Consider the following 72,089-nt stretch of genomic DNA (forward strand, 5'->3'; position numbering starts at 1 on the left):
TGTTTATTATTTGATTAAATATTTACTTATATATTCGAAATTTTTTTACATGATATTAAAACAATACGTAACATTTTTGAAGCAGCAGCACCCCCACTAATCTCAGGCACGAGCCGTCACTGCTGAAAAGGCTATTTATTAGCGAAATATTGGACTTACAAGATGAAAAAAGTAAATAAAAAATGATTTCATCATTATATCCGACACTTCAAAGTTTTCAAATTTCTCATGTAAATTTTATTTAAAAAAAGTGTCTTCTAAAAGTATGTGACCATATTTTACTTATATATATATATATATATATATATATATATATATATATATATATATATATATATATATATATATATCTATCTATCTATATATATAAATGTAATTCTTGGTTCGTTCAAAGTCGATAGAACCATATTTCAACATTACCAATTTAATTGAAATTTTCAGAAAATCTGTTTTTAAAGTCAAGGAATGTTTGCATGTTATTAAAATAATTTAACATTGCGAATTATTAAAATATTAAATTAAATAAAATATTTTTCGTAACTGCGAAATTGTCCTCCATTTCATTTCCGGTAGAAATGAGCCTTTAACTTATTGAGATAAGTATTATTTGTATTAATTTTTATGATACTCATGCAGAGAGTGATCCGTGCTGAAATAATAACATTATTATTTAAAAAGCCATTCTTAACATGGGGAAGGGAGGGTGTTTTGTACCTATTCTGTACTTTAACCTTACAATTGAATAAAAAACATATCGTAAAACTTTAATTAAACGTGGAAATACGATTTAAAGAATAGAGCGGATCACTCTCTGCATTAGCACCATTTTTATTTATTGCGGACTATTATTCTCATCTTTATTAGTTGTTGTTTCACGACTTTTCGGCCAACTATTCCTCTGGCCTTCATGAAAAGAAGTAAGTACGTGAGAAATTATTTTTTCCTTTTATAAATGTTTAGTAACGTTTTCCTTTTATTATTCTTATAGAGTAAAACTTTTCTTATTCATGAAAAGAGTTAAGCCTACATAAATAAATAAATAAATAAATAAATGTTTGTACACGTGACAAATTATCAATAAATGGTTTAGTTACTTTTTAAAAAAAAATTATTTATGAAAACAGTTAACGTAAATAATGTTTGTAAAAGTGCGAAAGGCAACGTAAGTGGCGTAGTTGTACAACCATCACCCCCATGCGTAATTTCTATACATATAGGTTTTTGGATTTTTTTTTCACTGGATTATTGTTGATTGGACACTAATTAAACAGATTATTAAAAAAAAAATTAAAAAAATAAATTATTTCGACATTTGAAAGTGGTGCTCACTTTTTAGTTACAACGTTCTGATAAATCAGTCACCCATTTTGTAACCAATAAAAACGCGGTATATCAAAACCATAGAAAGTAAAAATAATATGGACCTCTACCGCATTTGTAAGTCAGAAATATATTTGTTTCTCAAAGAAAAAAAATAGATTGAACATGACTTTTTTATTGTTTGTATAAAAATAAAGTTTCGAGTTTTTTAATTTATTTTTTTACTCATTTAGTTAAAAGTCAGTTTGTGGGTGTTTTTTTATGAAAGATGAGTTTGTTTGTGTTTCTTTACAATAATTTATCTGTTTTTATGAAAGGTGAGCTTTTTTTCAAAACTTTTTTTTTTTTTTAATTTTTTTAAAAGTATTATAAATTTCCCTAACATGCTGGAGAAATGTTTAATAATTTGGTATTTTTTTAGATTAGGTCCACCTCCACAATTTTCCTTTAAATGACGACATGTATAGGTTTTCGAGTATGCTGAATATGGAAATCGCATTGAAATTTTGCGGAAACAGGTAGTTATCAAGATATAAAAAGTTGTATTATGCATTGTATTCTTTGGCGGCCATCTTTTTACGCGCGCACGCGCCATAAACAAATACACGCGCGTAAAAAGATGGCTGCCAAAGATTACAATGCATAATACAACTTTTTATATCTTGATAACTACTTATTTCTGCAAAATTTAAATGCGATTTTCGTATTCAGCATAGTCGAAAACCATTACAAGTCGTCATTTAAAAGAAAATTGAAGAGGTGGACTTAATCTAAAAATTTACCAATAATTTTCCATCCCTTCCGCCTCCCAATACATTGCTTCGTCAACATGCGACCATTTTATATCTCCCGAAGACACTGCCGTATTTAGCCAAAAAAAAAAAAAAAAATAGGTGACCGATTTACCAGAACGTTGTAACTAAAAAGTGAGTACCCCTTTCAAATGTTGAAATGATTTTTTTTTTTCAATTTTTTTCATAATCTGGTTAGTGTTCAATCAATAATAATCCAGTGAAAAAATTTCAAAAGTATAGAAATTCGCATGGGGATTATGGTTGTATAACTCCGCCATGTAAGTAAATAAATAAAAAATGTTACACGTGCATGCGTTAGTCTTGACTAGGGGGGACTAAGGGAACGACCATTAAATAATTCTGCGGGTCACCATGGAACTCAACGCCCAAGGAGTACCAAAATAGTTTTCATGATATGAAGAAATTGTTTTTCGAAAAGTGGGTGGTCATTTTTCCATGTAAATTTAACTTAAAATGAGCACTCACTTTCTGGCCATCATAGAAAGGGGCATTTGGTACGCGAGTGCATATTTAACAGTTTTCGTTTATGCTCATGCGTAGCATAAACAAAGGCTACGTCTGTGAAATGGAAAATAGTCCCAGAGTTCAGGGGTTATTACAGTGCAAAAGAAATCAAACAAAAAACCTTTTAGCCAAGAAACACACAGAAAAAAAAAATAGCATCCATTTTTTTTCTATCGAATTCATTTGCTATTTTTATTGAAAACTATTTTTCCCCGGATTTTTGATATAATTTTCCATTAAGGGCCGTGCGTCTCACGTTCGTATATAATAAATTTTTTTTTATAGATTTCGGTGTGCTAAAAACGAATCTGCAAACCGTTTCCGTCGTAAAAAAATAGTTTTTATGATATGAAGAAATTACTTTTTCAAAAAGTGGGCGATCACTTTTCCATGTAAATTTAACTTAAAATGAGCACCCACTTTCTAGCCACCTGAGAGAGGGGGGATTTTTTCCCATGTTTATTGGCTAAACAGCTTTCGTTTATGCTCATGCATAGCGTAATCAAAGGCTATGGCTGTGAAATGGAAAATAGTCCCAGAGTTCAGGGATTATTACCATGCAAAAGAAATCAAATAAAAAACTTTTTAGCCACGAAACACACAGAAAAATGCCCCTCTCTCAGGTGTCCAGAAAGTGGGTGCTCATTCTAAGTTAAATTTACATCGAAAAGTGATCGCCCACTTTTCGAAAAAGTAATTTCATGAATATCATGAAAACTTTTTTTTTTGCTACGGAAACGGTTTGCAGATTCGTTTTTAGCACACCGAAATCTACAATAAAATATTTCCTTGTATACGAACGTGAAACGCGCCTTAAAGTAAAATAATACCGGATTTTTTGGAGCAGATTTGCCGTTTTGTTGTACAATATCCTCAAACCAGTTAATCACTAAAAGGGACTCTTAAGTCGTCACCTGTATCGAGCAAAAGTTTAAAACCACCGATTATATGCCAGCCTAACAGTATTTTGTATAGTTTTTTAGTTTAAACTCATTTTCCCAAAATTTCCCCAAACTTAGCGTGTTCGATACAATCTGCCACCATTTGTATTTTTCAGATATACCCATAAACATTGAATGCTTTTGAACCGATTATACATTACATAAAAACAGTAAAATCTTATCCAGTTAGGTAGAACATTTACTTTTCTTGCCTTTGATAACATTTATTTGTTATATATTTATTTTTTGACAACTTCTTTGTATCTGTGTTTAGTAATATAAACCCTGTTCATTTAATGTAACGTTTAGTCGGCTTGAAAAACAGTGTTTATCGGTGTATTTGAAATTGTTGATTACTTTAAGTTAGAGAAAATGAGTTAAAACAAAAAACTATACAAAATACTGTCAGAAACCCACCGATTATGCCAGCCTATGTCATGGTAACATATATTCGGTGGGTTTCAGACACTGTTTTGTATAGTTTTTAGTTTTCAACTTACTTTCCCAAACTTAACGTATTCAATTCATTTCTGTTTTTCGAGCCGATTAAACATTTTACATTACATAAAAACACTAAACAATTATCCAGTTAGGTAGAAACGTAACTTACCTTACCTTTGCTTTCATTTATTTGTTTTTGGGCAACGTTTTAGAATCTGTGTATAGTAACCCCCCCATCACCCAAATATTAATTACTAACTCACATTTTTGTATACAGAAAACAACAACAACAACAACAACAACAACAAAAACATTTAGGGTTTCAACATTTTTGCTACGTTCGGCTTCATCCACTGATTGTTGATCGAGTCCAAACCATGAATGATTGACAGAACCTCCCGAGAATCCAGATCAAATTCTGCAAGAGTACCATTTTTTTTTTTTTCATTTTCGCCTTCTTTTTCACTTTTTGGAGTGGATTGCTGTACTAAAAATATAAGAAACATGCATTTTCTCTTTTTATTAAATTTTTCCATTGCACCAAATTGAGCCAGTGCAACGCGTAGCAGGGTACAGCTAGTGTATATATATATATATATATATATATATATATATATATATATATATATATATATATTATACCCTGTTATTGCTTTTTAAAAGATGAAATCCGTAAATCATGGAAGACAAGATACAAGCAAGCAAGGTCCACACACACACACACACACACACACACACACAAACACACACACACACACACACTCACATATATATATATATATATATATATATATATATATATACATGGTAAGCAGCTGATGATCCCCATTTTCTATTTACTAAATTTTAGTTAAGGTTTTCTCTATTCATCCTTATGTAGTTAAATTCTGTTTTAAAATTGAAGACTTTTGTGAAATCGGTTTATGCAAGTGCTAAGTGTATTTCTATTTAACAATTTTAATTAGGGCCTTTTTTTTAAAGTCCATACATAAATGAATTCTCTTTGGTAATCATAAACTTTTTAAAAAGCGGATTAGTTTGCGATAGGTTAAAATTAATGTATTTTTTTCTTTCCGGGAATCTAAACAGAATTCTTTATTTTTATTTTTGCATTTTTTTTATTCAAAGTTTCTTTAGACTATATATATATATATATATATATATATATATATATATATATATATATATATATATATATATATATATATGTATATATATATATGTTTTCTTTTTTTTATTATTCTGCAATAGTATTGAGCACTCTCTTCAGGTTTTTACTTATTACCAGTTTCACCAAATATATATATATATATATATATATATATATATATATATATATATATATATAGGGTATTGTCAGGTCACGTAATGTGCTACTGGTACCATGTAACCCAGTACTATCTGCTGCATGGTCGGGTAACCGGCAACTAAACTGGTTCTCCCACTAGCTTGCCTTGTGAGGAGGGTGGCTAGTCTCCCAGAAGGATCAAAAACAAAACCTTACAAAGGGCGGATGAACCCTCCTAGGGTCAACGGCCAAATAACTCCACATACACTTATGACTATATATATATATAGCGCGGAGTTGAAATCCTAGGTTGGTGTCTGGCGCGCAGTATACCGCTTCATAGGCAGGTTGACAGTCTACCTAAGTGATGGAAATCTCTATTACAAAGCCTGAGATGCAGCTGTTCATTAGTTCCGTGGCATATTTTGTACCAACTGATGTTATCGGCTGTTTCAAAAAGTGTGAATCGTTCTACACAAGCCATTATCACTTAAATCAAATAATTGTGTGGGTAGTCATGAGTTTGCTCACTCTGCTTTGTTACAAAAAGGTAAGCAAAAAGTTCCATCAGGCGAAGTCCACTGGCGGCCTTTAGTCGGTACTCTGCACAGTTGGCGGCGTAGTAGGTGATGGCCATTCTTGTGTAAAAATTTGTGAACAATTGCACAGTTTGTGTCCTCTACTATGTGGCAAAGCAGATCTTTTCTAGATGCAGCACTGCTTTCCCTAGACAGGGAGGAGGCGATAAAAGGAGTCGTAAAAAAAGCATGTTTACACAAAAGCTTGTCATCTTGCTGCCGTTGACTGGCTATCCAATTGTGCAGTCGAAACAGAAACTAAATTCGAAATACAAAGCAGGCGTTCAATTTTGGAACGTGGAATGTAAGAACATTGTTTGATAGTGATGATTCTTTCGAGAGGAAGATGGCGCTAGTTGCAAAAGTACTGAAACAATACATTGACATTGCTGCCTTGTCTGAAACACATCTTTTGGGATCAGGTGAATTGATAGAAATTGGCGAAGGTAACACGTTCTTTTGGTCAGGTCGGAAAGAAGGGGAGAGGCATAGTTCCGGTGTTGGCTTTGTAATAAAATCAAATATTGCTGACTCTCTGGAGGCTCTTCCTCGGGGCGGTGACGATCGTTTAATGATCCTTAGAATGAGACTCACAGCTGGAATGGGACTGACACTGGTAAGTTGCTATGCACCAACTCTAAATGCAGAAGAGGTAGAAGCCACAAACTTCTACGAAAAGGTTGGTGACATAGTAAGAAACGTAAGCTTTCATGACAAGATCTAACTGATGGGAGATTTCAATGCCCGAGTAGGCTGGGACAAGGAGACATGGGGAAATGTGATTGGGGCTCATGGTTTGGGGAAAATAAATGACAATGGAATTCGCTTGTTGTCATTTTGTAGTACACATGGGCTCTTCATTACAAATACTATGTTTCAGCAGCCAAATCGTTGTAAAAGCACATGGATGCACCCAAGGTCCAAGCATTGGCATCTTATTGACTTTGTTATAACCCGGAAAAGAAACAGGAGAGATATTCTTTTGAGTCGTTCATTTCATAACTCATGTTGCCTGTCGGATCACGCCCCGATTCGATGCAAGACATCACTGAAACTACGACCTAAGGACAGAAGGCATACAATTAAGATGCCAAAGCCATTGAATATAAAAGAACTGAACACTGAAAAGAAAGAAAAATTATCTTCTAAGTTAGATGCGAAGTTAAACGAAATTGTGATAAACAACGATATTGAAGAGTTCTGGAAGAAATTGCGGGATGCCATCTATGAATGTTCAAGCGAAGTACTAGGACTTTCCAAGAGGAAGCATCAGGATTGGTTCGACGAAAATGACATTGAAATTCAGGGCATTTTAGACCGGATGCACTCTTTGCACAGGGCCTGGATATCAGACAAGAATTCTGCAGCGAAGAGGTCGGCTTATCTCAGTGTCAGGAGAGATGTTCGGCGCTGATTGAGGAAAATGAAAGAAGATTGGTGGTCTGCAAAAGCCTCTGAGCTCCAGGCTGCTTTTGATAGGAAAGGTGCGAGGGTATTTTATGAGGGTCTGAAAGAAGTTTTTGGACCACAACAATGTGGTACTTCACCCGTTATGGGGACAGATAGTACAACCTTGTTGACTGATAAGAATGACATCCTTAACAGGTGGAAGGACCATTTTGAAGGAGTGCTGAATTCTTCTTCTGATGTTGACGATGATGTTTTGAGTTCTTTGCCTGCAAGAATCCAAATACCAGAACTAGATGTGATTCCTAATTTTTCTGAAGTTTTCGCAGCTGTAAAACAAATGCTACTGAGAAAGTGTGCAGGTGATGATGGTATACCGGCTGAAATATTCAAGTTTGGGGGGGGGGACACTTTTGAAAAACTTTTGGAGTTATTCATCAGGATCTGGGAAAGCGGTTCTGTACCTCAGGATTTCAGGAAGTCAATAATCTATCAAGAATAAAGGAAAGCGCATTGATTGTGATAACTACCGTGGAATATCACTGCTCTCTGTGGCTGGAAACGTACTAACCAGGGTCATTTTGAACAGGATAATCATTCATCTAGTAGACAAAATTTATTCTGAGACGCAGTGTGGCTTTAGATCTGGAAGGGGAACCATCGACATGATCTACTGTTTACGCCAAGTTGCAGAGAAGGCACGTGAGAAAAATCAGGATCTGTTTGTCGTTTTTATCGACCTAACCCATGCGTTTGACTCTGTCGACAGAGTCGCACTTTGGAAGGTTTCGAATAAAGTTGGAATCCCTGAAAAAATGTTAAATGTAATAATATCCTTTCACGAGAATATGGAGGCACGTGTAAGAGCAGACGGAAAGTTCTCTGAGTCATTCAAAGTAAAAACCGGTACGAAACAGGGTTGTGTTATGGCAACCTGTGCTCTTTGCTATCTTCTTTTCAATCATGCTCGTGCATGCTTTTAAAGATTACACGCAAGGTGTCCATTTTGAGTTTAGGACTACCGGGGGTCTTTTTAAACATCAAAGATTAAAAGCTAAAACACTAACAAGAAGCAAAATGGTTCGTGATTTTCTTTTTGCAGACGATGCTGCACTCGTGGCAACTTCATTTGAAGAAGCACAAGAATTAGTTGACAAGTTTTCCAATGCCGCAAAAGCATTTGGTTTGACGATTAGTATTAAAAAGACAGAAGTTATCTACCAACCAAAGCCCACCCCGTTGCAACAAGGTGGTGTGGATATTCCGACACCAGAATATATGGAACCGCCTCAGAAAATCTTAGTGAATAGACAGCCTCTAAAGTATGTTAAATCCTTTGCATATCTCGGAAGTAAGGTGAATTCGTCAGCATCACTTGATGATGAGATATTGAGCAGAATTTCAAAGGCGACTGATGCCTTCGGCAAACTGCGGTCTAGAGTATGGAATAAAAGAGGTTTGACTCTAAAGACCAAAATCTCAGTTTACCGTGCAGTGATTGTTTCGATACTCCTGTATCGATCGGAAGCCTGGACCCCATACCGTAGGCAGATTGAGCAACTGGATACATGCCATCGCAGTATATGTGGATAAACATGGAAAGACAAGGCCCCTAACTCGGGATTGTTTGCTAGGTGCGACATTTTAAGCATTGAGACCTTCCTGATGAAGTCTCAGCTTCGGTGGGCTGGTCACCTTGTTCGCATGGATGAAAACCGTCTTCCTAAGCAACTAGCATACAGTCAACTGAAAGAGGGTAATCGAAATGTGGGTCGTCTATTTCTGAAGTACAGGGTTAAGCTGAAAGACAATCTAAAGCACGCAGGCCTGAACCCAAAAACCTTTGAAGAAGATGATGCGGATAGAAAATTGTGGAGGGAAAAATGTTTTGCGGGCATTAACACATACATTGACACACGGCTATCGAATCAAACAAATCTTCGTAGAACAAGAGTAGGAACAGCACCTTCCCAGCCTGTATGCTGTGAATCGTGCGGCTTGGTTTGTGGGAGCAGAGCTGGCTTCGTGTCACACATGCGGCACAAGCATTGAAGGCAGAGTGAAACAGAGCGAATTTTTGGCCCTCATGTGTCGAACACGACGGAAGAGTCCATTATATATAGGGTAAGCCAAACGTACTTGCACAATAAAATAATTTATTTAAAGATCATGTATCCGCACAACCGTATCTAATAAGAGAATTATTTTTATGAAAATTAAATGTTATTAATCAACAAAAATGCTAAAACTGTTTTTTTTTCTTGATTTAGTTTTGAAATCTGTATCTTACGCTTCGGCAAACATTTTTTTACTTTTTGCTCACCCTCTAATCTATATATATATATATATATATATATATATATATATATATATATATATATATATATATGACTACTTAATTTTATCACATAATATAATTTTATGCGTAAATTTTCAGTATTTACTTCAACAGTTATTATAAGAATATTCCACGTTTCATTCTCGTGAGAATTCGTCAGGCTTATGCATAAGTCTGACGAATTTTCACGAGAATGAAACGCGGAATATTCTGTGTAGCTTAATTGCCATTTATATTTCTATAACTTACTAAATATATATATATTTGTGTGCGTGTGTGTATATTTATATATATGTGTGTGCGTGGGTAGTGTGTGATGTGTGTAGGTATGTGTGCATGCATATGTGTGTATACATGTGTATGGATGTGTGCACATTGACCATATATATGCATATACATGCTAATTAAAAATTTTATTTAGTCATAGAAAATGCATGTTTACATTAAAGAACAATAAAGATGTCAGGAATAAAAAGCATAAAACGAACAAAGGCACATCTGAATTTAATATCCCTTCCACACGCAACAGTTATTCAGTTTTGTCCGAATGTATAAAAGTTTGAATGGTTTCCAATGAAATTGCGCAACTATTGTCGCCAAGCGAACATTCTGTAGGATTCGGAAACTTACAAATATCAAGGGAAATTGTAGTTTTGTTGCTGTCCTTTGTTGTTATCATATTTGTCTCGTCTGCGCTTCAGTTTCCGTTTTTTTCTATAGATGATTTTTCTCCTAATGAATTTGTTATTTTTTTTTGTTTTAATTTAAGAATTGCTTATCTTTTTTTGTTTATGTATATAATTCAATGATCTTATTTTCGTCTGACACGTGGCATTTTTTTCTGTCATCTGTATTCATTTTTTTTATTCTGTTCTCTTTGATTCTCCTGAATAATATAAAAAAAAGAAAATGGCGTACAAACACCTTTTTAACTCTTCATCAGCTCCTATTGCCTTCTTTTTCGTAGTTTTCTCTTTTTTTTCCTTCTCTTTAAATCACAAATTTCAACTTTTTTCACTTTGATAACCCTTTTCTCTTTCTTTCTTTTTCGGTCTTTCTTTATTCAATTTTTGTTCTATTCACGTCCCTATCCTTCCTCTCATTCTTTCTAAAATATCTCCCACCTTTTCCGTGTATCCATTTTTCCAGGTGCAGGAAATCCCCTTCGTTGTTTTCCCGCCTTCACAATATTGTCGGCACGAATTCACAATTTCTTGCTTTGACAAGTTTTAGAATATATAGAAACTACGACGATGTTTTCCCATGTTCTCTTCACTGTGAATGTTTCTATCTATGTGTGTGTATGCGTGGTGTATACTTGGTGTATGTGCGTGTATGCGTGGTGCGAGTAGATTTGAATGCAATATTTTTCATTCAAGACTTCAATCCCTTTCATTCTATATTTTCATTGATTAAAATTCTTTTCAATTTAACTCTTTCTTCTTCCTATTTCCTGAACTGCTACGTTTTTCTTTATTTTCAAAATGTCATGATTTTATTTTAAAAGAAATAAATTTCCTTTCATTTTCCACGTGTTTTTTGCACTTTGGAAGACACAATATAATCCTAACTTGCAGACAGATTATCGCATTGTCCGCCCCCTTTCCTCCTCCTTGTATTTCTACAATTATATAAATGCAACTTTGTGTGTGTGTGTGTGTGTGTGTGTGTTCCTTATATACTCCGAAACGGCTGAACAGATTTTCTTTAAAATTTACAGAACTTTAGTGCATAAGTCTGGGAGTGATCTTAGCTAACTTTTGTCTTACAATACCCCCGATAATTACCGATAATCGAAACCGTTATTTTTATTTATCTATCATCGGTAAAGTCATTTTTTCACGTCGTCGCTTAGCAAGAATGCAAGAACAACGGATCGTATAAATTCTACTGTGGGTAAGTTGATAGCGTGTTTTTTTTTTTTTTTTTTTGCATGACATGGTCTGTAGGTTCAAACCTCGCCCGTAAATTTCTTAATATTTTTGTTTCGTTAACTGGAAAGAAGTTTATATAAAAATTTTTATAAAAGGAACAGTAGTTCTCTAGAGTGCAATATAGAATAACATATATTTTGGACTAAGTTGCTGCATGGAGTCATGTGAAACTTCCTCCCAGGTGATTTCACGGATTTCGATGACAATAAAAATATAGGAGTGTGAAATATTCGTTGATCATCATTCAATCCAAGGCAACGTCGGATCTCCCTGCTAGTATATATATATATATATATATATATATATATATATATATATATATATATATATATATATATATATATATATAGTGTTGGGACAATTAATCGGAATCGGGAATAAAAAATCAGAATTTTGGGGGTATCGGTATCGGAAAAATTTGTGCCTATTTTCCAATGTCAAAAACGATTCTTTTAATCGTTTTTTATTTGATTATGTATAAAACAAAATCTTCCACTCTTGGCTGTAATGTTAAAAAAGTAAATATTTATTTATTTTAGACGACCGCTAATACTAATAACCTGTAGATAATCTGTCACGAGTTTATTTATACGTTTGTGAAAATATTTGCACATTTAACGTGTTTTTTTTTTTACGATAATAATAGTTAAATACTTAAGAAGTTATAAAGAATTGGAATCGGAATCGCTAATTGTATCGGAATTGGGAATTTAGTATGGAATCGATAGTTGTATCGAAATCGGGGAAAATATTGAATCGTCCCATTACTAATTCACACACACAAATATATAGAGAGTGTGTATATGAATGTATGTGTATGCATACATGTAAGTTTATAGTTTATGTATATGTGTGCTTACATATGCATATGTATATATGTGTATGTGTGTGTGTGTGTGTGTGCGCGTATGTGATTATGTGTGTACACTTCAACATTTTATGGCAAACTTAGATGTTGGAAGAATGCTACGCGGCTACCCAAGTTGCTGAACTTTTCTTAGTTTTTAAGTTTATTTTTATAAAATATTTTGTATTCTAACCCGTCAACAAATTATACATACAGAAAAGATATAAACATTTATGTATAATTTTATGCGGGATGCAAAATTTAATTATTGCAATCATGGCAGGAGATCCCATTCATGATTAAAAGTGGGAAATGAAAATAAAATTGAAAAAAAAAATTATATAAAGAGAGAGAGAAAGAGAGAGAGAGAGAGAGAGAGAGAGAGAGAGAGAGAGATAGAGAGAGAGAGAGAGAGACGCGCACACACACATACACACATATATGTATAGTTGTGTGTGTTACATAAGATGGGTTTTTTACTAACAATCATGTAACTCCTATGTGTATTTTTGTATGTCTTATACTTTATATGTTGTAGTTTATACTTCTATTAAATTTGAGTTTACTTAGCTTTAATTTCGTACGAAACTACCATTAATTAGAACAAAAAAAAAAAAAGAAAAAGCAATGCCAACTCCTTTGGATTGGCATCACAGCTTCCAGCGCGTAAATTCACCCTTTTCTAATTCAGTTGGCACTCAGGCAGGACGTAGTTTTCCAGATTGCGTTAAAATAAATTCAGGAAGCACTTCCCTTCTTGAAGAACTACCCTGTTAGAACTAACACAGAGGTTCACGCAGATGTTAGACTGTCCCTGAAAATAATTTATCAACCCAGCAATAGTATAGGCGTTTAGTATGAATGGACTTTATTTGTAGAATTTTTTAGCATTTAAACGAGCAAGTCCTTTAGGGATTCTGAGTACTTCTTATATTAATAATTTGTTTAAGGATTAGGAATTATACGCTCATATTTTTCTTTACATTTTTATAGTCGTTTGTTTAAACGAGACTTGGTAACTTTGTGGCACTATATCTCAGTGTCACTGTTTTAACACACTCTACAGCATGGCCGAGTGGTGATTTGGCAATGAGCGTAGGGATACAAAGAAATGCATTCCCATAATTCCCTTTCTAGATCGCTTTCTCTTTCTGCACGGACCGTCATGAGGTGAGCACGAATATTTCTGTCTCTCTGTAAACGAGGGGAGAGGGGAAGCACCCCCTACCTCAACACTAGTTAAGGTAGGTTAATTAGTTTTGAAAAGCCTATTGCTTAGGTTTAATTGTAAAAATAAATTATTATGTGCATATTATAGTGTAATATATCTTTTGTGAAATAAATAGTTAAAATTATACAATACTAGCGGGGGTACCCGGCGTTGCCCGAGTGTTTGTTTCCGGGACGGGGGGGGGAGTTTAAAAAAATGTTATGGTAGGTAAGTAGGAAGGATCAAACCCGGAGTCATGAGTAAAAGTAGGAAAATAAAGTGTGAAAAAAAAACAAAACAAAAAAAAAACCATCTGCAACGTTAACAGTTCGGCCACCAAGAAAAGTCCATTCCAGTTGTTTAGGAAAAAAAAAAAAAAAAAAAAACGACTGCGGTAGGTCGGCGCGAACGTGAAAATATAATGTGAATTGTCTAGCACGCTAACCACTACGCCACAGAGCACTGCAGCTTAGTTTAGTGATTTTAAATAACTTCACATGAAAGAACTACGAAGCCAAACCGGTGTTCTCTTCTCAACTGTTCCTTGTGAACGATCCCCAAACGGTGTTAAGTGGTTGCAGGGGGAGGAGGAATTTATTAGAGAGAAAATATTTTACCACTTCCATTGATCTTAACCGATTTTTGCCGTGACTTCTCAGCAGAAAAAGTATAGAAATCTAAGATTATCGAGGAATTTGAGAAATAATAAGCCTATAACGCATCTCAGATATTGTTTTGCCGTTTGTGCATATTATATTTGCATGAAATATCTTGATTTTTAATCCTATTAAGGTCAAAATCCGACGAGAAAAAATGAGTTCATTTTATTTATATAGAAGAAGACTAGCGGGGATACCCGGCGTTGCCCGAGTGTTTGTTTCCGGGACGGGGGGGGAGTTTTAAAAAAATGTTATGGTAGGTAAGTAGGAAAGATCAAACCCGGAGTCATGAGTAAAAGTAGGAAAATAAAGTGTGAAAAAAACAAACAAAAAAAACATCTGCAACGTTAACAGTTCGGCCACCAAGAAAAGTCCATTCCAGTTGTTTAGGAAAAAAAAAACAAAACAAAAAAAAAAAAACGACTGCTGTAGGTCGGCGCGAACGTGAAAATATAATGTGAATTGTCCAGCACGCTAACCACTACGCCACAGAGCACTGCAGCTTAGTTTAGTGATTTTAAATAACTTCACATGAAAGAACTACGAAGCCAAACCGGTGTTCTCTTCTCAACTGTTCCTTGTGAACGATCCCCAAACGGTGTTAAGTGGTTGCAGGGGGAGGAGGAATTTATTAGAGAGAAAATATTTTACCACTTCCATTGATCTTAACCGATTTTTGCCGTGACTTCTCAGCAGAAAAAGTATAGAAATCTAAGATTATCGAGGAATTTGAGAAATAATAAGCCTATAACGCATCTCAGATATTGTTTTGCCGTTTGTGCATATTATATTTGCATGAAATATCTTGATTTTTAATCCTATTAAGGTCAAAATCCGACGAGAAAAAATGAGTTCATTTTATTTATATAGAATAGATAGATAGACTAGCGGGGATACCCGGCGTTGCCCGAGTGTTTGTTTCCGGGACGGGGGGGAGTTTTAAAAAATGTTATGGTAGGTAAGTAGGAAAGATCAAACCCGGAGTCATGAGTAAAAGTAGGAAAATAAAGTGTGAAAAAAACAAACAAAAAAAACATCTGCAACGTTAACAGTTCGGCCACCAAGAAAAGTCCATTCCAGTTGTTTAGGAAAAAAAAAAACAAAACAAAAAAAAAACGACTGCTGTAGGTCGGCGCGAACGTGAAAATATAATGTGAATTGTCCAGCACGCTAACCACTACGCCACAGAGCACTGCAGCTTAGTTTAGTGATTTTAAATAACTTCACATGAAAGAACTACGAAGCCAAACCGGTGTTCTCTTCTCAACTGTTCCTTGTGAACGATCCCCAAACGGTGTTAAGTGGTTGCAGGGGGAGGAGGAATTTATTAGAGAGAAAATATTTTACCACTTCCATTGATCTTAACCGATTTTGGCCGTGACTTCTCAGCAGAAAAAGTATAGAAATCTAAGATTATCGAGGAATTTGAGAAATAATAAGCCTATAGCACACCTCAGATATTGTTCTGCCGTTTGTGCATATTATATTTGCATGAAATATCTTGATTTTTAATCCTATTAAGGTCAAAATCAGACGGGAAAAAATGAGTTCATTTTATTTATATAGAAGAAGAAGATAGAATAGAAGAATAGAAGAAGAAGATAGATAGAAGAAGAATAGAAGATAGAAGAAGATAGAAGAGATGATATATTACAATTGTGTCGCATGTCGTTTTTTTGTGTCTGCCATAAATGCCTTCATTGAAGAACGAGACGGCCCTGAGGAAAAGGAAGATTCCAACCCGAATGCCACCAGGGGTCAAGACGTTTCTTGATAGAAGAAGGAGCCACATCCACATTCAACATCTCAGGTAGGCTTTTCTTCTTAAAGACCCTAATGACTGGCCATCTTCACATCATCATGGAACCGTGTCTAAGACGACTAGTATAACACGTGTATCGGTCATAGACCAGTGTTATACTTAAAGCTATTTATTTTTGATTTGACAAGCAGAAAATATGTAATATTTTTTGGTCTGTATAAAATGGGGGATGTAAATCGCGTATTTATTTCTGAGTTTCTATTATCGTCTATTATTATGTGAGTGTATACGTGGGAACGTCTACCTAAAGATCGTTGTGTATGTACATTTAAATAGAGTTAATAACTGAAACAAATAATCTATATATTAATAGGATAGTGTGTGTGTTATTTATTTTGTGTGTCACGCTTACATCCGAGTGACTGTCGTTTACTTGTTATGGACTTCCATTTCTTGTAATAAATAATTTTACCAAGAATTCTTCCAAAATTTTAGTTTTGGTTTCGATTCAAGCTGACGCACTGCGTCATATAGATATATTTTTATTTTTGAAATTAGAACTTTATATTATATAAAAATCGATACAACATTAGCTTTATAATAATATATACGAAATCTGCAAGAATTAAAATATCATATTTAAGCGTTTTTTTTTTACGACCGGACTATGCTGGGCGTCCCTGCTAGCTTAGATAAGTACTTTTGCAGCGTAAACAAAAGAGCTACAATAATATCAGAGTGTGTCCATTTATGCTGAATATCTACAGAATACCAAAATTCATATATTAAATATGAATAAGTCCTCTGTGGAATTTCCACAGCTCCCCAAAATACATGAATACGTTTGCAACACAAAGGAAGAAGAACACTTATTTGGAGTTTCAACGTCTGATCAATTTGGAAACATATCTGCTCTACTTGAGTCTTGTCTTGACGGAAAGCTGCAATGTAAATACTCCCTTAAAACGACAGAGCCACGGGGTTTATTTTCACCAACTTTTTAATTCTTTATTCCAGATTGTTTTTTTTTTCCTTTTGGAAAGTTGCAACGCTGGTCCTAGACTTTTACTATCACATTTCATATACTGGTGCTTCGAGCTATTACGACCAGTCGGCTAGACGCTCTGTCTATCTACTTTAAACTATAAACACTAATTTCCACGTTTCTAAAAAAAGACCATGATCCTCTCTAAATGATGTCATTAGTATACGTCACTAAGATAATCACCTGATGTTTTTACATGTCATTATTTCTAAGTTGTCAAGTAAATTGTTATGATAACATTTTTAAAATAACATTCTTAAATTTATGTAAATAAATATTTATTTGAAATATCTATATATTGCATGTGTGCTATATTGTGTAACGCTTACATTTTTTCTTCCGAGTGGCTGTCGTTTAATAGTTATGGACTTCCATTTCTCGTAATAAATAATTTTACCAAGAATTCTTTATACAGTTAGGTTCGGTTTCTTTATATATATATATAATTTTTTAATAAATAATTTTACCAAAGAATTCTTAAGTTTTGATTTCGGTTTCAATTATAGCTGAAGGAACTCAATTATAGCTGAAGGAACTCAAGAAATATATATATATATATATATATATATATATATATATATATATATATATATATTTCTTTTTTTTCTTCATAAATCTTGGTTTCGATTTCAATTCATGCTGATACATCCAAATCATTTGGATATGTTTTTTTATTTTTGAAATCACAACTTTATAAGAATTGATAGAAAATTGATTCTACTATTATGTTTCTAAAAGCTTACAATCGATTAAATTATTTTATTAAAATTTTAATCATAATAAATAAAAAAATCATACCCCAAGGGTTCCCTAATAAATAAATTATCTTCATAATTCGTGCAAACTTACTTTAAACTCGATCCCAAAATTCGAAACTTTAGCGTGCAGAGCTACTCTCTTTTTCCGGCGAAAACATGACGGTGTTTACACTTGACCAAGGACGATGTTTATATCGATCGAAACGTTGTGCAGACAACACTCAAGATATGAACAATTTTCTGATTAATCTAAACAATAAAAAAAAACATTCATACTTCATCTAAAAAATTCAGAATTCTAATACCTTTAATTGTATTTTTTCCTCCTCTATTTCCATTTTTTATCCTTTTATATTTGCGGGCTTTGCAAGCGACTCTATAAGTCACTCCGTCGGTCTCTCGGTTGGTCGGTCGGTCGGTCTGCCGGTCTGTCCGTAACACTTCTGTACTTGGCCTTTTTGGTTAAGATCAAAGGTCTGTTGGTAATAGATGCTGTTCTTAGCTTTTTTAAGCTTTTGGCCAAGGTCAAAGTAGTATCTGTTCCGGCAGATACTGCAAGCAAAGACCATATGTGGGGGCAACCCTTCATACCAATTGTTACTATCCAGCTCCCCTACTCCCCAGGGAGTTGGTCCCCATTTCCCCTTCACTCCTCACATTAAAAATCGGCCTTGTGCCTAATTTGCTCGGTGGGGGAGCAAATAAATACCAACTCCACATATAAGACCTTGGTCAATGTAGGGGCAACCCTTCATACCAATTGTCATTATCCAACTCCCCTACTTCCCGGGAGTTGGCCCCCATTACCCCTTCACTCCTCACATAAAAAATTGGCCTTGTACCTAATTTGCTCGGCAGGGGAACAAATAAACAAGCTTTTCTTGGCCTTTTGGCCAAGATCGAAGTGTAGTATCTGTTCTAGAAGATACTACAAGCAAAGACCATATGTGGGGGCAGCCTTGCATATAAGACCTTGATCAATGTAGGGGGAACCCTTCATACCAATTGTCACTATCCAGCTCCCTTACTCCCCGGGGAGTTGGTCCCCATTTCCCCTTCACTCCTCACATTAAAAATCGGACTTGTGCGTAATTTGCTCGGTGAGAGAGCAAATAAATACCCTTTTCTTGGCCTTTTGGCCAATATCAAAGTGTAGTATCTGTTCTTACTACATGCTGCCCTCATGTTTGTAACTTTGTAATATAAAGATGGGGATCACTTTTCTGTATTAATTTGATGTAAAATGATCACCCCTTACAACCAGTTTGTCTCAAAACCATTCAAGCCAATCTTCAGATCATTCAAATTGTTTTTGAAGGATTCCAGTTATTTCTGAAGCATTCAAATCATTCTTAACGTCATTTCATTCTAAATCATTTACTTTTTATTTATTTAAGTCATTTCAGCTCATTTTTCGGTCATTTTAGTTTATCTTTAAGAATTTCATGTCAATTCTACAGTCACGCATTCATTCATTACATGAGAGCACGCGACTAATGGCTATGGGCCTCGTTATTCTAAAAATTGATAAATTTCCGATAGAGACAGTTTTTCTACTTACACCGTATTTCATTAATATTACCCCCTTTGTGTTTATTTAATTTGTCCAAAAATATGCTATTTGGCCGAGGTTAGTAAAGAACACAGATAAAAAAGTATTGTTGACTCCAACCATAGAAAAATACGCCATCTTTAGTATTTCGTGTAATGTCATTTAGTTTAAATAATGTCTTTAATCTGTCGCCGGATGTTTACAAATATTTGATGAATTTTATGAATATAACATTTCATTTCGTTCGGGTCTGCTCTCATAAAGATTGAATACCCCAATTGCTTTAATTCTCACCACATTTACAAGATAATATTTACGACCGGAATTTATAGTAGCTGATATCAGTTAATGCCTTTACGTTTTTTTTTTTTCGCCAGACATATTCGGTTGCGTTGCACGTGCTTGGCAGCACGGTGTTACGTCACGTTAAAAAAAAATGTGACCGCCATTTTAATTAGGAAACAAATGGTTTTTCAGAAATTCAATGTTTATTTATTTATTTTTTTCACTCTTTTGCCTGGTGCTACCAGATCAGGCTGTCTGAAGATATTGGCTTCCTGAGACGAAATTGATGCTTTTTGTTTTTCTACTTTCTTTTTGAAAAAAAAATATGAATTATGTTCTGTAAAACCAAAAGCAAGACAAACAACTCGACTTTTCCCCCTTTTCTTTCTTCCTATTTAGCCTTTCTCTTTCTATCTCCCCCACTTCCTGACTAGTTTCCTAACTTAAAATGTACCAAACATTAATACTGTAACCTATTTCCCTATCCCATTACACAATTCATTCATGTTCTGCACGGTGGAGAACAAAAACCGATAAAATTCACTATAAAACAACCAAACCAAACCAAACCAAACCAAACCAAACACTACAAACTAACGATTAAAGATACAAAGAGCTTGAAGAATAAAAACCTTCTACAAAATAACTGGATGCAACATGAATACTATTTTCCAAAATTACTGGATTCGTCCATAAATAACCTGAAAAGGGTTGATATGCCGTAAAACAACCAAACTTTTTTGCAGATTCTGATGAATATGCTCAAATTTCTAGAACGATTAGTTTTTTTATAGCCCCACCCCAAATATCTACTCTTCTTCAATCTATGCTATATCTGCTAATTTCTTTTAAACAATGTAGATTTCGATTTAGTGTCTTTGTTTTATGCCATACCAGCCCTTTTTCTACCATTATACAATACCAAAAAAGAATCCATAGTTATCGATTGATTATTTATTCATATTCTGTTTTGCGGCATATCAAACACTTTTGAGTGTATTTACTGTTAAACACACACACACACACACACACACACACATATATATTACACATAAGAATTGATTATATTATGTTAAATTGAATAAAAAAATCTTAATGCTGCAATATTTTAAGTTATAAATTTAATATATTTTTTACTAGAATATCTTGTCCTTTTCTGTTCCATGTTTAAGCATAACCATATTACTTTTCATGCTCGCATTTTTACTATTGTAATCCATGATTCTTCCAGGCTTCCCTTAAATTCACTTGTTTTTTGTTTAATTTCAGGCTTATGCTTTTCCCCCCATACATATAGAATAACAATGTACGGCACTCGTCTGCTTTCAATAAAATCTCCCAATTATCTCCCTTTCATTCTTTCACTTTCTCTGTTTTACTTGTTACTTCTCTTTTCGCGAGAGCGATGCATTGGTATTAACAGCAGTCACTGAAGCGACGTGATTGCTATGGAAACCAGCCATAAAAACGTCGCTCACCTCCTTACGTTTTTTTTTTTTTTTTACGATTTTGAACACCAGTAACTTTATCATAACTTTTGTTTTACTGAAGGAAAATTGAATTTTTTTTCACAATATAGCTGAGAAGGTGATCTATTATCTGTAATAATTGGTTAAAGCATTTCTAAATGACTAAAACTGTCACTGAACCATATAGTCAAACACTACCTTGTATGTTTCTTCAAATTCGTCGCGTGCATCTTTTCATTCAATTATATACACAATTCCTATATGCAGGTTATATGCATTTATACAATCGGGTGTGTATACACGCGATCGAGCTCTTTTTAAGGATTCTTACGTTGCGTATAGTTCTTAACTGTTCGTGTGTGTTTTTCTTTATAGTTCTATAGACCTGTTCATGTTTCTTTTTTCTGTTTTTTTCTTTCATTTTGTTTCGCATGTACCCATGTTTCTTCGTGACAGAGGTCACGAAAATAGTCATCGCAGCACCAAACAGACATGTAAGATTTCAGAGGGAGGATTTTGTCGGTTGCGTGTATATTTCATTACTTGTGTATCTTTGTCTGTATCTATGTATGTAATCGTAATACATCTAGTGCGTGTGTGTGTGTATACGCGATAAAGTTCATAACTTGTTTTTCTGTTGTATTGGTCTTCTCTGGGATGCGTCACTGGTCGATAAGCGGTAAAAGAGCATCTATGACGAAAACACGACACCGATTTTCTGACAAGCATCACTTTATTTCGTCAACGAGTGAACTGGGAGACCCCTCGCATTGTTAAATCAAGATTTTTGGGGTTTTTTTTCCCACACATTTTTGTGCCAATCTCGACGCGTCTGTTCCGCCCCAAATCGAAAACCAGACTGATTTGCATGTTTTTCTTTAATATTATAATTAATTAAAAAATATAATCTTAGTATTAAATAATTAAACACTGTTTGTTTGTTTGTTTTTTCGCTTGTTTTTTTCTACCAAAGTTATCCAAACATGATATGTATCTATTTTTGACGATTCAAATCATCTTCCAAATAAGGAGTATACAGAAAGATATCAACATTATTTCAGCTTTTGTAATATCGTTAATAAACACACACACACACACACACACACACACACACACACACACACACACACACACACACACACACACACACACACTCTAACACAAACGCGCACACACACACACACACACTTTGACACAAACACACAAACACACACACGTCTTTGATTAGTGTGCATTTTATGTTTTACAATCTTTCAACTAATTTTGAATTATTTAATACTAGCACTTCAGCCCGGCTTTGCTCGGACCCGATGTACTGTTCATAACTTCATGTGCATATGTATATATATATATATATATATATATATATATATATATATATATATATATATATATTAAAAAGTTTGACTCATCTCCATCTACACCTAAAATTTAAAGTATTTAGACCCAAAATTGGCGGAGGAGTTTAGTAGACTCTGCAAAGGTCAACTCTCAAATTTGACCTCTTGGCAGCCAAATTTTCGCCCAAAAGCTTGCTGTGTGTCTGAATACCCTTTATGTAAAATTTCAAATGTTTAGACCAAAAATTGGCTTATACTTTGCTAGAGACCACAAAGGTAAAATCTTTTGAACTTTGACTCCTTAGTCGCTACAATTTCCGCCAAAAACTGATTAAAAAAACTTTCCTTATGTCTGAATACACTTTATGTTATATTTCAAATGTTTAAACCAAAAATTGGCAGAAAAATTATGAAGAGACCACATTTTTTTTTAAAAAACTTTGACCCCAATTTTGATACCTGAACATTTATTGTTTTGGGCTCAAATCAAATTAAAATGTTTGATCAATGTCACCTACATCTAAAATTTCAAGTGTTTAGACCCCAAATTGGCGAAGAGTTTGGTAGAGTTTTCAAAAGTTAAATCGTTAAATTTGACAGCCAAATTTCTGGCCGAAAACCAATTAAAAGGATTTCCCCAAATCTCAATACCTCAAATCTGTAGACAGAAAATTGACAGCGTAGTTTGGTAAGGAAATGTATACACACAGACACACAGACAGACAATTTCATTTTTATAGGTATATAGACTAGCACTTCAGCCCGGCTTTGCTCGGTTGACTCACGTTCATGTAACTTACATCTTTGACCCCTTGGCAGCCAAATTTTCGGCCAAAAACCGATTAAGAAGCTTTCCTTATATCTGAATACACTTTATGTAAAAGTTCAAATGTTTAGACCAAAAATTGGCTGAGTAATTTGGTAGAGACGGCAGAGGCCAATTTTTTTCAATTTTAACCCCAATTTTAACCCCATAAAATTTATTGTTTTGGGCTCAAATCAAATTAAATAGTTTGTTACATGTCCAAGTAACCTACATCTAAAATTTTAAGTGCGTAGATCCAGAATTGGCGAAGAGTTTGGTAGAATTTTCAAAGGTAAAATCGTTTAACTTTGACCTCTTGACAGCCAGATTTCTGGCCGAAAACCGATTAAAAATATTTTTTCAAATCTCAGTACCCCTTATGTCAAATCTCGAGTTTGTAGACCGAAAATTGACAGCATAGTTTAGTAAGGAAATGTATACGCACAGGCATACACACGCAGACAGACAATTTCACTTTTACAGATGTATAGACTAGCACTTTAGCCCGGCTTTGCTTGGGCCCTATTTACTGTTTATAACTTTATGTTTGGTAGGGAAATGAGCGCGCGAGCAAACACAAACACACACACACACACACACACACACACACACACACACACACACACACACACACACACACACACACACACACGCACACACACACACACGCACACACACACACACACACACACTTTTATAGATATATAGATACATAGATTGAAAAACTATAATATTACAATATTATAGTTTATTATAGCAATTCATTGATTGGTTGCCCCTTTCTCCCGTTTTAAGGCATATCGATCCTTTTTTAAGGTATTTAACACCATATATATCATAATCGATCTCCCTAATCACTTTATCTGTTTCATGATGCGAGAGAAATAGCCGATTTCATAATCTAATCACGCGCTTCTGGGCCATTCAGCGTGAACGTGACAACGTAGCTGCTTCAGACAAGACGTAGGCACTTAAGAACAAGCATTCCTCATAATGCTTTGAGGAAAACGATAAGGATGTCCGTTTCCCGGTTTAAATCACACATTTTTGTTCAACATTTCGCATATTTTTTCGGCCACAATCAACGATAATGCATGCGTCTTTGTAACAAGACGGGGAATCTTTGTACGTATTATCCCTTGCCTCTCTGATTTCTGTCTTGTTCATTTTTACAGTGTATCTTGTTGTGGTAATTATCACTTTGTTCTGCATTAGTCTTTTTTTTTTTTTTACACAGTGATCACCACTTATCAAGGCCCGGAGGCCACTCAGGGATAAGGGTTATTGCAAGTACATTACGTTAGTGAGGAGATTTGCTGAAATGTTTACTTAAGGGGGCGGTTCATTAGGAATTTGTTAACATTGGACTTGAAGACATCCAAGTTGTAGTCCGGTGGGAAGCAGGCAGACGGAACAGAGTTCCACAGGCGTGCAGTTCTAAGAAAGAAGCTTTGTTCATGGAATCTGCGTTTTGATTTAGGCACAGATATAGAGTGGGGGAAATTTTTCACAGTGGATTCAGCTAGACGGGTGTTTTTCGTGAAAGATTGGCGAGGGGGGACCAGAGATTGGAGTTCAGACGAGCATCTGCCATGGAAATAACGATAAAACAAGGACAGGCTCGCAACGTCTCTTCTGTGGGAGAGAGGTTGCAGGGTAGAGAAAAGGGCATCCCCCGCTAAGCCACGAAGTCTATTTTGTACTCTGTCAAGGCAGGATAGGCTGTTTTTAGCAGCTCCTGCCCAGATATGGCAACAGTATTCCATCCTTGGACGTACTTGGCTTTTATATAGATAGAGCATTGCATCAGTAGTGAGATATCCTCTGGAGCGGTAGAAGGATCCCACCATCTTTCCAGCGACCTTGGCAACAGACTTGATGTACGTGTTCCATTTCAGATCAGGAGTAAAGGTCAAACCCAGAAGCTTGTCAAAACACGGAGCCTCACCCAGACGAGAGCCATCCATCACAATTGATGCCAGATGGGGATCAGAGCGTTGATGATGTAAGGATAGGAGTTTGGTTTTGGATGCATTAAAGGTAACCAGCCGTGTGTCGTTAACATAGTCTTTTAAAAAACTAACCCTCTTTCACCGCCTTTCCGTTAAACGTAGAGTCAATAACTATCATTCTTTCAGTGTAGGGCATTGGGCATGGTAACAATTTTCCTAGTCTTCTAGTCTATCCTATAAACGGTCCGGAGTACCCTACTAGTGACACTTTCTATGTGCCTATACCCTTTATACGTTATTTCTATACGGTTTAATTTCTAAAATGTGTCTTAATCATCTGAGTTATTCCTTTCCTATTTTCTCTCTCATTTCTGTTGCTTTGATTGTTTGTCTAGAACTTCTAAAAATTTGTACGTATCATGCTCGCCTCGTATCCTCATCTCCGATTTGTTGTGTAGTTCAATACCTTCGGTTTTCTCCTTTTTGTAAACGCATTATCAGATTTCCTTTTTTTTTTTTAGCAGGTGCTGATGGTCCAGTTATTAATATCTTCGATTGGCATTCGATCTCAGTTTATTTCATTTAATCACTCTAAGTAAACTGAACCTAGAATTGTCAAATTCAAGTATTATCTCTATTATATAAAAGTCACTTAGTATGTGTGTGTGTGAGTTCTTTTCTTATAGGTTCCGAAACAGCTGAGCCTATCTTTTAAAAATTTCACACAAAGGTAATTCTTATGTCTAGCAGTGTTCTTAGATATGTTTTGTACAGAAATTACTTCAATAAGTATCGAAAATCGAAAAAAAAAATCAGATCCTAAAAATAGTTTTTTTCTCATAGATACAAAAGTAGAATTTTTATTGGGAAATTGTTTATACGTTTACACCGGCAAGGGAGATAATAAAAACCTTAGTATGTTGTTTTAAAAAAAAACTACAACAAAAAATGAAAACAAAAAGAAACAAACAAATAGATTTATTATAATCTGGAGATACAGCTTGGGGGGGGGGTAGAGCATTCGACTACAGATCGAATGGTCCCTGTTTCAGCTCGGGTGTACCTCACCATTTCATATTAATTTTTTTCTTATTAATGAGTTCAATTTACGATAACAAAAGAGGCACCATTTAAAATCGCCGCAAATCATTTCTTCGTTTTCATATTTTAAAGCAAAACATTAATTAGAAGTGACTTTTCCAGAACATTATCGTCAAACCCAAATATCAGCTGACGTGGTATTGTAAATAAACACAGACGGAATTTGATGAACGTCATTATCATTATTATTTTTTATTTTATTTTATTATTTTTTTTTTGTGAATTAGTTCACCGGGCAAATTATTCCCCGTAATATATAATATTCAATAGAGAATTGATTCTATAAAAATACATACGCAATCTGCATAAATTAGAATATCATGTTTAAGCGCATTGAACGACCGGGCAACGCCGGGCTTCCAGCTAGTAACATGGTAAACTTAATTATCAGATTTGGCTAAATCTTTTCAGTTCGCAATCAAAGCGTGGCATCTTTCTATATTCAACCAAAGGGAGAAAATCCTTTCCTTTACTTTTGCTCTATATAAAGTGGCTTTTTAGGGAGCTATCTATTCCTCACATAGCAACTGTTATATTCTTCAAAAAGAGACGACGATGGTAAGATCATAATTTAATAAGAGTTTCTTAACTCAGTGGTAGTCACATGACTGTTTCAAACATGGTTAGTGTAATGGGGTGTTTTACACACCCCAATAAAAATTTCATAGTTTCATCATTTTGTAATATATAGTTATTCTGCTGATTCAGGATATATCTACAATCCCGTTGAACAATTTGAATCACTTGTATCTTGTTGATATTAATATAAAATAATATTATAAAATACATTAAAAAAACTAAGGGGAAAATAAATAAAACATCTCAAATTTAGATCATATTTATTTAAAAATACAAACAGGATACACTAGTTTGTGTTATTTTTTTTTTTTTATCTATGATGAGCACAAAATATTTCCATGAATTAAAATAGCAAGACCAATGAATATGAGTTCATTATATAAACATTACCTTTCAATCTGATTCACCTCTAAGGAAAATTGAGAAAAAAAACTGCACCATACCATGCGTGTTGTACACTTACTGAGTCAGGAGAGTACTGAGAGGGAGAAAAAAATAAGTGGCCAACGAGGAATTATGAGCACTTAAGCAAAATTGGGGCGACAAAACACCTCATGGAACTAATGCAGGGTTAACGAAACGAAGTTTTAATTCCTTAGATAGGAGTTCATGAATAAGAGAAACATAGGACCTCAACGTCCCATATTTCTAGGAACCTTACATTATGTCGAGTTTAGCTTAAGTTTATTTGTTTCCAGAAATTCGTCACGCTACCTGTTAAAATATTCAGGGTCAGAAACATTTCCTAAAACTTTGACATATTCTTATTTTTCTTCAGAAAAATTAAAATCACTTAAGCCTAATTAAAATCAAGAATTAAGACGTTTTAAGCCAAATCGAAACTAATTAAAACCCATTGAATTCAATTAAAATCAATTAAGTCTAATTAAAATACACATAGGCAAAAAAAATAAAAAAATAAAAATACAAACCAAAAAACAAACTGCGGTTTTCTTTTGTAAGTCCAACCATTTCAATATTTCTATGTGTTTGAATTTAAAACAAGCGGGGGGGGGCGCCCCGCTTTGTCCGGGCCTAAAATACGGTTAATATGATATTTTAATTTGTCCAAATTCCGTATATATAATTATAGTCGTGGCTTCAAAAGTTAAAAAAAAAAAAGTATTTGGGTGTCATCAGCTACAATCGAACCGAAACTGTAGCATTCAAAGCTGGTGACGTTACCACTTTACCAATGTGACATGCATATGAATTCATAAAAATTAAAAATAAACTAAGATGAATGTATAAAATGTTTACCGACATTTTAAAATTTTGACCCGTTTTTGACCTTTAAAAACAGTTTTAACCAGCTAAAGACTTATAAAAGAACGGCCCGTAAAAAAAAATCCAATCATTTGAGGCCCCTTTTAATTTCAGGGAAGATAGAGTTTGGAAAGATGGAGACAGACAGACAGATAGACAGATAAATAGACAGGCAGACAGACCGACAAACAGACAGGCAGACATATAGCTGTTTATATATTTGTTTATGAAAACTATCTGAGAAACCATGGAGTTAAATCGGATATCGGCAAAGGTTGAAGACGTTTTCAATTTTACAGCCCTATTTTTACCATCTTACATCTCCATTAAGCATCTGATTTACGAACGAATGGGGGAAACAAATGCACAAAATAAAATATTTTCTTATCTTCGAGAAAACGCGGTAAAATACAAATTTAACTAGTATATGGGAGATGACGGTGGCTCAGTGCGTATTTATTTGCTTCCCCACTGAGCAAATTAGGCAAAAGGCCGTTTTTTAATGCGGAGAGTGAAGGGGAAATGGGAACCAGCTCCAATAACTTATATGTGGGGTTGCCCGCACATATGGTCTTTGCTTGCAGTATCTGCCGGAACAGATACTACACTGTGTTATCTTGTCATGGAGGGCCGGGAACAGGGTGTTTATTTGCTACCCTACCGAGAAAATTAGGCACAAGGCCGATTTTTAAAGTGAGGAGTTAAGGGGAAATGGGGACCAACTCTCCGGGGAGTAGGGGAGCTGGGTAGTGACAATTGGTATGAAAGGTTGTCCCTACATTGACCAAGGTCTTATATGTGGGGTTGATATTTATTTGCTCCCCCACTGAGCAAATTAGGCACAAGGCCGATTTTTAAAGTGAGGAGTGAAGGGGAAATGGGGACCAACTCCCCGGGGAGTAGGGGAGCTAGATAGTGACAATTAGTATGAAGGGTTGCCCCTTCATTGACCAAGGTCTTATATGTGGGGTCGCCCCCACATATGGTTTTTGCTTGCAGTATGTATTTATTTGCTTCCCCACTGAGCAAATTAGGCACAAGGCCGTTTTTTAATGTGGAGAGAGAGGGAGGGGGAGGGAAAAGGGGGACCAGCTCCCGAGAGGTGGGAAATGGGAGCTGGATAGTACTGTTGGTTTGTAGGGTGATCCCTACATTGACCAAGGTCAGATAGTATTTATTTGCTCCCCCACCGAGCAAATTAGGCACAAGGCCGATTTTTAATGTGAGGAGTGAAGGGGAAATGGGGACCAGCTCCCCGGGGAGTAGGGGAGCTGGATAGTGACAATTGGCATGAAGGGTTGCCCCTACATTGACCAAGGTCAGATATGTGAGGTTACCCCCACATATGGTCTTTGCTTGCAGTATCTGCCGGAACAGATGGTATTTATTTGCTCCCCCACCGAGCAAATTAGGCACAAGGCCAATTTTTAATGTGAGGAGTGAAGGGAGGGGGAAGGGAAAGGGGGGATCAGCTCCCGAGAGGTGGGAAATGGGAGCTGATTAAAGGTCAGGCATGTGGAGTTGCCCCAACATCTGGTCTTTGCTAGTCATAGCTAGTCCTAGCTAGTCATAGCTTGCAGTATCTGCCGGAACAGATACTACACTGTGATCTTGTCACCCGGGCCATGGAGGGTCGGGAACAGTGACGCTAGCTCAGTGGTTAATGACACAGATTGACAACCTGGGTATGCCATGTTCGAATCCAATTTGTTTCGCAGAAACACGTTTATCCAGGACTTTTAAGGCCCCTCCTGTAAATACCAACTGTCTTTATAGAAAAAATTCTAACAAGAAAGATATCGTGAAAATATTGGATCTCGACTCAACACATGGAAATAAATAACTACAACACAAAATTAAAATTGAACAGGTATACTGAAAGCAAGAAAGTATATACAATATTTACATAGTCCATTGGTATAGTTATATGGAAACCCTCCTTGGAGATTTCGGCTGGGTTGTCGTCAACTCTTGACCTCGTTGTCTCTATGAGTCTCTCCCGTCTTCATGATACCAACCATATTTATATAGTTGACACTCCACATATGCGAATTAGGTGTATCCACCCACAACAGAAACGAATGCCAACAATAGAATAATCTGATTCATACGAAATGAATGACCAGTATATATTTGAATGTTGCGTTGTTTTAAACATTGTTTAGCTGAAAATATAAATATTGAAAAATGAGCAAAATTTTAAAAAATTAATTTGACTGGATTAAAGTTTTAAAATTAATATCGTAAAGATATTCACTGTAATGAGCACAATAGCAAATTCAACTTATCTTATTGATTGTCCCACACGTAGGGAGGAAAGCGGGAAACTTTAACTGTTAACAGATAATTTGATTATGTTAACTTGCAGGTTTTCGTATGCCCTATCTTTATTTACTCCTAAGGAGCGGGCGATGAGAAGCTTATATATAGTCTTTTAGTACTAACATGACTGCTCATCAAGGCCTAAAGGCTAATAAAGTTTTAGTGAGTTTGTCAGAGGAACGGTGGAACAACATAGTGTGTGCAATTCTGATTTTTTGAGATGAGATGTGAATGCTTGTGTTACGTTGATTAATCGGGCTATTATTCTTATCCTAGCTGTTATTAGCACAGCGTTTTGGTCACTGCAACCTGCGACCTTCTTCGGGTGTTGAAAACATGCTTCTTTTTCTCTCTTTCTAGTAGAGAAAAAGAAGCATGTTTTCAACATCCGAAGAAGATCGTAGGTTGCAGCGACCGAAACGTTGTGCTTATAACACCCAAGATGAGAATAAGAGTCCGATTACTCAACATAACACAAGCAACATAGTGTGTATTTGTAACCATTGCTGTAACTGGTAAGAATTTTATTATTTAAGAAGAGAATCGAACAAGAATTTGTTAATATGAGACTTGAAAATAACAGTGTTGTACTTTTTTATTTGTTTTATTCGGACTACTTATTTTGCGTGTTATTTTCACAATGTTTTGGTTGACGGAATCTCCGACCTTCTTCAAGGATATCTTTTTGCACACGGCAATCTGCACGAAATTTCGAACAGAACTCTATATTTAATCCACGGGGGAGGTATGCTCTCACAAGCAATTCGCAATTCGCAATTCGCAATTCGAAGTCATAAGTAATTTCGCCCGCACTGAGGTTTGAACCTTCATGTTCAGAAGCGTGTAACCTTACAATTGAATTTTACCAAGTACTTTATCCAATATGATACGGGAATAATCAGTCCTCATCTAAAAAAAATTTAAAAACGGAGACTATGTTGTAGTCGGTTGGAAAACATCCCCGTCGTATTGTGTTCTAAAGACAGGTTTTAGCATATAATACTAGTAATCCTAACCTTATAATAAAATAACTAGCGGGACACGTGGAAATTCCACAGAGGACTCTTTCATATGTAATATATTGATGTTAGCATTCTGTAGATGTTCAGCATAATGGAGACGCTTGGATATTATTGTAGCTCTTTTGTTAAACCTGCAAAAGTATTCATCTAAGGTGCCAGGGACGTCCGGCGTCGTCCGATCGTAAAATGCGCTTAAATATGGCATTTTAATTTTTGCAGATTTCGTATATATTATTATAGAGTTAATGTTCTATCAATTTTTATATATTACAAAGTTGCGATTTCAAAAGTAAGTAAATATATGCACATGACTACATAATCAAGTTACCTGACTTGATTTTTTTTTCAATAAAAGTTTAAAAATAAAGTTGTAGTGTTCGTTTCTTTAGGGCGACAAATATAATTGTTTCACCCTGTATACCATAAAATAATATTATTTTGAACGATTCGTATTATTTGGATTTTTTGGACTACTATTCTCATCTTGGATCTTATTTTCGAAACGTTTCGTCTAAATGATTATCCGCTATGCCACGGCTTCTTGCACATTAACCCGTCGTGTATTGGATAAATTACATGGAACAATTTGGTTGTGATTTACGCTCTTCTAGAGGTTGAAAGTTTAATTCTCAGTGATGACAAAAATACATTGCGAATTACTTCTACTGAGCCATGACCACGGAACTAGAAACATGTTCTCCCTCTCGGGATTAAATAAAAGGGTTCCGTTTAAAATTCTATGTGGATTCCCGCGTTTTACTGAAAAATTCTCGAGTTTGACAGAAAAATTCCCGAGTGGACAGAAAAATTCCCGAGTTTCACAGAAAGATTCCCGATTTGACAGAAAAGAGTCCCGAGTTTGACAGAAAAGATTTCTGAGCTGGACAGAAAAATTCCTGAGTTTGACAGAAAGATTCCCGAGGTTAACATAAAGATTTCCGAGAAAAACAAAAATTCTCGAGTTTGACAGTAAGAATCCCGAGTTTGACAGAAAAGATTCTCGAGTTTGACAGAAAGATTCCTGAGTTTGACAGAAAGATTCCCGAGTTTAACATAAAGATTCCCAAGTTTCACAGAAAAATTCCCGAGTTTGACAAGACACACCTGAAGGTTAAATCGGTCGAAACGTTGTGAAAATAACGCTCAAAATGAGAACTCCGAAGAATCGAAATAATGTAAATTATCAATCCGCATCTAAAAATTTCGAAAATATCTTGAAAGAGTTTTTCTAATGCGACTCCACCCTAAATGAACTATAGCAAAATATTTATTTCAAAGTTGTCTTCCTCAACGACTTTTTATATTCGTTCGGAATATATTAGACACCGTTGTGCTATGGTGTATCGTAAAACAAGCGCTGATCAAAACACTAAACAATCAATGAACACTGAAAGGTAAAGCAGTGTTTGTATCTGTTAAATGTTCATAGTTATTTTATGGCGAGACAATTTCTTGTCGATAATTGCTATTTGTAGAGAAACAACGCAACAGACTAAACAAATACCAAATCAATCATCAATGCGTACGAACTAAAAAATCAGAACAGACGCGTTCATGTTGGGGGTCGGGCATCGTAATACTTTCTTGTACTATTATCTATAATATAAATCTCACCTGTCTGTTTAAATGTCTGTCTGTCTGTCTGTCTGTCTGTATGTATGTATGTATGTATGTATGTCTGCCTAAAACTTTCAACAGGGGCGATGGATTTTCACGAAATCTGTATCGTTTTGAAGATCAATCCTTCGAACGACAAATATCGAAAAATTGGCCCAAAAACATTAATTCATTCATCATCAACTGGCCATTTTTCTACTAGGATGTGTCGTATTTTTTCGCCGATAATTTCGTAAGTCATCTTCTCTATTCGAATAACTAGCCTTAATTTAAACTTTCGTCACTTCCGGTTTGGCGATGGACGTAACAGCAAAGATATCACGTTTTTTTTTTCCACGTTTTTTTCTTCCTTCGCGGTACGGATTTGAGCTTGCCTGCCTACTACCATTTTATTTTGCTCAAGCTCCAAACACCTGGGCAACTAGCAGAACCCATGGGAATTCTGCGGAATGAGAAATATATTTAATCAACGAATGTGTTCTGATAAAGCGATATTTTTCTGGATAGCGTAAAAAGAAACATGACTACGCTTCTTTTTGGAGAGCGGAAAAAATGAGTTTAACATTTCTATGAAAATAGTGTTCATTGTATTTTAAATATGTAACTGATCCAAATGAGATAAATTCATAAGTACTAATAAGTACTCTGAAAGTAATATTGTGCTACATAGTTCAAGAAAAATAATAAAATCAAATTTTAAAAGACAACCTTTAATTTACTCCTTCGCGTGTTTCCTTTTTTTTATCGATAAGGTAAAAAGCTATAGCAAACATCTATATGAGTACTTTAACCATAGTTCCTGATTTCAAAAGGCGAAAAATTAAAAGATACATCTGCCTTACTTTTAATGCTAGGTTTATTTATGGTGTCTTTTAAATTTATCGGAATCGGAAAAAAAAAATTAGCTTATTTTCCGATGCCAAAACCGATTCCTTAAATTATCTTTTTTTATTTGATTTTGGTTTAAGAAACATCTTACACTGCAAGTAATAATGATAAAATAAGTATTTATTGATTTTAAAATACCAATAAAGCTAAAATTTATAGATCGTCCTCCACAACTGTAATTTTATGTTTTCGAAAATATCTGCATATTTGACATTGTTTTTTTTTTTTTTTTTTTTTTTTTTTTACAGAAATCGGGGGAAATAACAACTCTATAATTAAATATTTAGAGATTTATAAAAATCGGAATCGGTAATTGTATCGGAATCGGGAATTTAGTAAGGAATCGGTAGCTGTATCGGAATCGGAAAAAAATATTGGTATCGTCCCATCACTAGTTTATACGTTATAAAACAGAACCATTTGAAAATATCAAGAAATTGAAACATAAGATATTTTTTAAATTATTGGATTCCGCATTAAATAACACGCAACAGGTGAGATATGCCGTAAAACAAAACAAACTAATTAAACCAAATTTTCAATCATCAGGATACATTAGGCAAGCTATTTATACAAAGAAGTATTTTTCTTAGATTATCACATGAAATAAAAGAAAAAAAAACCAAACAAAACAAATTGGTTGTTTAAAAAACATTGAAGAGTTAATTCTGTTATTTTTTAAATTCCAATTTCCTTTGACTCTATTTAATCTTTTAAAAGGCAAAACACAATTATATTTTTCTATTTAATTACCTGTACCTCTTTATAAAATACGACAGCACAACCGAACAAATTTTCCTACATATTTGGTTTTATTTTATTTTAATTGTTTTTATTCGTACCTTCACGAAGAGAAGAATTGGTAGAGAAATCTTGATGCTATTATAATAATTTTCAAATTTCCGTCGAATCGATTTAAACATTTGTTTCGAATAATAAAAGTATAAAGTCATTGTCTGTTTTCAAACGTACGTGTCTTATCTATTTATCTCGTATTTCAATTCATTTAACAGTTTCAGTACTTTGAATTAGACGCGAAAAGCTGTCGAAAATGTAAATAGTTTAATTTTAATTTTTCTAGCTCCCTTCGCTCCCATTCAGACATTTACACGGATAAAAGAGAGAGAGAGAGAGAGAGAGAGAGAGAGAGAGAGAGAGAGAGAGAGAGAGAGAGAGAGAGAGAGAGAAGGTATTATCTATCTTCTCGTATTCTATCACTTTCCGTGCGTCTGTTTTTCCCAACCCGTGAAATTTTAATTCATCCAATGACTTCCGCTTTTTTTTTTTTTTTTTTTTTTTAATGAAAGCCGCCCAAAATGTTGACAGCGTTATTTTCATTTTTCAAATTTCCTTCGAGTCAGTTCAGAACATTTTGTTTGAGTGTTAAACATTAAATATAAACAATAGACCCCATTGTTTTATTATTTAAAAAAAAAAAATACTGATTTCCTTACGTTTTATGTCGGCTACGAATAAAGAAACACTTTTCGGATTCTTTCAAGTTTATTAGACACAATGAATCGAATGAAAGTTGGGTTTTTTTTTCTTTTTCAAGATTTCCTTATTTTTTTGTTGTTGATGTTTCTTGATTATGAAACGTGTATTTGTTTAATTCGCTGTCTACTTATTTGATGTACTGAAAACATCGTTGGAGAGAAAACGACATAGATAGATAGAGAGAAAGACAGAGAGAGAAAAAAGTGAATGAGGGTAGAGTGATATAGGTGAGAGAGAGAGAGAGAGAGAGAGGGAGAAAGAGTGGAGAGAGAGAGAGAGAAAGAGAATGCAGAGCGAGAGAAAGAGAGAGAATGCAGAGCGAGAAAGAGAGAGAGAATGGAGAGCGAGAGAGAGAGAGAGAGAGAGAATGGAGAGCGACAGAGAGAGAGAATGGAGAGCGAAAGAGAGAGAGAATGGAGAGCGAGAGAGAGAGAGAGAATGGAGAGCGAAAGAGAGAGAGAGAATGGAGAGCGAAAGAGAGGGAGAATGGAGAGCGAAAGAGAGGGAGAATGGAGAGCGAAAGAGAGAGAGAATGGAGAGCGAAAGAGAGGGAGAATGGAGAGCGAAAGAGAGAGAGAATGGAGAGCGAAAGAGAGAGAGAATGGAGAGCGAGAGAGAGAGAATGGAGAGCGAAAGAGAGGGAGAATGGAGAGCGAAAGAGAGAGAGAATGGAGAGCGAAAGAGAGAGAGAATGGAGAGCGAGAGAGAGAGAGAGAGAGAGAGAGAGAGAGAGAGAGAGAGAGAGAGATGCAATGGAGCCAAAAAGAAATCCGCATTTGTTATTTTTTCAACCATTATTATTCATAAAAAATAGATTACTGAAGGGCATCAGCTATAATCGAAACCGAAACTAAAAAAAAAAAAAAAATTCTTGGTAAAATTATTTATGAAAAAATAAATGACATGAGTTCCATCAACTATAATTGAAACAGACCCCAAAACTTATGAAGAATTCTTGGAAAAAATATTTATTACGAAAAATGGAAGTCCATAACAAACGACAATTACTCGGATGTAAGCGTGGTGATAGAACTAGCTGTTCTGTACCACATAGGGTAACAGAAATCTGTTATTGAGTCTAGTCTTAAATATTCTTCAAAATATTCCAGTAGTTTTCCAGACGGTAGCGATCACAATATATTAAGGCAAATGACAACTCGAGGATAATAAGTTAATTAGACAGATCATTAACAATCAACATAGGAGGAGCACTATATGGGTACTATGGAGGTACTAATGTTGTGCAGTAGATCGAACACAAGAAAGTATTTGTTAGTTATTGATCTGTCTGTCGATCTATCTGTTTATCTATGTGTATTATCGATATATCTCTCAATCTAGTTATCTATCTATTTCTGTATCTATCCATCTCGATCTATCTATCTATCTATCTATCTAACTGGAGAGATAAACAAGATATGAATATGAAGAATGTTGACGGACTGTCAAAATATGGTAACATAATATCGTAGACAAGTTTACCGGAAGCATCTGATCAGCTGACCGAACTACGTGTATGTTACGTGGTTCTAGTTAGCCGAGAAGAATAATTGGAGTTGGAATTTGGACGTTGAGCAGGGCGGACAGTTTAACAGGTCGTCCCTACCCCTTCATCGTGGAGGGGGATGACGTGTCTTAGAATGGAGACCTAGAATTAACCACGCAAGCAAAGATATTCACTTTCCATTCTTCTGCGATCGACACCTGAAAAGTGAATAAAAACTATATAAAATCAAGCAGCGTTCTTGGAAGAGAATGAATATTCGGTCCAAACAGGTTCCAGCCTCCCCTCCAAGAACAAGCTGAATTCCAGGTGGACAAGATCAACGATGCATAAAACTAAGGTATGTCCAAAATACACGTATCACACACACACACACACACACACACACACACACACACACACACACACACACACACACACACACACGCGCGCACACACACGCGCACACACACACACATATATATATATACGCACACACACACACACACATATATACGCACACACACACACACACACACACACACACACACACACACACACACACACACACATATGAACATTTAGACCATCATAGCATTGGAACATCAATAGACTGCAACAACATAACTTAGGGTTCAAATAGTGGAGAATCAACAATAAACATTTAGTGACACGTATTCACACCAGGATGAGCCCTTCGTCCCAAATACATATCGACATATGGTGCTATGGTACACAATTACACACATATCGGGGTATGATCATACCCCATTACGCACACATATCATCTGTATGGGGATATGGTACACATTACACAACAGACCACTTTATGGTTCATAATACAACACTAACAGGGACCCAACCCGTTGTAGCCTAAGTCCCAAAGTAAACAAAGAATAGAAAATAACTTCAACTCGTGTTTTTTTTTGTTGTTGTACAACGACATTTATTTCTCCGTCTTCTCTCACGTGATTTCGAGCGCCATCTATGTCTCTAACGTAATCTCGAACGTTATCCCTGTCTCTAACATGATCTCCCTTTTAAACTATATAGTTTTCTTTTACAGTGACGTCATTTCGCATGCATTTGCATACGCACGCCCGCGCTATGTTACAATCATATGAACTGTGTTTTATTACTTATAGGGTGATTTAGGACAAGATTTTGAATTTGAAAACGACCAAGTATTAATCAGTAGAAAAGCAGTTCCGCACTATTGTGTTCCACAGAAAGAAAGAAAACTTCGCCCATGGAAATCATGTTGTCATGTGTAGAGATTTTACTTGGAATGTCTTTCGAGGTGTAACGAAAGATTGGCGCTAAGTCGAGCACGTTTTTCTATGCATCTCTACTATTATATACAAGGGAATTTGTCTGTGTGTGTGTGTGGGGGAGTTAATTTCCTATGGAATCGGAAACGGCGTGGTCGATTTTTATAAAATTTCCCATGAAGGTACTTTATGTGTCTGGCTCTGATTTTAGATAATTATTGATAACCGAAAAAAATTGATGAAAGAAAAAATAGCCAGGCGATTTTGACCAAAGTTAACACCGTATACAGCCTAACATCACAAGTGCATTTGTGAAGTTTTATTGCCACAAAAGTCGAAACGCCCAACATATAAAATCAACAACATGTTCTTTGATATGACAGGGGTGCGTTCTAAATCAATGTTTCTGTTTAAAGCACAACTGTACCATGATACTTGACTTTTTCATTTTAAACTTAAATTCAAGCCATTTTGATTGCACAACCGGTAAGGCCATGCATAGAAAATCAAAAGTAAGTTCTTTGGTATGACTGGGGCGCATTTGAAATGAATGTTCCTGTTTAGTGCACAATTGAAGCATGACACTTGACTTTTGCATTTTAGACTTTAATTCAAGTCATTATACATAAAAAGTAATTTTATAAAATCAACAGTAGATTCTCTACAGTGCAATATAGACTAGAATGTATTGTAGATTAAGTCACTGCGAAAGACATGTGAAACTTCCTCGAGGTGCACCACGATGGGTCCCCAATTAGAGCAAGTCAATCAATCGATTAAATTATAAACTGGGCCATTTCATCGATTTCAATGATTCTAAAATTATGGGAGTGTGAAACATTCGTTGATCATCATAAAATCCCGGGGAACATCAGGTTACCCTGCTGAATTCTATCACTTTTCATAGATTGTAATAGCTCTCTCATTTTGCGTAGATTATTTGACTTTTTTTTGCTCTTTGTCTTTCGTGCTATGCCACAAATGAGTTCATTCATTAATTTTTATGAATAAACTACGAATCCTCTTATCGCATTGTTTCGTTTTCGTTTGGTATTATGAAACACTTTGTTTTAAAGCTTGAGCATTGTCAGACGTGAAATTATTTTCCTTTGAGTTAGTCAATCAAAGCCGACCTAAACTGTCATTCATAAACCTCGGAACCCCCGCCGCTCGACAATCCTCATCGTTGTTACCCCACCCCCGTGTCATGAGATAACTTGTCCCCGTCTCACCAGTTGTCGCTTTTCATACGCAGTTTGAATACGCAACAAAGAAACACCATCCGGCTCGTTGAAAGTGACAGCCGTGTCTAACGGTTCGAATCTGCCTCGGCACCTTGTCTGAAAGAAGTTCAAAATAAAGATCAGAAAAAAATCCCAAACAACAGAAACGAACAAATCACGGTTTTCATTAATTAGGTAACAATTCATGTGGAAGAAATAAGAAAAGGAAAAGATAACTCTTTTGTCATAATATTCGAGGAAAGTGATTCTCGTGTTAAAAATAAATATGACTAGGGTTAAGCGGTAGAATTCGGTGATTATAAGTGGAAGAGTTTACCTATAGGAGAATTAGATTGAATAAGAATGAAACAGAGCGAGAGAGAAAGAGAGAGAGAGAGAGAGAGAGAGAGAGAGAGGGAAATGGTGAGAGGAGAAAGTACGACATAATATATGAAATATATATGTACAGATTATATACATATATATATGTACATATATATCAATATACATATATATATATATATATGTACATATATATGTGTACATATATATATAAATATATATATGAATATATATATATGTATGTATATATATATATATATATATATATATATATATATATATATATATATATATATATATACATTATATATAGAAGTAGAAGAACCCCGCAATACGGCATTAAAAACGAGTAACAAAATACAGTACGGTTTATAATACACATATATATAATCAAATAATATTATAAATGACACTGCGAGGCGGGTCAAATACCGTAACCAGGGGCCAGAAAAGCATCGTGTTCCACATCATAACGTGAAAAAAACCGTATCCTAGGGTCACAGTATCCCGGATTCTACTATCAATCGCTCTCTCTCTCTCACTCTCCCCCCCTCTCTCTCTCTCTCTCTCTCTCTCTCTCTCTCTCTCTATATATATATATATATATATATATATATATATATATATATATATATATTTAAATATATATATATATATATAGTAGAATATAATGATTCTCCCAGTTCCAAATATCAAGTTTTATCAGTTGGTCATTTAGTATTTTTCAAAAAGGTATCCATTACAATATTGTTTCGTATTGCAACTAGCAAGTCTCCAAAGCTGTGTTATTGCTGCATATTTAGTAACGTACTGATGTTTACCTTAAAAACTTATAAAAACGCCATTTTGGAAAACTTATATCGTTCACTCGATTTTTGGAACTTGGAAAATTATCATATTACATTATATATGTTCCCAATAAAAGGGAATTCATTGAAATTGTTTTCAAAATTTATGTATAACATTTTTCTTTCGTTTAAAAAAATTATTGACAGGTAAGATTTTTAAAATCCATTACGATTCGTATATACAATATGTATGTTTCAAGTAAATTTATATATATAAAATACGCATTATATACGTTTAAAGCCAAAACAACGCCTTATTACAAAATAAACAGTCATTTATTTTGTTTGAAATTTATACTGAAATTCATAAATATATTTCGAAGCAAAGCTTCATCTTCAGTATGACTTTCTTTTTTTTTTTTTGCCATGCTGTTGTTGGAGCAGAGAATCAGCAGCAATTAGAAGTTCGTTTGTTGTTTTTACGGTAGTTTTTTTTTAAATCTCGGAACGGTGCTTAGGCCTGATGAACCCTAGCGTGGATGAAACACAGAATATTCTGTGTAACTTAAGTGCCATATATATTTTATAGCTTACTACCTACCACTTCCTACGTATTGAGCATTGTTGAAGTAAATACTTAAAGTTTACGCATAAATCTATACTTTCGTATATTAATTTATGTTATTAAACTAATTACACACACATATATATATATATATATATACATATATATATATATGTGTGTGTGTGTGTGTGTGTGTGTGTGCACGCGTGTGTGTTGATGGGAAATATGTTTCTCAATTCTATTTCATCTTTTATTAATACGAATCCTTTAATTTATGAAGCTCGGCGTAACTACACTACATATACAAATAAATAACAAGAGTCCATATCCCAAATTTAAAATTGTTGATCATCTTGCCGTTTATTTCTTTACGTATATTGAAATGTTCAATTCTTAAGAGTGGGAGAAATTTAAAAATTGACTTAATAATTACATGAACGATTTTGCGCTGGCAAACAGGTGCTGTCAAGAATTGATCATTTCAACATACTTAAAAAAACTAAACGGTATGATGATCAACATCTTTAAGCTTGGAATATAGACTTTTGTTTCATATATATATATATATATATATATATATATATATATATATATATATATATATATATAATGTGGAATATTCAGTGTAGCTTAATCGCCATATATATTTTATAACTTACTATATATATATACTAGTAAACTGCCTGGCGTTGTCCAGTTGTAAAATACGCGTAATTACGGTATTTTGATTTATGTAAAATTCGTATTTATTAATATAGAGCCAATCCTTTATTTATTATTATATTGTACCCAATATATAGTAGTGATTTCAAAAGGAAAATATGACTTGGGCATCATCAGCAAGAATTTAAACAAAAACGTTGTGTGTTGCAGCATTAGTTCTTACCGTTTGAGCTATTTACAAATGAATAAGATAACGCAAAAAAAAAAATACGCGATATTAACATATAAATCTATATTTGCACATGCGTACAAGTAACAGGTTAAGTCGACTTACGCCTGCCAAGTCCATCTTTTTTCAATTTTTATCTCATAGCAGTTAATTTTACCTGCTAAAAACCAAATCGAATTTGTTTCATCCGTCCAAATATCCCATATATAAGGTTTAACGTATATAGACAAAACATTAACATAGAAGATTGGTATATATCGTTCCACACACATACAAACAAGGTCAGTTATATATATATATATATATATATATATATATATATATATATATATATATATATATATATGTATATATGTACATATATATACATATGAGTGTGACATTCATAAGCAGTAAATGTACATAAAAACAAAATGAATGACATACAGTCACAGTTTTCGTTTTTTTTTATACAGCTTATCATTTTATTCTACACGCCATATATATACTCATTCATGATGCAGAATCATCAGTAGAAATGGTTTATAAATTTTTGCAGTACAATTATTTCAATAAATGCACTGGCGTTTGATAATCATATTTATTATTTACCGTCATACGGGCGTGGCAGGATTCATTTTTATATTTCAATGTTTCCTCAGCTATGCGGTATTACTAAGAAGAAGAATAAATAAATATAAAATAAAAACAATTCCTGGTTTATTATTCTTATTCGACAGTTATCGCAGAACGGCAACAACCCATTGCTCTATTCCAGCGAAATATTTTATCCCGTACATTATTTATATTACTGACATTTTAATTGGAGGCAAATGTAAATGTCTATTATGTCAATATCTAGTTTTCATGCTTTTTTTTTTTACTGTGTTCCGCGACGTTGGCTCGGGCTCGACCGGCAACTGACGAAAACTTCCGGAACAAAGCGAGCAAAATAAAAGATGGCGGGAAACATAATTAACAACATTTACTTATTGCATATGGAAAAATATAAGAAATAAACATTAAGGTATTTATTTTTTTTAAACGAAAAACCCGTTTACATTTATCGTATCACTTCCGGTATTCCAACTATCGATCATACCGGTTAATTAAATTATGCTATGTAATATTTCAATGTTTAAAAATACACTTTTAATTTCTTATTTAAGTGCCATTTTTTTTTTTACTCACGTTCACCTATAACAAGGCATATCGCCACTTGGACTTAAGGGGCTACTATTTGAAACCGTGCCTAGGAAAGACGTTGGTTTACGGTACATTGAAAATTCTACATATAAGTACAGTAAGGAAAGTAGGGAGCAGAAAGGGAATTCCAAAGTCTAGATATTAGAGATAAGAGACTGACCTTTAGGGACCTCAACTAAACGGGGTTTTCGGGGATATTACTTGCATATACTTATTTTAATGAGTTTACATATTGTTTCAGCTAGAGGAAGATCCTCAAATATATATATATATATATATATATATATATATATATATATATATATATATATATATATATATATATATATTACAATAGAAAAGTATGAGGATGAAAAGTAATATGGAAAAGTAAAGCACTAATTATTAAAGCTGGGGGAAAACGAACAAGATATTCTAGTAAAAAATATAATAAATTTATAACTTAAAATATTGCAGCATTAAGTTAAAAAAATCAATTTAACCTTATATAGTATATATTATATATAATATTATACATATTAGTAATATTGGTAAGCTTTTATAACTTAAAATATTGCAGCATTAAGAATTGATCATATTCTTAATGCTGCAATATTTTAAGTTATAAAAGCTTAACAATATTACTTTTCATGCTCGCATTTTCTCTTGTAATCCATGATTTTTCTAGGCTTCCAATAAATTCACTTGTTTTTTGTTTCATTGCAGTCTTATTTTTTGTCCTCATAAACATATATGTAATAACAATATAAGGCACACGTTTGCTCTCAATACCCCATCCCAATTATCTCCCTTTCATGCTTTCATTCTCTCTGTTTCACTTTCCCTTCTTCGCGACAGCAGTGAATTAGTAGCAACAGTAAACGCTGAAACGACGTGATTGCTATGGAAACCAGTCCTAAAGAATTCTGCTCACCTCCTTATGTTTTTTTAATTATTTTGAACACCAGAAAATTCATCATAACTTTTGTTTCACTGAACTAAAATTGAATTTTCTTTTTCGCTATATAACTGAGAAGGTGATCTATAAACTATAATAATTGTTTGAAATTTGGTCGAAAAATGAGTGAGCGGTGAAGCTTTACAGCAGTTCTAAATGACTAAAACTGCCACTTGACCATATATTCAAACATTATCGTGTTTGAATTATATATATATATATATATATATATATATATATATATATATATATATATTACATTTATTTATACAAACATTGATGGCTTTCGAGGGTAATTCTTGGCCTGAAGACGTAATCTCCCCAGGACGAGTGATTACAGAAACATGTATGCACATATGTAGCCATCAATGTTTGTATAACATAAGTTTCGCTTCAAGCTGATGCACTCAAGTCATACGGATATATTTTTTATTTTTGAAATTGCAACTTAATATATAAAATGGGTTCCGCTCTGCAAGATCTACAGCAGATGTGCTAACGGTTATATCACATAGGATTAGTGAATCTCTTGACAAAGGTTTCCTTTTCAGGGCAATTACTCTTGACATATCGAAGGCCTTCGATAAGGTATGGCATAAGGGTCTACTTCACAAGATTTCCAGCTACGGTATAACTGGAAATGTTTTCTCAATCATTAAATCATTTCTCTCTGATAGGTTCATAAGAGTAGTGGTTGATGGGCAGAAATCAGAGGCCCACAGTATTAATGCTGGAGTCCCCTAGGGGTCCATCCTGGGCCCAACTCTCTTCCTGATCTACATCAATGATCTCCCAAAACGCATACTTAAATCATTCGTTGACATCTATGCTGATGACACGACCATCTATGGCAACACATCAAAGGCCGTAAATGACAAAGTTCTCTCTCCTCTGATCTTGAGCGCGTGGTACAATGGGGGAAGAGGTGGCTGGTCACTTTTAATGCATCTAAAACCAAGCTTGTATCTTTACATCATCAACGCTCTGATCCCCATCTGGCATCAATTGAAATGGATGACTCTCGTCTTGGGGAGGCTCCATGTTCTGACAAGCTTTTGGGGTTGACCTTTACTCCTGATCTGAAATGGAACACGTACATCAAATCTGTTGCCAGGGACGCTGGGAAAATGGTGGGATCCTTCTACCGCTCCAGAAGATATCTCACTACTGATGCAATTCTCTATCTGTATAAAAGCTAAGTACGTCCAAGGATGCAGTACTGCTGCCACATCTGGCCAGGAGCTGCTAAAAGCAGCCTATCCTGCCTTGACAGAGTACAAAATAGACTTCGTGGTTTGGTGGGGGATGCTCTTTTCTCTTCCCTGTAGCCTCTCTCCCACAGAAGAGACGTTGCAAGCCTGTCTTTGTTGTATCGTTATTTCCATGGCAATGCTCGTATGAGCTCCAATCTGTCGTCGCCCCTCGCCAATCTTTCACGAGAAACACCCGTCTGGCTGAAACTACTGTCAATAATTTTCCCCACTCTTTATCTGTGCCTAAATCCAAACGTAGATTCCATGAGCAGAGCTTCTTTCTCAGAAGTGCACGATTGTGGAACTCTCTTCCGTTCGCCTGTTTCCCACCTGACTACAACTTGGATGTCTTCAAATCCAACACAAACAAATTCCTGACAAGCCGCCCCTTTAAGTAAGACACTCTATCAAATATCCAATACTAATGATTACTACAATACTATCTCATTGATTACTGTACACGCAATAACCCTTATCCCTGAGTGGCCTCCGGGCCTTGATTAGTGGTGAACCCAATGTAAAAAAAAAATCGATATAACATTAAATCTATATTGATATTTACGAAATCTTCAAGAATTAAAATATCATATTTAAGCGTACTTTACGGTCGGGCTACGTTGGGCGACCTTGCTAGTATCTATTATTTTCGGCTATTACATGTTTGACAGTATTTCCCCCTATTTATATTATATGTTATCTTTATCTATCTATCTATCTATCTATCTATCTATCTATCTATCCATCTAATCCCCGCCTGCTTATTTCTCCTGCATATATCTATTTGAAGTGCAAAGAATTATAAAAAGAAATCATAAATTAAACACTGAGTAACAACTAAAATAAACTAATAAAAGAAACAAATAAAATAAATAAATAAAAGAAACAACCTGCTTATGCCGAAGTTTCATTGGTTGACATGTGCATGACGCTGTGATGACATCATCCATCTTTCCAAAAAAAGACTTAGAAGATTGGGTTCAAACCAGGGCTGCCTTAGAAGAAACCTCAGCGAGGATAAGAAAAAGGGAATCGTTGTGGGGTCGATGGCGAGTTAAGCGAATTGAAATCAGCAGGATGGTGAAAGAAATCTTTTTGTATATTTCTTTTTAAATGTTGCGAGGGTGAATATCAGTTTGTGGGTGAAGAGTATACAAACAACAGAACGCTATTTACAGCAAACTCCACAGATTGAAGTGTTTGTTTAACATTTGGGATGAAACAGCGAAACGCGTTCTTTTCTCTGCCTTCGTCCTGCTACGCACTCGGGTGTTGTCCTATTTTATTCTGCGCTGAGACTCTTGAAATAACTATGAACACAGTAAATGGCAGCCCATCGATATTCTAGGGGTGTGACAGAATTCTACCTTCAAACTCCTCGGCCTAACATGTGCGGGCAATATGAACTGGAACAAATACATAAAGGACATTGCAAGGTCTGCTGCAAAGAAGGTGGGCTCCCTCTATCAAGCTAGAAAACTACTCACAACTGAGAGTATCCTGTACTTCTACAAGGCCACCATTCGCCCATGCATGGAGTATTGTTGCCACGTATGGGCTGGTGCATCTACCACTAGTCATTCTGTCTTAGATAGGGTCCATAAAAGAGTTGTTCAACTTTATCAACTAAGCTCCAGCCCCTGTCCCATCGCCGCAATGTTACATCGCTGTGTCTGTTTTACAAATATTTTAATGGAATACATTCTGATGAACTCGTTTCACTTGTATCCCCTCGACGTACATATCCCCGACAAACCCGCTTAGCAATAAGATCTCACCTCTTCACTGTTGTTGTCCCTAAATGCCAGAAAGCTTTCTATTCTAATAGTTTCTTCCCTCGAACAACTAGACTTTGGAATTCCCTTCCCGATGCCTGCTTCCCTGGCCGTACTGATATGCAGAAGTTTAAATGTAACATAAACAAATATCTTGTTAATCTTTCCTTTTTTTTTTACATGGGATCACCACTTATCAAGGTCCGTAAGCCACTCGGAGATAAGGGTTATTTTGTGTACAATAATCAATGGGATAATATCGTAGTAATAGTTGGTATTGGAGATTTGATAAAGCGTCTTACTTAAGGGGGCGATTAATCAGGAATTTGTTTATGTTGGACTTGAAGACATGGCTCCAAATAGTAGCCCCTTACGCCCAAGTGGCGATATGCTTTGTAAGGGATGAACATGAGTAAAAAAAAAAAAAGGATCAAAATACTTTTTTTTTTCATAAACATAAGCTGCTCAAAATATTTTGGACTTATGAGGTATATATATATATATATATATATATATATATATATATATATATATATATATATATATATATACCCTGAATCGTATAGAGGTTTATTGTGCTGATATTAAAAAAGTTGTTTTATATACAGAGTAGAACGATAAATATGTCACCCTAAAGAAGACAGCACTACATCTTTATTTTAAAACTTTTATTGAAAGAAAATCAATTCAGGTAACTTGATTATGTAATTGAGCTTACATGTATTCAATATAGTCGCTTTACGCCTCAATCACCGTTTCGATACGCCTATGGAACTGCAAGCATGCCTTTTCTACAAGCGTCGGCGGGAGATCAGCGAATACTCGGCAGATGGCGGCGATCAGGCTGACTTTGGTGCTGTGATAGGTCATGTTGGTGATGTTTTCGATGTATGACCAAACGAAGTAAGCTAGCGGGTTCAGATCGGGGAAGAAGGGAGCCAATGAGAGAAGGATACAAAGTCGTAGCACTCCTTATGGAGCCAAGCTTGGGTCTATTTGGACTTGTGGGATGGCGCCTAGTCCTGCTACCAAACTCAAGGGCTGTCAGCGGCCACCTGATTGCACCAGAGGATCACCACACTCAGGTACACGGGTGGTGACTTTCAAGATTATGTAGTAGAGCTTACATTTATTCAATGTAGCCGCTTCCAGCCTCGATCACCGCTTCAGTACGGGTCCGGAACTAGGAGCATGCCTTTACCACAATCGCCGCCGGAGGCTCAGCGAATACTTGACGGATGATAGCTATCAGGCTGGCTTTGATGTTAAGAGAGGTAATGGTGTTGATGTTCGTGACGTATGATCAAGCGAAGTAGTCCACTGGATAGCAGGTTGGGAGAGAAGGGAGCCAGTGAAAGAAGGGTACAAATTCCTAGCACCCCTTAGGCCAAGATTTGTGGACCGGTAGCAGAGAGAGTGACTGTTAGGATCTTTGTAAAATCATACCAGCTAAAATGTTTATGCAATTACATAGCCTGCTAGAGACTCAGATAATCACCCGGTATTTAGAAATCTCCTTTCATCATAACCATTGATGGCGTCTTTAATGAAACGTCTGCAATACAAGTTATGCATAACTTTGATTATCAAAGGAATGAAGACGTCAAATACATTGGTTTTAATCAATCATATAAGTAACTAAAGTATTTTTATCATTTTCTTATTCACTAATGTATCAACTTTTTATTCGAATTGTCGCCTTTTACACTTCGAAGATTAAAACACCCTAATATAAGATTTTTACCGAGAAAATGTATCTTGTTTTAGTAGTAACTCCTCCCCTTCGACTGAGCTGCTTGATAGGACTAACAAAGTACATGAGTTCGAATGCCCTTTGGGAAATTGTGTATCTGACAATAAAATTGAAAGCATGTATATAGGTTTAACTACCACCACTTTGCCGAGGAGATTAACCATGCATCGCTCCGAAAACAGCGCTATATTTAACCACTTGACTAACCAACATTCCTGTCCCCCATTCCAATTAAGAAAAAATTTTAGTTGACAACACTTGAACAATACTTGAACAAACCAATAATAAATACTAGAACCATTTCTAATAAAATCTAAACAACCAACTATTAATAAAATGAACTTTAGCAATACTAATAACATCCTGAAGTGTTTGTGGAGTTATCTATTTTAATAGCTTTGCAAACATTTCAGGATGTTATTAATTTTAACCAATGGAAAAAAAGGATAAAATAATTAACCAAAGAAGAGAAAAAATACTTAATAAATTGTTCAAAATCAGTTAGATTAATTTATCCCTGACGATGAATCCTGAAGGATTGGAAAGTATTCGGACTTATGATAAATATGGTGATTACATCAGCCAGTTCCCGCCAGAAGTGAGGGCTGATATTCGGAAGTTGGAAAGGATCGAAAATAGAATTAATAGAAAATTATAGTCTATTTTATTTAATGAAATATGCCATAGAAAAAAATGCTGCATATATATATATATATATATATATATATATATATATATACAGAGGGAGAGAGAGAGAGAGAGAGAGAGAGAGTGTGTGTGTGTGTGTGTGTATGTGTGTGTGTGAGAGAGAGAGAGAGAGAGAGAGAGAGAGAGAGAGAGAGAGAGAGAGAGAGAGTGTGTGTATACTCTCTTAAATTAAAGAACGGGGTATTATTCATTTTAAAAAATATATTTTAGGCAACACATTTAGTACCATGAGCACTTTAATTTTTTAGGCATTCGTAGAATATTAGGTATGTGTATACGTTTATATTTGCGCAGAATAAACTCCTAAACTAATAAACCGATCATAATAAATTCGAAAATTCCCTCCCAACGGTAATGATTGTTTATATAACCTATATTTAGTTTTAGCAAAAATTTAAAAAAAAAACATTTAGTGTGAAATTTTAACAATATTAAAATATCAATTAATAAATATTTCACCCATTTCCGTTTCTTTAGAGAATTTAAAAGTTTTTTTAAGAGTATTAGATTGACACAAACACCCATTTGATTTTTTTCAGATGTACGCTGTCATATTTATTAGACGTTAATTAAGCTAAATTCCCCGAATTTAAATTTCTTCTGAAGACGTAAACGTAAGCCTTAAGTTTTAAAGATTTTCTAGAATCAAAATCATGTACTGGATTTTGACAAAAATTGGAATAAGGATTCAAGACATAAGGTTTAGCATAATTACGAATTTCAATTCTTATAGGGCTTTACCTTTCGAGGTCTGCCAGCTCTGTTTTAACTGTTTTAGGTAGCACATCTAGTACCATGAGCACTTTAATTTTTTAGGCATTCGTAGAATATTAGGTATGTGTATACGTGTATATTTGCGTAGAATAAACTCCTAAACTAATAAACCGATCATAATAAATTCTAAAACTCCCTCCCAACGGTAATGATTGTTTATATGGCCTATATTTAATTTCATGCAAATAAGTAACGTAAATCCAGAGATTCTGCAATCTGCCATAGATATTGTTTTTGAAAGAGTACAAATATGCGAAGCTGAAAATGAGCAACATTTAAAAGTCATACTATCTAATAATTTTTCATGAATTTTACATTAAAAAAATCCCCAGTCTTAGTCAGAGTGTGTTTAAATTACATAAATATATCATCAAATTCAAAACCCTTCAGTGACTTTTTGGACATTCTGTTTATAAGAAGATAGACAAAAACTGCAAGTTTGTATGCATAAAACGATGGCAAAAACAAAACACACCCCTAAAAATAAAATAAATGAAAGAAAACTACCAAAATGACATAAAATAACGTCAAAAACAAAGAACCAGTCATAATTTTAAAAAGAAGAAAAAAAAACTTCCATCACAATCGCTAGGTAGGACAGTAAATCGACAGACGAAAATCATCGAAGCTTATGTAAATCACGCCCAGTCTTGAACCTGTCGCTATGTAAATGCCCGGTAATATCATTCCCTGCTGTAACAATTTATAATTTTGTCCGCAACCCCGTTTTCGCCCCAGTTGTGTAGACAATAACAACTGCAGGGCAGTCGGCATTTTGAAAACTAAAACTAAAATAACGACATTCCATTGCCACAGCACCAGCAATAAAATTACTGAACAAAAAAACATCTCATAAAAGCAAGTCATTTATTTTCTGCTGATTCAATGTAACGAATGTTGCAAATATCTTCACAATCGCTGCATGACAAATATCATATAATACTAGACTACCCGTGATCCGTTGGGTCAGTATGTTATATTAGCTATGGAACTAATGTGTGAGTGTGATACTTGTGACGCAAAGAAAATAGTTTTTGTGACATAACAGAAACATTTCTATGAAATTATATTAAAATGAAAAAAGAATATACATAGATTTCTATGAGTCGTTTTGTTTATAAATTGTTTATTTTTGAAAAAAAAACCAAACAAACTTACAGCCATTGAATTATAAGTGGTTTGCCATACTTATAGGTAAATGTGCACTGAACAGATACCATAATACTTAAAGTAAAATTCAAATTTTGATATATCTTTTAATTTGAACGCGAAAAAACTAATTGGAACGCTGAAAACGTACACAGTAAAACAATACGTTTATTGTCGCGTTGATTATTTATTTGTAACACAAATTAAAAAAAACATATTTTCGGGGTTATTTAGTTATGTTGGTAATGTAGAAGAAAATGTATGAATGTTTTTTAAGAAAGGTGTATTAAAACATGGATAATGAATTAAAAAAAAAGATCGCCGTTGTAAAATGTTCTTATAGTTGTCAGCGCGTTAAAGTAGATTTATTTATAAAGAAATTGCGTTAAAACAACTTAAACGTAATACGGAAATGAAAAAATGTAGAAAGTATTAACAATTGTTTATTTGGATAATTTAAACGATAAAACACACACACACACACACAAACAATTGGGACGCTGAAAACGTACACAGAAAAACAATACGTTTTATTGTCGCGTTGATTATTTAATATAATATATATCGTATATATAAAACAGGTCGATTATCATACGTATTATTTGTAATCACGTTTTGCATTTGCTTCCCATATCTTGAAGTTTTTAATTCAATAAATTTAAGATATTCGCTTTTCTAAGGACGTCCATTTGTGCGAACGAACCGGTCCAGCGATTTGTGTTTATGCGTTTACGCTGCTTTGGGTTTATGTTTATGTACGCATGCGCAACCGGGAGTCGTAAACCGGATGTTGGGTTACAACACACGTTACAAGGTCATTTGAGTTTTATAATTATATATATTATATAATAATAATATCATAAATATTATCTATATATTTCTAAAAGTGGAAATGCCTATGTGTATGTGTGTGTGTCTGTGTGTCTGTGTGTCTGTGTGTCTGTGTGTGTCTGTGTACATTCCCTACCAAATAACTCTGTCAATTTTCCGTCTACAGACTCGGAATTTGACATACGGGATATTGAGTTTTAGGAAAAATCTTTTTTTAATCGGGTTTCGGCCAGAAATGTTGATGTTAAGGGACCAAAGTTCAACAATTTGACCTTTGAAAACTCTACCAAACTCCTCCGCCAATTTTATGTTTAAACACTTGAAATTTTAGATATAAGTTACTTGGAAATGGATCTAACTTTATAATTGTTATGTTATGGGGTCAAAATTAAAAAAAATTGACCTCTGCGGTCTCTACGAAATTACTCAGCCAATTTTTGGTCTAAACATTTCAAATTTTACATAAAGTATATTCAGACATAGAGCAAGCTTTTTAATTTGTTGTTTGGCCGAAAAGTTCGTAGCCAAGAGGTCAAAGTTCAAAGGATTTGACATTTGCGATCTCTAGCAGACTATTAAGCCAATTTTGGGTCTGATCATTTGAAATTTTACATAAAGGGTATTCAGACACGCAGTAAGCTTTTTAATCAGTTTTTGGGCTAAATTTATCTGCCAAAAAGGTCAGAGTTGAAAGAGTTGACCTTTGCAAGCTCTACAAAATTCCTCCGCCAATTTAGGGTCTAAACACTTGAAATTTTAGATGTAGGTTACTTGGACATGGGTCAAACATTTTAATTTGATTTGAGCCCCAAACAATAAATGTTAAGGGGTCAAAATTGGGATCAAAGTTAAAAAAAATTGACCTCTAGTGTTCCGACCAACTTTTTTCTATGGTAGTTAAGGAATCTTATTATATAGAAAGGTATTACGGTACATATGCACGCGTTTTAATATATATATATATATATATATATATATATATATATATATACATATGCACATAAAGTTATGAACAGTACATAGGGCCCGAGCAAAGCTAGGGTGAACTGCTAGTATAATAAAAAGCTGCTGTTTAATTAATGCGCGTAATGATTAGCTTTGTGTCGCTTTTATGCAAGAATAAACTCGAAAAGCTGTCACACTTGGCTGCGCAGGTTCTCAGACGAAGGATAGTTCATCACTTTGCCCCGTATTTATCCAATATATCTGCAATTTAATTGACTCACACCCTTTTTTCATCTATTCACCCTTTCCCTCACAGACGTGATGTTGCTAGTCTCAGTCTTTTCTATAAATACTATTATGCCATGTTTTCTGTAGATCTATTCTCTACTTCTTTTGTACCAGCTTGTTTGACAAGATTTCTTGCAGTAGCTGAAGAACAGATACTAAACTTTGATCTTGGCCCGAAGCTAGTGTTAGCTACAAAACAGAATCTGTTAATCGGTTGAATCAACAACGGCAAACATGTAAGGCCAAAGCTAAGCAGCGTAGACAAAAAAGTATGAGTGTGTGACATTGACTGAGCAACACCGAAAGTATTTTAGTCGAAGATTAATATGATTACTTAAGCCGGAAAGTTTTGTCAGCTAAAATATGTTTTATGATCATAAAAATATTTTCATAATCATTTATATTTCGTAAATGTAATGTGAACAAATATTATCATAACTATTTAGTTTACAACTTCGAAATAACTAGCCTGGGTGGCCGGCGTTGCCCGGGTGTTTGTGGGTGTTTGCTAGGCAAAAAAAAAAAATAAATAAATAAAATAAGTTGCAATAGTATGCAGACAGACTCGAAACCGTGACGCGAATGCGGAAAAGAAAGTGGAGGTGTGTGTTAGAGTGTTAGTTGAGCAAAAAAAAAAAAAAAAAAAAAAGAAAAAGAAAATAGCGAGCGAAAAAAAGTGGTGGTAAGCAGGCAGGCTCGAACCGGTATCGCGAAGGAGGAAAAGAAAATGAAAAAAAAAAAAAAACAAAAACAAAAACGTGACGCGTTAGCTGCTGCACCCATCGTCAAACAGGAATGACATGGGTTTAAATTAAGGCTAGACAATCGAAAAGAGGCGATGACTTTCGAAAATATCAGCGAAAAAAGCGACACCTCCCTGTAGAAAAGTGCCTAGTTGAGAGTGAAGAAATTAATGTTTCGAGCCAAGTTTTCGATATTTGTAATTTGAAGGGTCGAGCTTCCAAATGATACCAACTTCGTGAGAATCCGTCGCCTCTGTCGAAAGTTTTTGCAAGACATACATACATACATACATACATACATACATACATACATACATACATGATGATGATTGCTGCATCTTTCCAGATGATCGCCGTCACATTGAGTTCTCCCAATCTTATCGTCCATGCTATCTCAGATGACTCTGCACTCCCGCCACAGATTTACACATCTTGAAGCAGATGTGACATACAAATTGAGCAATTTCCATCGAGTTGACTTCCTCTGGAGGTTGAAGGTTATTCCTATGAACAATCACATGTCTCCTCAAACCAGCAGTAGCAAACTTTGCTGCATGTTAAACAGATCGTTTGGTTCGAACTAATAGGTGCAAAGTTGACCTGAACACGAGTTTTGTGCGACTTAAGGTGGTTGACGTAGCCAACCAACCAACCAACCAACCAATCAACCAACCATACATACATACATACATACATACATACATACATACATACATACATACATACATACATACATACATTTAAACAAACAGGTGAGATTTATATTATAGATGACATGTAAAAACCATTCGAATCGTGTACTTAAAATGCATATATCTTTTTTCTACAACCCAATTCTGTTGAATCACCTAAAAATGATGTCCTATTCTATGTTCCTTTAAAATATTTTTAATTAATTTTCAACGTATGCAAAATTATGTTTATACTTCGGGATAATAAAGATATTTATAATATAAACATCCTTATAATAATAAATATCCTTATGGATAAACACAGACATATTTGCTAAAGTCATTTCCTCTGCAGAGATGAGCCTTACATAGAATTTCAATGTTAATGTCGTGTATTCCTTGTTCAAATAATAAATTTTAAAATGTCCATCTTAACCCCTTTCCCCTTTCTGACCCTGCTCTCACCTTAAAATGAGCAACTCCCTCCCACCCCACTGAGCACAAACGGCTTCGCACGCGTTAACCGCTTCCGACTTCTACTGCTAGTAGCATTCGTCCTGTCAGCACAACCAAATATTACACACTTCTGACGATGTCTTGATGAAAGACAAAAAGCAATAAAATCGCGACATGCTTCGAAGAGACAAAGCTAATTATGATATTTTTGATCTATACGCAAAAACATCATCAGAAAAATTGAAAAAATAAAAAAGGTATAACTAAGCACAAACTCTCTGTTGTCGTTAACAATATTTGTTTAAATGAAAAAATGCTGCCTAAATATATGCTATATACATATATATGTATATATATATATAACATATATTTATATATATATATATATATATATATATATATATATATATATATATATATATATATATATATATATATATAGCTTAGTGCATTAGCAGAAAAGAGTGAGCTCAATTCTATAAGAGGAGAATTATCGGGACAATATAAAGCTCAACAAGTATCATTGGAGCTTATATATGTTTCAAAATGCCTTGGCGTAAAGAGTCCCTTCTATCCCCCAACTAATTGTTTGTATTCCCTTATTAATAAATGAACCAATCTATATTTACCAATATATAGTTTTTGTGACTTCATTTCCCATTCCTATCATTCTCCTATATATATATATATATATATATATATATATATATATATATATATATATGTATATATATATATATATATATATATATAAGAACAAGTAGTTAATAAAACATGTTAAAAAACACTTTGGAAAAAAGCTAAAAACATATTTAATTTTAAAAAGGAAACACTAAATAAATGGACGGTCCTTAATCCGCGGAGTTTCGAAGAAATACTTTCCTTTTTATCAGAGGGTAGGATTTAGCAAAATGCGGGATCGGATTTTGCTTGCAAAAGTATTAAATGAAACTACAAGTAAGTCATAGATCTTATTTGCTAACAAAAATAAAGCAGATGGAATATATATATATATATATATATATATATATATATATATATATATATATATATATACAGTTAAAGCCGAAATTATTGGCACCCTTTCAGTTTTTGCGTTTATTGCAGAAAAATATTTTTTCACTAATTATTTTATTAAAGAGTTGGTGAACATTTGTATCGACCATCTACAGATCTTCTGACTCACTTTTAGTTTATTATAAAATATTCAAAATGAATATTATTAATGATAACAAAAAATAGACGAATTCAAATTTATGTGCACCAATGATTTTTATCATAGAATTCAGGATATTTTATGCAAAATAATACTTGTTTATTATGATTTGGGTATTGCATCATCTTCTAGAACGTTCCAAAGCTTTCTATAAATAACGTGCATTAGTCAATTCTTCACTTTATCAATAACATCAGACTGCAAAGATGACTAAAATTAAGGAACACAGTTTCGATGTTAGACAGAAAATAGTGTATGCATTCATGAAAGGTAGTGGATACAAATTCATTTCTAAGCGTTTTGAAGTTCCTGTGTCAACAGTGAGAAACATTAACAAGAAGTATGGTGTTTTCAATACGATTCAAAACTTGACGGGTAAAGGCCGTAAAAAGAAACTTTCTCCCAGAACTGTACGACAAGTCATTTGAGAAGTGGAAAAAAACCCTGAAAACTACTGGTAAAAAAGTAGTCCAACAATTGAGCGATCAAGGTATTAAAATTTCTGTTTCGATATTGAGGAGGGCACTGAAGTCACACGGGATTCAGGAGTACTGACCAAGGAAGACTCCTCTCCTCTCCAAGAAACATGTTAAAGCCCGCTTAGAGTTTGCACGGGAGTTTATTGACAAGGATCCAACTTTTTGGGGTTCAGTTTTATGGTCAGATGAGACTAAAATTGAACTTTTTATCAGCAGAGATGTGTTGTGTGTGTAGCGGAAGAAAGGAGAAGCTTTCGACCCAAAGAATACTGACCCTACTGTGGAGGAAACCGTATGCTTTGGGGTTGCTTTTCGGTCAATTGCACTGGAAAACTTGTCACTGTGGATGGCATCATGAGGCAAGATCAATACATTAAAATATTGATTGAAAATCTAAAACCTTCTGCAGAAGCCCTTAGTCATGGAACCAACTAGGTCTTCCAACAGGACAATGGTCCAAAACATACGGCGCAATCGGTAAAGAAATGGCTTTTGGATAATGAAATAAACGTTCTCAAGTGGCCAAGTCAAAGTCCAGACTTGAATCCAATGGAAAACTTGTAGGCTGTGGTGAAGGCGAAAGTGAAAAGAAGGAAACCAAGGAACCTGAGGGAATTAAAAGATATTGCCAAGGAACAATGGTTTAATATTCCTGTTGATTGTGTAGGGATTTAGTAATGTCGTATAGAAAACGTCTGGAAGCTGTTATTAAAAACAAAGGCTTTGCTATTGATAAAGGGCGCCAATAAATTTGAATTCGTCTGTTTTTTGTTATCATTAATAATATTTATTTTGAATATATTATAATAAACTAAAAGTGTTTCAGGAGATCTGTAGATGGTCGATGTAAATGTTCATCAACACTTTAATAAAAATAATTAGTGAAAAAATGTTTGTTTTTTCTCAAAAAAAAAAATGTCAAAATTGAAAGGGTGCCAATAATTTCGGCTTTAACTGCATATATAAGTTAACAAAAATTACGATTTCCACTTCGCGCAATATAATAATCTACAGTAAAAGAACAGTGTGCTAAATATTATATATATATATATATATATATATATATATATATATATATATATATTTACACTCATGTTAACCCCAAACAAGGCATAAATATTGCACCTTCAACGTAAAGGGTTACTATTTGAAGTCATTTCTACTGGGGACAATTTAAGAAGAAAAGCAAAATGTCTGATCGCATTATATTCAAATTCTGCATGTTAATATAGTCAAGGAAACTGGAAGTAGGAAGGAAATTCCAAAAGTCTATCAGTCCCAGGTAAAAAAGCTATTAGAGTAGAAAGCTTTCCGATATCAGCAAAATCCACCTATTCACTGTAGAGGTGGATTTTGCTGTTTGACCGGTTTGTCGGAGGTATGTCGAGAGAGGGTACAAGTGCAACGAGTTCATCAAAGCGTACTCCATGAAAATACTTGTAAAACAGGCAGAGAGATGCAACATTGTGCAGATTGAAGAGCGGTTGGAGCTTGATTGATAGTGGGGGCATTCGATTAGAAACTGTTTTTGGACGCTCTTTAAGAGGGAGAGATTAGTGATTAATGCATCGACCCAGATCTGGCACCAATACTTTTATACATAAGCGAATGGTGGCTTTTTTATGCACGGTCACCCTAACAAGGCATATCGCCATTTGGACGTAAAGAGGCTACTATTTGGGACCATGCCTAGGAAAGATTAACAGATATTGGTTTACATTACATTTATGATTCTGCATATCAGTACAGCCAGGGAAGCAGGTAGCAGAAAGGGAATTCCAAAGTCTAGCTGTTCGAGGGAAGAAACTATTAGAGTAGAAAGCTTTTTGGCATTTAGGAACCTCAACAGTGAAAGGGTGTGATTTTTTTTTACATAGGCGTCCCCACTTATCAAGGCCGAGAGGCCACTTAAGGATAAGGGTTAGTCAAAAGGACAATATAGTAATCGATAGTAATGGAAGTTCGGTAAATTTGTTAACTTAAGTGTAACGTCTCATAAGAAACTTGTTCACGTTGGACAACCATATTATAGACAGCTGGAAAGCAGGAAAACGAAAGACAATTCCACAGGTGTGCAGTTCTAAGAAAGAAGCTTTGATCATGGAATCTACGTTTAGGTTTAGGCACAGATAAACAGTGGGGAGAATTATTGATAGTGTTTTCAGCTAGACGAGTGTTTCTTGTGAAAGTTTGGCGAGGGGGGGGGCATAGATTGAGGCTCAGTCGAACACTTTCCATGAAAATAACGATAAAGCAGAGACAAACTCGCAACATCTCTTCTGTGAGATAGAGGTTACAGCGAAGAGAAAAGGACATCTCCCACGAGGCCATGAAGTCTATTTTGAACCCTATCAAGGCAGGACAAGTCCTTTCTAGCAGCTCCTGCCCAGATGTGGCAACAGTATTCCATCCTCGGACGTACCTGGCTCTTATATAGATAGTTTGGGTTTTTCGGTGATATGTACGTCGAGAGGGCGTAAGCGCAACGAGTTTATCAGATTATATTCGATTAAAATATTTGTAAAACAGGCACAGGGATGCAACATTGCGGCGATGGGACAGGGGTTGGAGATTAGTTAACAAAATGGGACCTTTTAGATTGAAGACATTTTTAGGACCCTATCCAAGAGATAGAGACGAGGGGTAGATGCATCAGCCCACATGTGGCAACGATACTCCATGCATGAGCGAATGGTGGTCTTGTAGAGGTACAGGATACTCTCAGATGTTAGTAGTCTTCTAGCGCGATAGAGGGAGCCCACCGTCCTTGCAGCAGTCTTTGCAATGTCCTCAATGTGTTCATTCCAGTTCAGTGAATGTTAGGCCGAGGAATTTGAAGGAAGAATTCTCAAGTAGTGGGTTATTTGTCATGGGTATCGGTGGTTGGAGAGGCGTTTTGTAATTGTTAATTGGCTTTGTAGAGATACGGGATAATTTCAGGGTTAACTAATTTTCTAGCACGGTCGAGAGAGCGCCACTTCGTTGCAGCAGCTTTTGCAATGTCATTAATGTATTTGTTCCAATTCATGTTGCTCGTGAATGTAAAGCTGAGGAGTTTCATGCATGCGCTCTCGGAAGGATGTTATTACTAGTATAGGGCTATCGGACATTGAGAAGGTTTCTTGTAATTGTACTTGTTAAAGAACAGAAGCTTAGTCTTATTCGCATTCAATGTTACTGTATATTTACAGTCCTCTTCCACTACGAACCAATTGCATTGGATATGTGTACACTCGTTTTCCCCTCTTTTTATAGAGAGTTGGATGAACGTCCATCAAGGACAACCTGGACTTTTCTCTTGTCTAAAAAGGGTCTAATTTAGCATTCGTCAACTAATAGGGTATGAATTAATTTTATTTATAAACCCTTCATTCCAAACCTCATCAAAGGCCCTAGTTTATTTACACAGTACATGATATATGCGGTCAGAGATGTCAATAAAACTCTTGCCTAAATCCATACTGTCGGCCAGAAGATTGGTTAGCATTTAAAAGATGGTGGACTCGTGCTTGATGAATTAAAAGCTCAAAGATTTGAGCGAAGAGGGAGAAGAGCCTAATTGGGCGATAATTGAGCGGGTCAGTTCTTGTGCACTGATACCACAAATATAATTTCCCAGCTATCTGGCAGAGTAGAAGGGCGAGCTAAGCTAAGTATTTTTAATTAGTATCGTAGGGATGAGATCAGCCCCACATGCTCTAAAGGTACCCAAGATTTTTTTTTATTATAACGCGAACATAAGAAGGGGTGATTTTCAGGTTATCAAGTGTGGTTTATGTCCACAAACTTCAAAACAATCCTGTGTTAAATTAACAAAACCTATCAAACAGAAACATGTTCAATAGAAATCAGAGTTCTTCCGAGTGATACCCCCGATATGCCTCGACTCTCAGCATCCAATAGCACATCCTAGAAATATCGACCGAAGTGCCTCATGATGGAATTCCTTTGTAACACTATGGGCATGACTGATCCGCGTGTTACGTAAATGTCCTGGAGACAGTACCAGATTGTGACACAAGGGCCGGTTAATAGGATAGGAGTATGAAGATCAGTCGGTTGAAGCGTAAAGGCACACTTTAGGATTTTGGGTGTGGTTGACCCTTCCTTATCTCAGGATGACATCTCGTTCTGGTGGTCTTGGAGTCATCTTCAGATACCGTTTCGACATTTAAGGCAGAACAAAATAACATGCAACATAATTGTAATATATATGAGACATCTTAACGATTTCTATGCATAAATATATTACGATATTTTACAATGTTAAAGAAAAAACAATAAAAAAAATAACTAATACAACTTTTAAATAATTAGACCGAGCTAGCTACCTAAATAGTCCGAACTAGTGCTGAAGGAGGAGGTGCCCCCCTCCTCTCACTTACAGAGAGCCCAACTTACAGAGAGCCCCCAAAATATGTCTCCTTACGCCATGGCTGTCAGAATCAGAGAGAGAGAGAGAGAGAGAGAGCGAAAGAAAGAAAGAGAGAGAGAGAGAGAGAATTATATCAACAATGCATTGTGGTCCCTTTTTTCTGTATCGTTCCATGCGCGACCAAATCACTTCCCGGCTATCGAAGGAAGGGGGATCACAACAACCAATGGTACTAGCAAATAATACCACATATCGATAATATCCAAATCTAATTTTGTTCACTTGTTCAGTTGAACAGTTTTTCATATTTAAATTCTGTTAACTTTATATCGACACTGTTGTAATGGCCAGTCAATAGAATAGGAATATGAAGATCAGTTGGTTAGACGTCTTTTTGTAAGAGTTGAAGAGTGAAGGCATATCTTCGAATTTTGGGTGTGGTTGGCCCCTTCCGTTTCTCCGGATGACGTCTCATTCTGGTGGCTCTTCTGCTCTGGTTTCTTTTTTCTTTGAGGATGACGTCTACAGGTTGCTTTTGGTCCTTTGGCTAGAATCGTCTTGATGCTGGCACCGTTTCGACGTTCAAGGCAGCCCAACAACGCAGCATAACTCGTATATATTGAAATCTTAAGCATTATTTTTGGACAAAAATTATTGTACAATATGTTACAATATTTATGGCAATTAATTTGGAAATCAACACCTTTTTTTTCAAACAATAAACTTTTAAAACTAACTAACCGTAACTAAAATGCTGGGGGGGGGGTGTCCCCTTTTTATAGAGATACAAATACGCGTCTTCACTTCGTCATTGCTGGATGGAAAGAGAAAGAGTTCTGTCAACAATGCATTGTGGTCCCTTTTTATGTATCGCTCTGCGCGGGACCAAATCACCTCCTGGTTAGGGGGTGGGGGCACGACGAGTGGTACTGCTGATGTCTTTCCAGTAAACTTGATCACCGGAAGGTAAACTCGTACAAACATACAAGCACAAATTGCAAATTTGAAATAATCTTTCTAATACTCTTGTCTATTTCTTATTAAAGAACTTTAAAACTTCTCAACAAACGTTTATCTACCAAAATATATATCTACAACTCTGTAAAATAGTTTATATCAATATATTTTGACCTTTAATTCACGTTTTCCTGTTGGTGAATTATCACTAGGGCTATGCCAACAGCATATTCTTTTCATTGTTTTGACTCTCGAGTATATATCCGACACAGTTAGACAAAGTTAATCAACCGAGAACCACGTCACTATATATATAAAAGAATATAAAATATCAACGGATACACACTCGAGAGTCAAGACAACGAAAAGATATGCTGTTGTCCTATCCCTAATTATCAATTGCCAACTAGTTACCCATTTATAAGCCTCATGGTCTTATCTCATCTTGTTCATTCAAAAGTTAGCCATATTTATATTAACTAGCGAGACCTGTGGAAATTCCACAGCGTCGTCTTTCATACGTAATATATTGCTGCTAGGCATTCTGTAAACGTTCAACGTGAATGAAGACCACGTGATATTATTGTAGCCCTTTTGTTAAAACTATAAAAGTGTTTATCTAAGTAATCTGGTTAATGTAGTGTGTGAATATATCTGTTTATTACGGGTTGTCTCCAATATCCTTGTAGGAGTCTGTGACATATTTCCATTGCATGGACGCCCGGCGCGAACGGAAACCTCACGATATTATTATACTATTTAGACAGAACAGATACTACTCTTGGATCCTAGTCAGAAGACAAGAAGGTATATTTTAGTTTCACACATGACTTAAAAGCGACAACATTTATTTATTTTTGTACATGGTGTCTTCGGTGATCGGGAGATCCTATTTATCAAAAAGGATGATACAAGGTGATACTACGAACAGTACATTAACGTATCTATATACTAATTTAATGTTTGTAGCATGTTATAACTTTCTATCGTTCTTTTTGATAAATAGGATCTCCCGATCGAATAATTTTTAATCTTAAAATTGTGACACATGTACCTACGTATATAGTAACACGGTAGTACCTTTAACGTACGTATTAATATATAAATTGTAAGCATTGTTCTTGGTAATTTTCAAAGACATTACTGTCGCCAAAATACACTATCTGAAACCAGGAGCTATGTCAAACTTTGCATTTTTCACACACACACACACACACACACACACACACACACACACACACAAACACACACGCACATATATTTCTCTAATATATCTTTCTTTCTTTTTCTTTCTTTTTTTTCACTTATCAGCATTCCTGTCATTTTGTTTCTATCACTTCGCCATTTTATTTTTTCTTTTATCTTGTTCTTTTCTGTTTTATTCTTTAATTACGATTTTTTGTCTTTACTCTGCCTGTTCTCTTGGTTTTCATCTCGTCAATCATTCAAGCGAGACCTGACAGGTTGTTTAAATAACACAAACTTTAAACCGTCTAAATCTGATATCCCATGCACCAACTCTTTCCTTTTTGCGACAGTTTGAAATGCGTAACATTTTCTGCTCTATTAAAGAACATTTGACGCATGCATTCGCCTCTTCATGCTCCAGCGGTTTCCCCTCTTCTTAAAAGTTCGCAATTTTCAATTTGAATAGTTTAACGAGGCTCACAATTTAGTTTATCGTTATATTTTATGTTTCGTTAGCGTGTCGTATATGAATTACTTATTATCCGTGTACTTTTCGTTCTGAAATAAGGTCAGATTTTATAATAATGCACTTTGCAATTTCTATTTACCATACGTATGAAATACGGCAAAATCACATTGATACACCGGGTCCCGTTAGATCACCGAAGTTAAGCAACGTGTGGCATAGTCAGTACTAAAATGGGTAACAATTAAGGAATACTGGGTGCTGTATGTGCCCTCCGATTATCTAGACATTTGTTCCACTCGTTCTGGACTTCTTGTCACTGGAATCAAGCAGTGCTGTCTAAGGAGAAGCGTGCATAAGGATTAGGCCTCCCTTTATTCACAGTTATACGTGCAGGCATCAATAGAGAGACCTATCGAAACGGAGGTCGTTATTACGCATGAAAGAAATAGGCTGAACATTTAAAGAGAGTCAGAGAAATAGAGATACAGACATAGCATTTGACTAAAAACATGTAAGCAACGTGTAATATAAAAGAGCGCCTTTCCTTTAACCATTATACGAATTTTTGTCCAAACATACCATGACTGATCGCACACTTCCCGAGAGCTCAGCGTTTAAATTCATAGATATTACATTCACAAGTAATATGAATGGCCAAGTCGGCTGCATAACAAGTGGGCTCCCTCTACCGGTCTAGAAAACCCCTCCTACCTGCCAGTATCCCATATCTCTATAAAACAACCATCTCAGCTGCTGCTCCAACCATTAGTCTCTCTCCATTGAATACTTGTTAGATAATAACATGGTTAAAAGTTAAATTAGTTATCTATATCTATATCTATATCTATCTATCTATCTATCTATCTATCTATCTATCTATATATCTATCTACCCATCCATCCATCCAGTGATATTGTTAAAATACTTTATACTGGAAGCTAGTTATTGTTTAGAGAACAGAATTGGTCTGGCAAAATAAGTTCTAGCTGGAGATGTTTACAAAAATGACCTAAGTTAAAAATAAACAAAATAACATTGAGCAGCCCCGTACGTGACAGAGGTCACAGGTTAGGAAATGTGTGCTTTTTGATGACGACGTAAGGAAATTGACAGGTCACGAGGCCAAGAAGATTAGCTTGAGGAGTTTGAATTTGGCCACGAAAGTGAGCAGACGTGCTTCAAAGCCGGGAAGCGGGGCTGGAAGGAACAAGCATGCAGACACGTAATGCAGACTCCTTGTGAAGACCACTGAGACAGCTGAAATAAATTCATATTTTAAAAATATAAAGTGTTGTTCTGTGGTTTCACTAAAGAAGAAAAAAAAACACGTATCTCAATCAGTTATGGTGTTGGTCGTTGCATGTTTTATCACAGAGCCCAGTTGTGAAGAGAGAAGAACTCCTGGAGAAAGAAAAGGTATGACACATATATATTCTTCATATAAAATATATACCTTTTATAAAACGTAAACACTTGTGATACTCCGCTCTACAACACATGTTTAGACGTCAATTTGATACGTAGCTACATCCACTCTTACGTAACATAATGTGCAACAAAGAGGCTTTAATTTTATAGGTTTAGTATTGCCTATCAAGTCTCAACCCCTGCTCTATAGTAACAATATCTCATTCCTGTGCTTGGTTTACAAGTACGTCCTACAGAATACGATTTTTATACACATCAGAATATGATTTTTAATTACTTATTTAAACATAGAATACATATTAGTAAGTTATAAAATATATATGGCGATTAAGCTACACTGAATATTCCGCGCTTGATTCAGTGTAGCTTAATCGCCATATATATTTTATAAATTACTAACTAGCTCTACCTACGTATTGAGCACTTTTGAAGTAAATACTTAAAGTTTACGCATACATTTATACTTTCGTATATTAATTTTTATGTGAGTAAATGAAGTAGTTATAGGAATACATATTATATTAGCTGGTCTACTGGCCAGATAACTACATTGGATACTTATTGCGTACTGGAAAGGCAACGGTGGTGCTTAATATATATTTTGGTTTGTTGCTTGTTTGCAACAATGCGTCATTCTTATGCCTGCGTTACAAGTACTTCCACGGAATGTGCTCCGATGAACACATCGCACTTGTACCTACTCGACGTAAGTAACCCGGATGCACCCGATTAACAGAAAAAAACTGAAACCTTTCACTGTAAAAATTCCTAGATATCGAAAAACTTTATCTTCTTTTCTCGGGATACTTTATTTTATAAATACTACTTCTTCTTTATTTTCTCGACTGTATCAAACGTGAAGAAATTTAGATATAATGCGATAAGTACCTGGCTTCACAATTCCCTACTTAGGATGCTCACTATAAACCTCGGCCCTAATAACGGATATCTTTTACGTCCCCGTATGTGTCTTGTGTTGCTTATTGAGAGCTAGCTGTGTCTGGTGCCGTGTATTGAGAGTCAGCTGTGTCTTTTGTAGTTTCTTAAGAGCTATGTCTGGTGCCGTGTATTGAGAGTCAGCTGTATTTTTTGTTGTTTGTTGGGAGCCACCTGTGTCTGATGCCGCGTATTGAGAGTCAGATGTGTCTAGTGTTGTTTATTGAGAGCCAGCTATATCTAGTGCCATGTATCACTTTCAGACATGATAGGAGGCTCCTATCGCTCTTGAGGTTTGTACACAACTGGCCAACTATGTTTCTTACATAAAATCGAGCATTAGCAAGCCTCTTTATGGGTGTAGATCAACTTGAGGCATAAAAGAAGTAACAAACTAAAAATTTCATTGAAAATATTTCCCAAATTTACTAGACATTGTTATTAGGTATTCCTTTTCATTCCTTTGCATTTATTTTGTTTATTTCAGTTTTCACGCTGAAGAATTGTAAACTGCGAATGCGTTGCGACTGTGTGAAAAAGAAAATCACAATTTCTTCAACAGTTGTGCTCTAGTCCTCATTTTTGGTCATGTGCTACCGTTACAAGGAGAGAATAACAGAATAACAGAGAGAGAGAGAAAGAGAGAAAGAGACAAACAGAAAAAGGACAGCGATATACGTCTCTCATATTAGTATAGATAAAAAAACAGCACTCAAAGTAAGTAAGATAGAGAGAGGGAGAGAGGGGATGGAAAGGAGGTGGTGTGTGTACATGTACGCATGTGTGTGTGTGTGTGCGTGTGTGTGTGTGTTTAATAACTTTTACCACACATCCAGCATAGTAGATAATCCGTCAGGTGTAACGATGGATTTCGCTCTATTGAATCTGCAATTGAAATAAATGAATTTGAATAATGAAATAATTCCACTTAATATGTGTAATAATATTTATTGATCGCCCCGTCCATTGCACTCTTATGAATCAACTGAACCATGACACTGCCGCATTGATTGATCAACTCGGAAGATGATAGGTACTCCTCTTTGCCTCCTCGGATCTTGAGCGCATGGTACATTGCGGGAAGAGGTGGCTGGTTACTTTTAATGCATCTAAAACCAAGCTCCTATCTTTACATCATCAACGCTCTGATCCCCATCTGAGATAAACTAAAATAGAGGGCTCTCGTTTTGGAGAAGCTTTATGTTTTGACAAGCTTCTGGGTTTGATCTTTACTCCTGATCTGAAATGGAAAACGTACATAAAATCTGTTGCCAAGGTCGCTGGAAGAATGGTGGGATCTTTCTACCGCTCCAGTAAATATATCACTGCTTATGCAATTCTCTACCTATATAAAAGCCAAGTATGCCCAGTGATGAACTATTGTTGCCACATCTGGACAGGAGCTGCTAAAAGCAGCGTATCCTGCCTTAACAGAGTACAAAGTAGACTTCATAACTTAGTGGGGGATGCCCTTTTCTCTTCCCCGCAACTTCTTTCCCACAGAAGGGACGTTGCGAGCTTATTTTATCGTTATTTCCACGGCAAGTGCTCGTTTGAGCTAAAATCTATATTCCTCCCTCGTCAATCTTTCTCGAAAAACATCCGTCTAGCTGAAACCACGGTCAATAACTTTCCCCACTCTTTAACTGTACCTAAATCAAAACGTAGATTCCGTGAACAATGCTTCTTTCTTAGAACTGCACGCCTGTGGAACTCTCTTCCATTTGTCTGTTTCACAGCTGACTACAACTTGGTTGTCTTCAAGTCAAACATAAACAAATTCTTGATGAACCGCCCCTTAAGTCATCCAATCTACCAAATTTCCATTAATAATGACTACTACGATATTATCCCATTGATTATTGTACACTCTATAATCCTTATCCTCGAGTGGCATCGGGGCCTTGATAAGTAGTGACTCCTATGTAAAAAAATCCCCAACACTCGCCGATCTAATGTCAGAACCAGTCATCAAAGTACCTAAAGTCTATAAGAGTATATTATTTGCAAGCAGAATTTACGAATTCATGTACGTCGCTGGTGTATCTTGATTAACATTTTTCATGGTAGATGATGATGAAGTGGATAGCAATACAGCATGCCAACTTGTGTCAGTTCTATATTTAATTATTTTTCACATATGTATATGTTTCATCCTAATGAAATCATAAGTGTTGAAAATAACTATTCAGCCGGTTTCACGATTCGAACCCCGGACACGAATCACCAAGGACATATTTTCAAACACTTGTCGACGAATTTTTTTGTAAGATGTTATTGGACATAAATAGCTGCAACTCATGACTTCAGTTTTTCTTGTTTAATTGATTCTTTTTTTGTTTGTAAAAAAGTATAATATATATATATATATATATATATATATATATATATATATAAAAGTGAACGTGTCTGTGTGTCTGTGTCTGTGTGTCTCTGTGTGTGTCTGTGTAAATTTCCCTACGCAATAACTCTGTCAATTTTTAGTCTACACATTCGAAATTTGATATACAGGGTACTGAGATTTGGGAAAATCTATGTGATCGGTTTTCGGCCAGAAATTTGGCGATTAAGACGATTTAACCTTTGAGAACTCTACCAAACTCCACCGACAATTTTGGGTCTACGCACTTGAAATTTTAAATATAGTTTCCTTGGACATGGATCTAACTTAATAACTTGATTTGAGCCCAAAACAATACATTTAAAAGGGTTATAATAGGGGTCAAAGTTAAAAAAATTGACCTCTGCGATCTCTTCCAAATTACCCAGACAATTTCTGGTCTAAATATTTGAAATTTTACATAAAGGGTATTCAGAGATAGGGTAAGCTTTTTCATCAGTTTGGGTCGAAAATTTTTAGTTACCAATATATAAATGTATGCATGTATGTCTGTTTGCATGTCTGTCTTAAACTTTCAATAGAGGCGACGCATTTTACCAAGATCAGTATCGTTTTAAAGTTCGACCTTTCATACGACAAATATCGAAACATTGGCTGAAAACATTAATATCTTCCCCTTCAACTAGCCACTTTACTTCAGAGGGGGGGGGTCACTTTTTTCGCCGATATTTTTGAAAGTCATCCTCTCCTTTAGATTGTCTAGCCTTAATCTAAAAAAATGTCGCTTCCGGTTTGGCGGTAGTCGTAACAGCATAAACGTTAGGTTTTACCTCGTTCTTTTCCTCCTTTGCGGTACGGGTTCGAGCCTGCCTTCCTACTACCACTTTTTGTGTTTTTTTGCTCAACATACACATCCAAACACCCGGGCAACGCCGGGCTGAAATTCTAGTATATATATATATATATATATATATATATATATATATATATATATATATATATATGCAAGAGCTAATCTACTTCTAATAAACAATTTTTGTTAAGTCTCTTTTTCATAATTGAATTCTGTTTTGTAATTATACATTTTTTAGAAGTCGGATTATGTAGGTGCTAAGTCTGCGATAGGTTAAATTCAATTTTTTTTCCGGGAATTTAAACAGCATTCTTATATATATATTTCTTTTACTCAAAGCTTCTTCAGGCTATATATTGGGGTTTTAGATGTGTATGGCTAGGTCTCCTTCCTCTTATATTTCTGGAACCCAAATTTTTATTCTAAAAATATTTACATGCTAGTTGATATGTCGCAGAATAGATCTTGTTATCTTCTTATGTTTACTCATACATATTATTAATAGTTTTTTTTTGTTTTTATATATCAGTATAAATAGTAACCGTATTATTGTAGATTTTCTTATTGGGGAAGTGGTATTATTTACTGAAGAGGTATGTATTTAACAACTGTCCTGTTTTGAAATCTCTGAAACAGCTACATGGTAAGCAACTGAGGATCCTCGTTATTTATTAAAAATATTTGTCAGCTTTTTCAGCCAAATATGAAATAATAGAAATCATTAGAGAAACACGTGTAAGAACAATGGTGCATTGTGTAAAAATTGTTCTCAACTGTTTAATGTTTTGTTCTTTTAGCCGGGATTTTCGTAATGATATATATTACGTCAGCAAGTAGAAATTGTTAACTAGTATGAATTTTGGCGAGGGTCATATTAAGTGCATGTCAGGATAATCTGGCGGCTACAATCTGTAGTCAGCGTGATATTAGGTGCGTGTAAAAAGTTAGATTGTGTCTCTCAATCAGTTGTAAAAAAAACAAGAAGTAATGACAATTAGATTGGTCTCTCCTCTCGTAAAAGCCATTGTGTTCCATGCATGAGCAGATTTGTCTTAAGTTAAACAGAAACTCAGCAACCACGAGAAGTTCACAGCCAATACATGGAAAAGCGACGATAAAAATAGCGAAAACGATCGACCGCTTACGTATGTAACAAAAAGACATTGGTGCTTGTTTTTCGATCGCTTACTGGCGATAACGTATAAGAGCACCCTACACAATTGTTGGAACGATATGTGTGAAATGCTAGTTTGGAAATTGATTTTAAATGTTACAAGGGATTTGGTTCTGTTATTTATATCTTTTAATAATATATCAATCAATCACGTAATCCCCCTCTCTCTCTCTCTCTCTCTCTCTCTCTCTCTCTCTCTCGCTATATATATATATATATATATATATATATATATATATATATATATATATATATATATATATTATCTCTATCTAGACTATTATATAAAAGTCACTTTGTGAGTTTCTTCCTCATAGGTTCTGAAAAGGCTGAGCCTATCTTTTGCAAATTTCACAGAAAGCTAGTTTACATGCATGGCAGTGTTCTTAGATATGTTTTGTACAGAAATTCACCCGATAAGTATCGAAAATCAAGAAAATCCGATCTTAAAAATAGCTTTTCACTAAAAAAATATTTTTTGCAGCGGAATATTTTATGTTACACCGGCTAAGGGAGATAATAAAATTTTAGCAAATCATTTCTTCTTAAAAAAAACAAAACAGATTTATTATAATCTAGAGAAATAGCTACAGATGAAATGATCACATGTTTAAGCCGGGGTGTACCTAACCATTTTATTTCAATTTTTTTCTTTAATGAGTTCAATTTAGGATAAAAGAAGACATACCATTTAAAATCGTTGCAAATCATTTCTTCATTTGCATATTTGCAAACTAAACAATAATCAGAAGTGACTTTTTCAGAGTATTTATCGCCAAGCCAAATATCAGCTGACGCGATATTGAAAACAAACACAGATATAATTCGATGAACGACATTATCATTATTACTTTTTATTTTACTATTCTATTTTTTTGGCGAATTAGCCTACCGGGAAAAATATTCCCTGAAGTATATAATAATCGATAGAGGATTGATTCTATAATAGTACATACGCAATCTACATGAATTAAGATACAATGTTTAAGCATATTGTACAACCGGGCAACGCCGGGCTTTCAGCTAGCTAGTATATATATATATATATATATATATATATATATATATATATATATATATATATATATAGCTAGCTGACTAC

The 72,089-nt window shown here is 35.0% G+C and overlaps 1 pseudogene; it reads left to right on the plus strand.

The window, feature by feature from the left end:
• The first annotated feature begins 18,965 nt into the window (after positions 1-18,965).
• Positions 18,966-19,103, plus strand: LOC145284237 (U2 spliceosomal RNA; annotated as a pseudogene).
• Positions 19,104-72,089: the final 52,986 nt, after the last annotated feature.

This window comes from Euprymna scolopes, chromosome 8 (genome assembly GCF_053919585.1).
Source record: "Euprymna scolopes isolate OS-2025 chromosome 8, ASM5391958v1, whole genome shotgun sequence".
Taxonomy (NCBI): domain Eukaryota; kingdom Metazoa; phylum Mollusca; class Cephalopoda; order Sepiida; family Sepiolidae; genus Euprymna; species Euprymna scolopes.